Below are 72089 nucleotides of genomic sequence, written 5' to 3'. Positions count from 1 at the left end.
TCGGATTTAGGAATACATGGTTATGTAATTTAAATTCTCATTTCAATCATTGAGACATTCTCATAGGACGTTATATAACCGTTATTCACAGACCGTTTCACGTCAGAGCAGTTCTCAAAGTAATTGAAACTTTTCATGACTTTCGTCACTAGGTGAAGATAAACTTGACCAAAGCGAAACGCTTTACCAACACACGATTTCGAGAAAAAGATAAGTAGTGAATACTCAGCTCGAAATGTTAAATGTGTATGATCCAGTCTATATAGCATACGATTTTTTGTCTCATAAGAAGTAGGAGATAGAATAGATGGACTTTTTAGTGATAGATAAGTTCAAGTCTCCACATACCTTTTTGTTGATGAATTTCCACGATTACTTGAGTAGATCTTCGTCGTTGTATGATGAATCGTCATGAATTCCTTGAGCTCAACTGCACTTTTCTATCCTAGTCCGAGACTTAGCTATAATAGACTAGAAATCAAGACTCATAGTTTTGATCACTAACATTGACAAACATGCTTGAGATAGCAACGCATGCGAGATCGACCGAGCTATGCTCTAACATGCTCATCAGATTCTTCCTTGGAGTCTTCTTCCTGCTCTCCTTTCAGGAACTCTTTATTGATTTTTAGGATTCCTTCAAGGGTTTCCAGATCATTTCTATAGGCAAATGCTAACTGTTTTTTAATACAGTCCAATTGTCTCCCGAGACGTAAAATATGGAACATGAGATCTCCATTACTATAGGTTTGATCGTATAAGATACTTGATCCTTTTGGAGTTCCATTCATCCGATTGATGATTCCCTGAGAAACATTTTTAGTATTTTTCTCATCTCCAAAATTGTTTCTTATTGCACTTCCACACAACTTGGTGATGAGACAGGGATATCCAAGATTTCTATGGAAACCTGTGACATTGAGAGATTCAATGATTTTAATCATTTGATTGATAATAATACCACAAATATCAATCTGTTTCTTGCCTTCAAGAAGGTAATAAACCAATTCAGCAAATTCTCTATTCCATACAGAAGAATCTCTTGTACAAGCAAACATGGTTGTTACAGCAAGTTTATCGAAAACCCTAAGATAAAAAGGTACATCTTTGGTCAACATCTTTCCCATTTTCCATTCAACAGATTTACCAGTGATGAGTTTCGAAATGTTATCGTGCTCAATTTCAAAACCAGTAATCATATGACCCTTCTCATTGTAGTTGATGATTTCTGATATCATCTTTCTGTTGACATGAAGAAAAGTACTTCCAACCATGGTGCTAAACGTAAGTTTTTCATGATTAATATTGTGAATATTACCATAAAAAACTCTTATTATTTCAGGTGAATATTCTTCAAATCCGAACATATTTCCCCAAGTTCGGTCTTGAACAAATTTCACATAATTGGTTTCTGAAACATATGGATCGAATATCTTCTCTTCAGTGAAGCTTACTTCCTTCAAGGCTTGATATCTTTCATAATATGTGTTATCTACAAAATTTGTAAGGGCATGCTTCCCTTTGATCAAGTGAGGATACTTGATTTTCTCAACTTCCCCGGGAGGAATAAAAGGATTCAAGACATACTTGTCTAATCCAGAGATTTCTTCTCTTGTTTTTCTCTTTTTCATACTTGCGAAAATATGAAAAACCCTAGTTACGGTTTTGACCAAACTTCCCCAATATGTATGAACACATAGCAAGAGATTATCTTTTATAGGAAGACTTGATATTAAAAACCGGAAATAACTAGTTTTAGGAAATACTCTCAAAATCGGAAACCGTGACTTGTGGGGAAACAATTCTGATTTTGTATCTAGGTCCTTCTTTTGGAAAACCGGTTTTTCATGGTCTGGATCTTTGTTTCGGATTTATTCCATGTGTTTGTCCAAAAACCTGTTTACTCTTTTATTACCAGAAAGTGGCAATATCACTTGAATTTTATTCAAGAATTTACTAGAGTAACATAGATAAATTTGAACAAGATATGATATTTATTAAAAATACCATCAGAATCATAAACCCAGTAAAATTTCAAAAGATCACTTGCTTCATTAAAACAGTTGTGAGGTGTATGAAGCAAACCATTGTTAATAGAATTATCAACTGAAAACTCGTTCCTTGTAGGATCACATATTTTCCACAACCGCATCCTAGAAAGCGAAACATTGACAGTTCTTGATCTGAAAATGTGCATGTGCATACTTTGGTAGGCCATCCAAAATATATTTAAGATTTCTGATTTTGCCAGAACACAATAGCTGATGTTCATAAAAAATTTGAGCAGAATCTTATGCATTCTTAAGATACAACCTATCACATAGGCCATTGTATCATTGTTACTCACAATAATTATATATAATCCTATGATAGCCAAAGGATCATGTAAGTCACTCAAGACATACATAAGCATAATTCCTAACAGGTTTAGGAATAATAGTATTATATACTTCATACTTGTTTTCCACCACGATCTTATAAGGTAGTCAAATCCTGCCATTATGTTAACGGAATCGACCATTATATTCAATTCTTATAGGCTAGATCGCACCAAACACAGATTGTTAGATCATTTCGTGTTTGCCTGCTCGGATACCAATTGAAAAGGCGAGGGTACCCAAATATACCTCAAGCTAAAACTTTTCCTACCTATAATTCCTTTCTCCGAAAGTGATTTTCTATGGACTGAATCGAGACAATGCAACTGATCGGTTCACACTTCGGGTGATCGTCTATGGATACGAGATCGAGACAATACAACAACGAAGTATGTTTACTTGATAAAAAGGTTCGGACTTAACCAAACACAATATGATTTCTTATCAAGTAAATAGGAATTAACCTTTGTGTAATTTACTTTAATTATAATAAAACAATGATAATGCGGAAATATAAAGTAAATGACACAACAAGATTTTGTTAACGAGGAAACCACAAATGCAGAAAAACCCCGGGACCTTGTCCAGAATTGAATACTCTCAGGATTAAGCCTCTACACAAAATTAAACCAACTTCGTATAGTTGAGACCAAGCAACTAAGCCTATAGTTCACCTAGTTCTGTCTGTATTCTCATGCCTCCAACTTATAAATAAGTCACGTACTTGGAACAAACGCCTTCAACCAAGTGATATGAGTCGGACAAAAGCCTCTTCTGTTTATCTTAACATAAACTCCTTCGTCAGGTTCTTAGATCTATCTTATTCTCAACTACCGAAGTAATTGTTAAGATTTTGCAATCAATATTTTTAATCACAAAGAATTGTATTGATGCCGATCTACACAACTAATTAATCCAATCTACCACAAGGATAAACTGATTATAGTTGGATCCTCTTATACCGAAACAAGTATTGTGCACACCAAAGATTATGAACCCCAAATCAGAAATCTTCAATATCTTCTTTGTCTTCAAATCTTCTTAGATCTTCAATAAACACCTGCACACAACAACTTGAATCTCTTGTGATCAATCACGCATAGAACGGAGTCTGTTAACAATGGATTATCACAAGGTCGTCTTTAGCACTAACAACAGTCTAAAGATCCCTGTCGAAATTTCGATCTAGTTTGAGTGAAACTTATATCAGAAGAGAAGATTCTCAAGCATAAACAAACTAGGTGCAATCAAAGTTCAACCACCGTTAGTCAATCAAATCAATCGAAAACACAAGATAAACCGCAATTATCTAGTTTCCCACCAACGTTACTCGTATAGCTTCTCAATCCCAAAGAAGACTTTAAACTGAGCGGCCGTAAGAGATTTCGCCTAATTAGGTTACTCTCCTCTCTGAATAGGCGGCTACACCAGTAACAACACAACCGAGAAAGTTTGTTGTCACGAACGATTAGTTTGCTAGAAATGAAAACTTCAAGTATTTATAGACAAGGAAGTTTGTACACCAAGGAATTTCCAAAACCAAAAATATTCTCAAAGATAATCAATATATTCCAAATTCGGTTTCCATAATTCCTAGAAATGCTCTGTCCAAAATAATGACCGAAAATCTCTTTGGAAAATCTCAACTAGTAAATGCACATTACTAATTCTCATTTTCCTAAAATAAAATTAACAACCTTAATTAAAAGATTCTTAACTTATTTATATTTCGATCCTGGTATTTTCTTCATGTAGCTATTAAGGAATAATTTTGAACAATAAAAGATAAACATTATTGTACTTGTTCAAAGTATGTCGACATCCTTACTTTCTAAGTCCTCTTTCATACTTACAACCTTGAAATCGATTTGCCACACTTCCAAAAAAGTTTATAATTGGTTCATCTGACTTTCAAGAACTATGTGATTGATCAAGAACACTCAATCACAAATCATGGGTTTAACGGTTCTACCAAAACAAGTTTCGGTTCTACCTCCATGTGAGTATTGTGCATAGTCACACTAGCTTTCCAAAATTCGGTTGACTAGGTACTAGGATCGATTCCCCACATATATATGGTATCTAACTTATATGTGTTTCACATGTCCATAGGATCGGTTCCCCTTTCTGCTACAAACTTGCTGCACCTCATACAAGGATCGATTCCCCTTTGTGATGTGTTGCACCTCTTCATAGGATCGGTTACCCTTTACCCATATTCGGTTCAACAAATCACAAACTCGATCATACCATCTCAAGTAATTACTTAAGATCGGTTTCACTAATAAAAGTCATACCAATACATAAGTCAGGTCTTTGTGAATAGTTTTACCAAGAACACAAACAAGTCGTGAGCGGTTATACTAAATCACACATATTGGATGTTCACAAGATATGCAATGAATAACAATCCCAATAGCGCCTGGCGATTTTATTTTCAATTCATAAACAAGTTTATGAACTTACTTCCTCAAAACACATGTAAAAACATTATTTCCTAGGATGAAATACCCATACATAATTACAATAGCATTTAAACGATTATGTCGATGCCTTATCTAACAAGTTTAATGGTAAAGCAATAAACTTCATATTGTACTCCTTAATACTATGTCTATCTAGAGTGTTCATGCTTCGCAATTTCGTTTTCAATATGCATGACTTGAAAGATACATTAGGGAATGAAACAATTCAAGTGAAATATCACTAACCTCAAGTGGAAGGATGATCTTGTCGTTGTAGCTTCTTACTTCTTCACTTCTTCAAGTCTTCGCAATACTTGTAATGTCTCATATCCTAATACTTTCAAGCTAACCTATATGAAGTTGACTCTAGTACATAATCAAGCGACTCTTAAAATGAGTTTTTATTCACTAAAATATGACAACCAAACTCGACATACTAATGTTTGGTGGGTTCAACCGAGCTATGCTCTAACAAGGCTAGAAATCAAGACTTACAGTTTTGATCACTAACATTGACAAACATGCTTGAGATAGCAACGCATGCGAGTTTAACCGAGCAGTGCTCTAAAAGTTTGTATATTTGGTAGCATAGTTCATAAACTCCAAAACTTCTTCCAGTTAAAATCATAGTTTGCAGGGTTGGAAGTATTACCTCTAGTGGAAGACAATAGCATATGGAAAGACTTTAACGTGAAATCACCTTTATTTATTAAAGTCCAAATTAGCTTGTCTTCATCGAGATATTCAGCAAGCGGGATGCTACTGATGTAGGATATTTCCCATTGGGTGAACATCTCAGTCATCTTTTCCAGATTCCATCTCTTGGAGTTGTGCAGGATTAGCTCATCCACCACCTCCGACGTTACACCATCCTCTTCATTAGAAGCCAATCTGAAACCTTGAATTGAAGGGATCCAGGGGTCTTTCCAAGTGGAGATATTAGTACTATTTTCCACCTACCAGCAACAGCCATTCCTCATAATTTCTCGCACTGAAAGTATTGCTACCAAGTACTTGTGAAATTGCCGATTTGACTGCCGCTCCAGAAATTCTTCTCTTTAACATACTTAGCTCTCATGATAACTGTCCAAAGAGTGTCATTCTCATTCAAAAACCGCCACCATTAGCATTAGAATCATTATGCTCCTCCCAAGCAATATAATGTCTTCTTCTTTTATCATTATTGTGCCCTCACCAGAAAGCTCTAATGATTCTAGTGAGCTTAGCAAGAATAGTTTTAGGTATCAGACAATAAGCATATAGAATGGGGGGATTAACGCAAGCATACCTTGAACAAAGTAGTTCTACCCGCAGAATTTAAGAAGTACCTCCTTCTGCCCGCGAGTTTTTTAACCATCTTCTCTTCAAGAAATTTCAAAGAAAAAACCACTTTATCGGATTTGAGTATATATGTGCCTAAGTACTTGTCACCATCATGCATTATTTAAGTTCCCAGTGTTTGTGTTATCTCTCTTTGTCTAGTAGGGTTGACACATTTGCTGAAGTGAAATGAAGATTTCTGAAAATTTGTCTTTTGACCCGACCAACTTGTATAGATATTTAGAATGTCTTGCGGAGAAGATATAGTGATGTCATTGAGGACTCTGAAGAAAAACAAATCATCTGCAAACATAAGATGGCTAACAACAAGTGCATACTTATTAATTCTATAGACATTATATAGGTTAGCATGTTTTAACTTTTCCATCAACCAAAAAAGAACCTGAGATGTAAGAATGAATAAGTAAGGATAGAGGAGACACCTATATCTAATCTTTCTTTCACCGTAAAAGAAGCCCGTAGGATTTTTGTTTACCAAAACAGAGAAGGAGGCAGTACTGTACAATTCATGAAAACAAACATAGATCATGTAATGCCTATTCCCATGAGAATATGTTTTTAAAGTCCAATCTACCCTGTCATAAGCTTTACTCATATCGAGCTTCTGTGTAAAAGAACCTATCACCGATCGGGATGATTTCATAGAGTGAACTAGTTCTTTAGAAGTTATAATATTATCTAGGATATGTCTACCCGTCACAAATTCTGATTGATTCTTATCTATCAGTTCTTCCACAAACGGCCTTAGTATCCTAGCTATAAGCTTAGTTAAAATTTTATAAATCACATTATTACATAAGGAAATAGGTTTATAATCAGCTGCTATCTTGGGGGGTTTATATTTCGACACTAAGATAAGGTTAATGTGATTTGAAAATGCGAGGGTCTAACAACCACACCCAACAATTTGTTTGGCAATCTGAGAGGACTTACTCCAATATACTTTCTAGAGAATCAACTAGACAGTTAGACTCAATCTAGAATAAAGTATATCAAAGAGTTTAATATCTCTAACTCTTAATTCAATCCGCAATCAGCAAATAGAAATTTGCGAGCCCGATTGAATATTAGAGGAATTATTTGAACGGTACCAAAGACCAATGTTCAAGTGTCAATCAATGTAATGAACAACCAAAGGTTGGATATTCTAATTGATTAATCTTAACGCACAACCTGTGATATGTCAATTATATAACAAATATAATGCGGAAAAGAAATAACACAGACACCAGAATTTTGTTAACGAGGAAACCGCAAATGCAGAAAAACCCCGGGACCTAGTCCAGATTGAACACTATACTATATTAAGCCGCTACAGACACTATCCTACTACCAATTAACTTCGGACTGGACTGTAGTTGAACCCTAATCAATCTCACACTGACTCAAGGTACAGTTGTGCTCCTAAAGTCTCTGATCCCAGCAGGATACTACGCACTTGATTCCCTTAGATGATCTCACCCACAACTAAGAGTTGCTACGACCCAAAGTCGAAGACTTGATAAACAAATCTGTCTCATACAGAAAAGTCTATAGGATTGAATAAATCTGTATCCCACAGAAATACCCAAGAGTTTTTGCTCCGTCTTTTGATAAATCAAGGTGAACATGAACCAATTGATAAACCATACTTATGTTCCCGAAGAACAGCCTAGTATTATCAATCACCTCACAATAAACTTAATCGACTAGCGAAAAAAGTTATTGTGGAATCACAAACGATGATACGAAGGTGTTTGTGATTACTTTTCTATCTTGCCTATCAGATATATAAATCTCAAGATAATTTTACAATTGCACTCAATCACGATAGAAACAACAAGATCAGATCACGCAACTACAAAGAGAATATTTGGGTTTGGCTTCACAATCCCAATGAAGTCTTCAAGTCGTTAACCTACAGGGTCTCGAGAAGAAACCTAAGGTTAAAGGAGAATCGACTCTAGTTATGCAACTAGTAACACACATGAGGTGTGGGGATTAGGTTTCCCAGTTGCTAGAGTCCTCCTTTATATAGTTTTCAAATTAGGGTTTTTGCAATCCAAGTTACCTTGGTAACAAAGCATTCAATAATCACCGTTAGATGAAAAACCTAATTCAACCAAGATAATATCTTTCAACCGTTAGATCGAACTTAGCTTGTTGCATACAAATGAAATATACCCTCATTTAGGCTTATGTAACCGTACCTAAACGTGTACACCATGTTGGTTCACAAATAGTTAACTGATTGTAGCCATATGATTACTCTCATATCAACCTTATTCATCTTAACCATAACTAGTTCAAATGACTCAAATGAAACTAGTTAAAGAGTTGTTCAATAGTTATATTCTCATTGATTTATACAAGAACACAATTGAAGCAAAATCGGTTTGATTCACTCGAATCGATACATGAACATTATAGCCACGGTTTGCAAAGATTGCATTCCTTATTGATAAATGTTTTAGTTCATGAACTGACCGATTTGATAAAGTAACCAGCTTAAGTATGCGTACGGGCATGAGTACTTAAGCAACCAGATTTGAGTTGGTTTAGTTTCCAAACTCAGCAGAAATTTTCGGTTCGAAAACTTCCGCCAGTATGCGTACGGGTGCGCATACTTAAGGTGACTAGTTAAGAGATTGTTAATTCCCAAACTCAACAGAATTTTTCGGTTGAAAAACTTCCGCCAGTATGCGTACGGGTACGCATACTTAACCTGTCTCCTTCACCAATTTCGTATACACATATATGCATACTCTTGGATCCCGGTTTATGGATTTATACACTAATGTACGACCATAAGAGAACTTATGGAGCAACAGAATGATCAATTCAATTGGTCATGTTCAAACATAAGAAAACTTATGGAGCAATACAGTATATGCACAAAGATGTGGATCGGGGATCGACCAATACTGCGGAATATACAAGGATTCATTCTATTTTCCATCAATATTTGCACAATAACATACAATAGACTTAATCCTTGTAAACAAAAGTTTTATCCTTTCTTCCATCAAAACAATGACATAAAAGGCTTTAACTTTTGTAATGTCAAAATTTCATTATATCTTCTATCAATACTTTCATACCGACATAATAGAGATAACTTTTGAACAAGTATGGGACAGTCACAGGTTCATGGATGTAAACAACATATCCCATAACAATTTGCAATATATAAAATCATAAAGATCAAAATTCCGAAAAAATCATATTCCAAATAACTTCGAATTTAAATAAATAAATCTAAAAACATTGAAGATGAAAATCGTTGGACATAGCTATGTGTACTCACAATAATGGCTATTTTTAACCCTATTTATTCTTCTAAAAACACAAAGAGAAGATTTATTAGAGATTGAGACCTCTGAATAATTCTTTATCGTCCCCGAACTCCTTGTCGTCAACAGCCATGGGAACATAAGGTTCATGAAGAAAGGAGTCAATTCCAACAAACCTTCTAGGCTGATGATGTCGAATCAGGGCCTTCTGAATTTCGATAATTCTCATAACAAAAGCCTTTATTTGCTGAATCTCCTTCCTTGCTTCCTTCAACTCTTCAAGAACATCAGAAAACTTATGAGAATTTGAAGGAACAACTCTTGCCTTACTCACATTCCCTCTTTTTCTCTTCAAAGTTGGAGGTAACTGAGAGTTTTCTTTTTCCTTCATGATTGATGGCTTAACAATCATATTAATATCTTTTCCATCAGAACACATGATGCTTGGAGTCTCCATACTTGTATGGGTTTGTGAGAGGAAATCACAATTTAAACTCAACATGCAGTCTTAAGATGAAAACAGTTTCAGAGAAGGAAAAACAGATGTAGGGTCACGGAACCTTAAACAGCACAGGTTCACGCATGCACAATTCACAACCCTAGAGAGAGTAGAATTGTCGAGAATAACCCTCTTTATTGAATACACAGGGAAGTCTCTTCCAAAACCAATTGATAAGGACGAATTCCAAACCAAAGCAAAAACAAACTAAAAATAAAAACTAATTTTCTTTTCTTAAAGCCTGAGGTGTGCACAATCTTGTCTCTTTTTGATCAGGTACATGAGACGAGATGCACGAAACCAACACAATCAAGTTGTACTGCGGTGAACAACAATTTGTCCACCATCCCCTTTTTGAAAGGAATTCATAGAACCCTTTCTATCAAATTGTTTAAACCATACTCTTTTCTCTAGTGGTCTTGACCTATCTTTGGAAACCAACTTCTTTGAAGAGGATAACATGCCTCAGCGGTTTTTTGAACAAGTTTGAGCTTGTTTGCTAGGCGATTTGCTCTTCTTTGAATCTCTCGACATGTCTCATCTTGTGTTTGTACTTGAACACTTTGAAAGTTCATGACCCTTGAGTGAACAATAAGAACATGTCACTGGATAAGATGATTCAGACGCCCGAGATGTGCAAGCTGCTAGACACAGAGTGGAACCTGAAAAATCAAACATAGGGTTTCCGACAGAAAGGTTAATTTCTTCTTCCAGATTGGCTGAGTCTTCTTCTGGAAGGATATCAAGATTGATATATGTATTGCTACAATTATCAAAATCAATATCTTCACAGAGGAGTGCAACACTTGATTTTTCATCTTCGTTGGAATCATAGTGATTAGACATTTCATCAAGTGTTGTAGCAAGATCTTTGTTTCCAGTGTATTTTCTACGGTTCGGACAATCATTCACAAAATGACCAAAACCTTTACACTTAAAGCACTGTGGCATATCCTCATCATCAGCCTCGTCAGCATCCCTGTTTTTAGAAGGAATGAGATTGTGAGGTTTAACTGACGACCTAGGTTTGTATCTGGAAAACCGTTTACTTATCTTCAATAGAAGATCCTTAAACTTTCTTGTGATCATAGAGACTGATTTGTCAAGATCTTCATCTGATGAATCAGTCTCAGAAAGATTATCCTCAGAGACAAACACTTTTACTTTTGTCAAGTAATTTAGTGTTCCTTTGTGCTTTGAAGGCAACATCCTTTCCAGTTTTGGATGTATGCTCATGATCAAAGGTCTTTAGCTTCCCAACCAACGTATTTCTGGAGAGAGCATCAAGGTTATTTCCTTCAACGATGGCATGCTTCTTAGAATCGTATCTAGATGGCAGCGATCTGAGAATTTTCATCACAATGTCCTTTTCAGGAATAGTGTTACCCAATGCAAAAGATGCATTGACAATTTCAGACACTTTGTGATTAAACTCATCAAATGAATCTTCATCTGCCATACGAAGGTTTTCCCAATTGGAATTAAGGTTTTGAAGCCTAGCTTCCTTTTCACTGGTATTTCCTTCGAATACGGTTTCTAAGATATCCCATGCATCTTTATACCTAGTGCAATTTGACACATGGTGCTGAAGATTTGGGGTAATGGCATGTATGATGGCATTCAAACTGTCGGAGTTTTGCTTCGCATCAAGTATCTCAGCACCATCGTATTCACCAACATTTTTTGGAACATAAACGTTACCTACTGCAACAACGGGAGCATCATAGCCATTAACAACATATACCCATGATTGAAAATCACGTGCTTGAAGAAAAGCTCGCATAGCAATTTTCCACAATAAGTAATTAGAGCCATCGAAGACTGGTGGTACGTTAATAGAGATAGCACCTCTATCCATAGATTCAGATCGCTAAAAACACAGACTTGTAAGGTCTTGAACGTGTTTGCCTGCTCTGATACCAATTGAAAAAGCGGGGGTCTAACAACCACACCTAATATTTCGATTAGCAATCTATATGGACTAACTCCAATACACTTTCTAGAGAATCAACTATTCCGTCAGACTCAATCTAGAGAAAAGTATATCGATGAGTTAATATCTCTCTCTTGATTTGATTTTACTCAAGCAAATAGAAATCTGCGAGTCTTTATCAAATACAAGGATAATAAACTTGGATGGTACCAAAGACCAATATCCAAGGATCAATCAATTTCCAATCAGCAACCAAAGGTTGGATTTCACAATTGATCGATACAAACGCACAACATGTGATATTTCAATTATATAACAAAATATAATGCGAAATAGAAATAACACAGACACCAGAAATTTTGTTAACGAGGAAACCGCAAATGCAGAAAAACCCCGGGACCTAGTCCAGATTCAAAACCACACTGTATCAAGCCGCTACAGACACTAGCCTATTACAAACTAATTTCGGTCTGGACTGTAGTTGAACCCTAATCAATATCACACTGATTCAAGGTACAATTGCGCTCCTTACATCTCTGATCCCAGCAGGATACTACACACTTGATTCCCTTATCTGATCTCACCTACAACCAAGAGTTGATACGACCCAAAGTCGAAGACTTTAATAAACAAATTTGTATCACACAGAAAATTCTACGATAATAGATAAATATGTCTCCCACAGATAAACCTACAAGTTTTGTTCCGTCTTTTGATAAAATCAAGGTGAACAGGAACCAATCGATAACCCGGACTTATATTCCCGAAGAACAACATAGAATTATCAATCACCTCACAATAAACTTAACCGACTAGTGAAACAAGTTATCGTGGAATCACAAACGATGAGACGAAGGTGTTTGTGATTAATTTTCTATCTTGCCTATCAGATATATAAATATCAAAATAATTTTACAATTGCACTCAATCACGATAGCAACAGCAAGATCAGATCATGCAACTATAAAGAGAATAGTTGGGTCTGGCTTCACAATCCCAATGAAGTCTTCAAGTCGTTAACCTACAGGGTCTCGAGAAGAAACCTAAGGTTAAAGGAGAATCGACTCTAGTTATGCAACTAGAAACACACATGAGGTGTGGGGATTAGGTTTTCCAGGTTCTAGAGTTCTCTTTTATATAGTTTTCAAATCAGGGTTTGCAATCCAAGTTACCTTGGTAACAAAGCATTCAATAATCACCGTTAGATGAAAAACCTGATTCAACCAAGCTAATATCTTTCAACCGTTAGATGGAACTTAGCTTGTTACAAACAAATGAAATATACCCTCATTTAGATTTATGTAACCGTACCTAAACGTGTACACCATGTTGGTTCACAAATAGTTAACCGAGGTTAGCCATATGATTACTCTCATATCAACCTTATTCATCATAACCATAGCTAAATCAAATGACTCAAACTAAACTAGTTAAATAGTTGTTCAATTGTTATATTCTCATGGATATATACAAGAACATAATTGAAGCAAAATCGGTTTGATTCACTCGAATCGATACATGAACATTATAGACACGGTTTGCAAAGATTGTTGTTAGAGCATTGCTCGGTCGAACTCGCATGCTTTGCTATCTCAAGCATGTTTTTCAATGTTAGTGATCAAAACTATATGTCTTTATTTCTAGTATACTTATGACTAAGTCTCGGTCTAGGATAGTTAGGAATAGTTGAGCTCGAGACTCTATGGCGATTATCTTACAAAGACGAAGAACTACTCAAGGAACCAGTGGAACTTCATCCGACCAAAAGGTATATGGAGACTTGAACTCATCTGTCACTCAAAAGTCTATCTATTTTATCTCCTACTCTTGAGACAAAAGTCGTATAAGTATGATAGTTTTCATACATACACATTTTCTATTTCGAGCCGAGTTTACTCGCCTATCTTTTTCTCGAAATATGTGTTGGTAAGCTTTTGCTTTAACCATTTTCATCTTTACCCGTGATGAAATTCATGATGACGTTTCAATCTTGAAAACATCTTTGATGACGATAGTCGATTCTTTATGTCTAACGACTATTATAACATTATAGAAGACTATTTCAATGATTGAGATATAGAGTTGAGATTACGTAACTAACTATGGATATAAGCATATATAGTGTGTTCGCATATTAGTATATAAATCCATATGCCGGAAACCAAGTGCGTGCATATGTATGCATGCGGTATTGGTGAAGGAGAAAGGTTAGGTACGCGTACCCGTACGCGTACTGGCGGAAGTTTTCATACCGAAAATTTCTGTTGTAGTTTGTAAAGTTTGCAAACTGAAAAACCAGTCACCTAAGTATGCGTACCCGTACGCCTACCTACGGAAATTTTCAAACCGAAAATTTCTGCTGAGTTTTCAAACTCAAAGTCCGGTTGCTATGGTACACATACCCGTACGCGTACCTAAGATGGTTATATTTCTCTAATCGGTAGTTTCATGAACTTAAACAATAAATCAATAAGGAATGTGTTAGAGCATAGCTTGGTCGACCTCGCATGCGTTGTTATATCAAGCATGTTTGTCAATGTTAGTGATCAAAACTATGAGTCTTGAATTCTAGTCTATTACAGCTAAATCTCGGACTAGGATAGAAAAGTGTATTTGAGATCAAGGACTTCATGGCAATTCATCATACAACGACGAAGATCTACTCAAGGAACCGTGGAACTTCATCGACAAAAAGGTATGTGGAGACTTGAACTTATCTATCACTCAAAAGTCTATCTCTTCTATCTCCTACTTCTTATGAGACAAAAAGTCGTATGCTATATAGACTGGATCATACACATTTGACATTTCGAGCTGAGTATTCACTACTTATCTTTTTCTCGAAATAGTGTGTTGGTAAAGCGTTTCGCTTTGATCAAGTTTATCTTCACCTAGTGACAAAAGTCATGAAAAGTTTCAATTACTTTGAGAATTGCTCTGACGTGAAACGGTCTGTGAATAACGGCTATATAACGTCCTCTGAGAATGTCTCAATGATTGGAATGAGAGTTTAGATTACATAACCATGTATTCCTTAATCCGAAGTTTTCGAACTTTGTTGATTGAGAGAAACCGGAGGAATTGGCTTTGCCAAGTCCGCGAACTCAATTTGCGAACTCAGTCTGTGAACTGACGGAAGTTCTCTTGCCGAGAATTTCTGCTGGGATTTTCCGAAAACTCGTTTGCGTGTTTAGTCCGCGAACTGGCGGAAGTCTCTTTGCCGAGATTTTCTGCTGAGTTTGGAAAACTCTGTCGGTTGCCTTAAGTCCGCGAAATTGTTTGTGAGCTTAAGTGGTTATGATCTAAAGATGTGCTCTGAACATGAAACTTAAATTACTAAGGAATGTTTTATGCAAACCGTGGCTATAAAGTTCATGAGCCGATTCAATCGAATCGAATCATCTTTGTTTCAATTGTGTCTTGTGTAGTTACATAAGATCTCATAGCAATTGAACAACTCTCTAACTAGTTCATTTGAGTCAATTGAGCTAGTTATGGTGAAGAAGAACTAGGTTAATATGAATTGCTCATATGGTTAACCTTTTGGGTTACTATGTTGAACCAACATACACGTACACGTTTGGGCATGGTTTTCACAAACCTAGTAAACGTCTACCCAAATGTGTGTGACAAGCTAAGTTTTCGATCTAACGGTTGAGAAATATTAGCTTGAATCTAAATCAGGTTTTCATCTAACGGTGAATATGGATTGCTTTGTAACTAAGGCAAAACCCTGATTTGAAGTCTATATAAAGGAGACATCTAGCATTGTGCAAAACTAATCCCCACACGTCTGTGTGATACTAGTGCGCTCGCTAGAGTCGATTCTCCTTTAACCTTTGGTTTTCTTCTCTAAAACCTGGTTAACGACTTAAAGACTTCATTGGGATTGTGAAGCCAGACCGATACTACTTTTATCGTAGTTGTGTGATCTGATCTTGCATCTTCTATCATACGAGTACAATCTATTGATTGGCCTGAGATCGTGAGAGTTCTCCGATAGCAAGATAAAGAAGTCACAAACATCTTCGTCTCACTGCTTGTGATTCCTCGACAAACCGCTTGTGTAGTCAAGAAGGATTGTTGAGAGATGATTGATTAATCTAGGCTGTTCTTCGGGAATATAAGACCGGATTATCAATTGTTTCTTGTTCACCTTGATTTTATATCTTAAGACGGAACAAAACCTAGGATTTTTCTGTGGGAGACAGATTTATCCTTTGATAGACTTTTCTGTGTGAGATAGATTTTTTTATTATCAAGTCTGCAATTTTGGGTTGCAGCAACTCTTGGTTGTGGGTGAGATCAGCTAAGAGAATCAAGTGCGCAGTATCCTGCTGGGATCAGAGGCATAGGAGTACAACTGTACCTTGAAACGGTGGGAGACTGATTGGGGTTCAACTATAGTCCAGTCCGAAGTTAGCTTGGAGTAGTATAGTGTCTGTAGCGGCTTAATACAGTGTGTATTCAATCTGGACTAGGTCCGGGGTTTTTCTGCATTTGCGGTTTCCTCGTTAACAAAACTTCTGGTGTCTGTGTTATTTCATTTTCTTCATTAGATTGTTTATCTTTATAATTGAAATAATACAGGTTGTGCGTTAAATGTTAATCGATTGGAGATCCGACCCTGTGGTTGTCGATTTCATTGATTAACACTTGGACATTGGTCTTTGGTACCGTCCAAGTTATCTCTCTTTCATAAAGACTCGCAGATTTTTATTTGCTTGAGTAAAGATCAAATCGAGAGATTGAGATATAAACTCGTTAATATACTTTTAATTGATTGAGTCTTGTTGATTCTCTTAAAAGTATATTCGGGTTTGTCCATACAGATTGCTAAGCGAAATATTGGGTGGTGTTGTTAGACCCCCGCTTTTTCAATTGGTATCAGAGCAGGCAAACACGTTAAAGACCTTATAAGTCTTTGTTTGTAGCGATCTGATTATGGACGAGTCTATCTCTAATAACGTACCAGTTCAGAAATTACCAGATCATTCTAAAAGCTTGGATTCACCTGAGAGAACTGTCACATCTAAGTCAATATCCAAACATTCTCTTGATGTAAAAACTGTTGATTGGGAAACTCTCCTAGAAGAACAGTTGGATGAACTTTCTGATGGAGGTGATTCAGATATTGATAGATATGTCAATGAGGAAGTCTCAGAATATGTTAAGTTTTTGGATTCGTGGAAGATAAAGAAGATTACAACTTCTCATGTCACACCTCTTCTGACTCCTCACTGTCAAGAAAACAAGAAATTGAGAAGATGTTACGCAGGTGTTTATTTTTCGAATCGTTCTACCGAATCGATCCTCAAGGATTCTGAGGAAAACCTACGTATGAAGTCACTTGAATGTGATAATCTTTATCAAAAGTACTTTTTGTTGGAAGAGAAAACTTGCAGAATCTGAAGCAAGGTTTAACTCCCAGCAAACAAGTGTTGACGACAAAGAAAACGCTTATTTCACTCGAGAAAAACGCCTTGAGGCTGATTTAGCTGCTGCTCTTGATAAAATCAAGATATTGGAAGATGACTTGAAAAAGTTCAATACTAGTTCAAGCAAATTAACCACTATGCTAGGAGCAAGTAAAAATCATCGTGATACACGAGGATTGGGATATAATTGAATAGATACTCCAAGTACTAGCAAAGAGGTAAAATTTGTCAAGGCTAGTGATTTTTCTCAACAAAAGGTTTCCACTGATGGCAAAAGTGAAATACCTTCTCCGGCAGTGAAGGTTCAAAAGAGCAAAGTTATCAACCTCCAAAGTTAGCACACACGGATCGAGGTAAGAACATTCCTTATGTTTGCCATTATTGCGGAAATAAAGGTCACCTGGAAAGGAGATGTCGTTTCCGTATAAGGAATGAGAAACTTCATGATGTTCTTGTTGGGCATCACAAGAAGTTGTGAAACCAAGATCATACATTAAGACTGATCCTCTTAACGTTACAGGTTGTAATTCTCCAACCTTTAGGCAAAGGAATCAGTATTATGATAGACCTAGATTTGCCTATAAACGTCGTACGAATCCTTTTCATAATCGCAATGATTATCAAAAGGATAACTTCGTAAAGACGAAGACAAGATCCGATGCTCCCAATTGGAGAAAGACTAACTTTCAAAAGAATAGTCAATCCAATTCTCATCCAAGAATTCTAGAAGAGAGTGATGGAAAGAAGGTTCCGACTGTTCCTAAACGCACTCAGAACTGGATACCGAAGAAAGACAATGATGTTTTGAGTGTGAAAAGGAATGATCTTCCCGAAAACTCCATGACTATGGAAAAGGCAGTATCCATGATGTTGGGACTTAACAAGTTTTTTGGAAAAATGGAATTGGATGTGAAAGGTTCTAAAAGTGATCTCTTTCATGATAATCCAAAGGTCACTTGTGGTGAGCAAGACTTTGTTCACCCCAACGCAACTTGATTGTGTTGGAAGTGCATCCTCACCAAGGAATGCCCTGCTTTGTATACGCTGAGGGAAGCACAAGAATTGGGGCACACAGATTATGTTCGGCAAAGCGGAAGAATTCGATTGGATTCATCTAAAAAGGTATGTGTATAAACTTGAGCAAGATCTGTACTTTTATTTGCTTAGAATACTTATAATAATCTTGCTTATCGTTAATTTCTACCTAACTTGATCTGTGTTTAAGGTTCTTAAATGTTTAGGTTTGAAAATAATAGTTCGGGATGTTTGGACTACATGGTACACATACCAAGTATGCATAATAGCATTCAAAATCAAAATCCAGGGGTTTAAGTTCGCAAACCCGTATGCATACTTAACGTCGATATTCAGTAAACTTGTTTTGGCCGTAACTTCTTCATCCGAACTCGGATTTACCTCATTCTTTTTGCATTCTCTTCCTTATTGAATTACCTTCAAAATGGAGATAAGAAATGTTGAATTTGGATGAGTTAATATTGGTCTTTTTCCTGTCTCTTTTTTTAGTGTTTGCTCCGTTTCTTTGCACTTGTTCTATTCTCTTGGACTTGGGCACGGGGATTCTTGGAGAAATCCTATTCTAAGCTATTTTGTGGACGTTACAAGAGTGATGTTGGTGAATCACAAAGAAGGAAGTTCGAGAATGGGTAGTAGTTCACATTGCTATATATTCTTGAGTGTTCACAATCATCTCATGTGAACTATGGTGCATAGTCGTCAATGACTTTGTATGTTCTTCTTTGTTAAGGAAATCCTTTTATACGCTTTTGGTAACCACTCTTGGTATAAATCAGCGCGAAGAAGATTGATTCTACCTTTTAAGGGCAAAGATTGTTATTGCAGTATTAATCTTTATGATTTTGTGATATTGCAATATTTTTATGGGATATGTATTGTTTGCGTCCGTGAACTTGAAGGTTCCATATGTTGTCAAAAGTAAAGTCATTCATGAATTGGTATTCGTATTAATGAAAGGACGAATGGACTTTTGACAAATACAAAAGTTATGCCTATGCAGTCATTTATTTGATGGAAAATAGGATGAAATCTTTTATTTGACAAGGATAAAGTCTATTATGTCGTTATGCAAATAGTGATGGAAAATAGAATAGATCCTTATATGTTATCCAAGGTATTGATCTTCATTGATCCATTTTGTTATGTTTTACCGTGAAGGCTCCATTGTGTATCTTATGTTGAGCACCTTACAACTATGTCGATTAATATTGGCCTTGTTGGTTGTTCCATGAGATGCTATATGTTGAGAATTCTTGAACTAAATTAATCATCTTGATTGGTTATTTAGTTATTTGCTGCGAAAGTCTTCTTTTGTCGAGCAAAATCTTTTGACAATTAAATTGATTGCTTCGGTGATTAGTTTGGTTGTGTATTCCAATTAGATTAATTATAGGTTCTCTTGTAATTAATCCAGTTGAGTTTTTCGTATATTCCACAAGTTCTTGTGTTGAGTATATGAATGACTATACTAATCATGTTCTATTGGTTGATGTAGTCGTATATTCCGTAGGGTTTTCCTTATGTTGAGTATTTGAATGGTTAAGTTAGTCATCTCCGTGTGATTGACTTAGTCGTAGCTCCGTGAGTTTACTTATGCTGAGCACTTTCAGTTAAATTGATCATGTTTGTGGTTTGATTTAGTTGCATATTCCAATTGAATTAATCATAGGTTTACTTGTGGTTAATTTGGTTGAGCTTTGGATATAGAAAATCATTCCTATGGTTTTTGGTTTCCAATAAAAAATCCTTCTTTTCTTTCGAAATTAAGGTCGCTCTTGTTGTTCTCTCGGGAATGACATCAAATTGGGGAGAGTTCTTTTGAACTTGTGTTTAATGGTAATATCTTGCGGGGAGTGCGGCTGTGGAATTTTATAGGGGTTATCTTGTATCTCAAAACTCCTTGATGAATGTTGTTAGATTCGGCTATTAGATTGCATCTAAATTAAGTTGGTATGTATTTTTCTTTTGGTCATGAAATGTATCTTATGGAAATTTCATTATGATCCCATTCTTGTACCTTTGTCAATTTCATTGACAAAAAGGGGGAGAAATATTGTAGTTCACACTACAAATACATATGGTTTTCGGATCATTGTGTAAGGGGAAGTGGGTTTCCATGATCGAGATGGAGTATTGACTAAGAGGGAGTGATACATATCATCGTAGTATTATTTTAAAAGTCGTGATACAATTGGACTTTGATGTTATATAATAATACTATGACACTGTATAATAATGATCGAGAATCTCGATTTCTCTCATTGTTATAGCTACGGATATTCAACAACGATGGTGCTAAAATTAAACCTTTGGGATCATTGGAGTACTTGGAAGGACGAAGATTTCAAGGAATGTTGAAGATTAAACTATGGAATAGGAGCCACTAAAGTTTATCTTTTTTGTATTCCATATGCATTAATAGTTTTTTCACTAAAATTGACAAAGCGGGAGATTGTTAGAGCATAGCTCGGTCGACCTCGCATGCGTTGATATCTCAAGCATGTTTGTCAATGTTAGTAATCAAAACTATAAGTCTTGATTTCTATCCTACATAGCTAAGTCTCGGACTAGGATAGAAAAGTGTAGTTGAGCTCAAGGACTTCATGGAGATTCATCATACAACGACGAAGATCTACTCAAGGAACCGTGGAACTTCATCAAAAAAAAGGTATGTGGAGACTTGAACTTATCTATCACTCAAAAGTATATCTCTTCTATCTCCTACTTCTTATGAGACAAAAAGTCGTATGCTACATAGACCGGATCATACACATTTGACATTTCGAGCAGAGTATTCACTACTTATCTTTTTCTCGAAATCGTGTGTTGGTAAAGTGTTTCGCTTTGAACAAGTTTATCTTCACCTAGTGACAAAAGTCATGAAAAGTTTCAATTACTTTGAGAATTGCTCTGACGTGATCTGTGAAGATCGGCTATATAACGTCCTCTGAGAATGTCTCAATGATTGGAATGAGAGTTTAGATTACATAACCATGTATTCCTTAATCCGAAGTTTTCGAACTTTGTTGATTGAGAGAAACCGGAGGAACTGGCTTTGCCAAGTCCGCGAACTCAGTCCGCGAACTGAGGGAAGTTCTCTTGCCGAGAATATCTGCTGGGATTTTCCAAAAACTCGTTTGCGTGTTCAGTCCGCGAACTGGCGGAAGTCTCTTTGCCGAGATTTTCTGCTGAGTTTGGAAAAATCTGTCGGTTGCCTTAAGTCCGCGAACTTGTTTGTGAGATTAAGTGGTTATGATCTAAAGATGTACTCTGAACATGAAACTTAAATTACTAAGGAATGCTTTATGCAAACCGTGGCTATAAAGTTCATGAACCGATTCAATCGAATCGAATCATCTTTGTTTCAATTGTGTCTTGTATAGTTACATAAGATCTCATTTCAATTGAACAACTCTCTAACTAGTTCATTTGAGTCAATTGATCTAGTTATGGTGAAGAAGAACTAGGTTAATATGAATTGCTCATATGGTTAACCTTTTGGGTTATGTTGAACCAACATACACATACACGTTTGGGCATGGTTTTCACAAACCCAGTAAACGTCTACCCAAGTGTGTGTGACAAGCTAAGTTTTCGATCTAACAGTTGAGAAATATTAGCTTGAATCTAAATCAGGTTTTCATCTAACGGTGAATATGGATTGCTTTGTAACTAAGGCAAAACCCTGATTTAAAGGTTATATAAAGGAGACATCTAGCATTGTGCAAAACTAATCCCCACATGTCTGTGTGATACTAGTGCGCTCGCTAGAGTCGATTCTCCTTTAACCTTTGGTTTTCTTCTCTATAACCAGGTTAACGACTTAAAGACTTCATTGGGATTGTGAAGCCAGACGGATACTACTTTTACCGTAGTTGTGTGATCTGATCTTGCATCTTCTATCGTACGAGTACAATCTATTGATTGGACTGAGATCGTGAGAGTTATCCGATAGGAAAGATAAAGAAGTCACAAACATCTTCGTCTTACTGTTTGTGATTCCTCGACAAACCGCTTGTGTAGTCAAGAAGGATTGTTGAGAGGTGATTGATTAATCTAGGCTGTTCTTTGGGAATATAAGACCGGATTATCAATTGGTTCCTGTTCACCTTGATTTTATATCTTAAAACGGAACAAAACCTATGGTTTTTCTGTGGGAGACAAATTTATCCTTTGATAGACTTTTATGTGTGAGATAGATTTGTTTATTATCAAGTCTGCGATTTTGTGTTGCAGCAACTCTTGGTTGTGGGTGAGATCAGCTAAGCGAATCAAGTGCGCAGTATCCTGCTGGGATCAGAGGCGTAGGAATACAACTGTACCTTGAATCGGTGGGAGACTGATTGGGGTTCAACTTTAGTCCAGTCCGAAGTTAGCATGGAGTAGGCTAGTTTCTGTAGCGGCTTAATACAGTGTGTATTCAATTTGGACTAGGTCCGGGGTTATTCTGCATTTGCGGTTTCCTCGTTAACAAAACTTCTGGTGTCTGTGTTATTTTATTTTCCACATTATATTATTTATCTTTATAATTGAAATAATACAGCTTGTGTGTTAAATGTTAATCGATTGGAGATCCGACCTTGCGGTTGTCGATTTCATTGATTAACACTTGGACATTGGTCTTTGGTACCGTCCAAGTTATCTCTCTTTGATAAAAACTCGCAGATTTCTATTTGCTTGAGTAAAGATCAAATCGAGAGATTCAAATATAAACTCGTTAATATACTTTTAATTGATTGAGTCTTGTTGATTATCTTAAAAGTATATTCGGGTTTGCCATACAGATTGCTAAGCGAAATATTGGGTGGTGTTGTTAGTCCCCCGCTTTTTCAGAATGCAATCTTTGCAAACCGTGGCTATATTGTTCGTGAATTGATTCGAGTGAATCAAACCGAATTTGTTTCAATTGTGTCTATATATAAAGATCTAAGCAATTGAACAACTCTTGAACTAGTTCTTATGAGTCATTTGAACTAGTTATGAGAAATATGAATACGGTTAATATGAAAGTGCTCATATGGATAACCATTGGTTAACTGTTTGTGAACCAACTAAGTGTACATGTTTAGGTACGGTTACTCAAACCTAAATGAATACATTTAATTTGTGTGTGTGACAAGCTAAGTTTCGATCTAACGGTTGAAAGATATTAGCTTGGATAAATCAGGTTTTTCATCTAACGGTGAATATTGAATGCTTTCTTACCAAGGTAACTTGGATTGCAATCCCTGATTTGAAAACTATATAAGGGAGACGTCTAGCAACTGGAAAAACTAATCCCCACACCTCCTGTGTGATACTAGTTGGTTTGCTAGAGTCGATTCTCCTTTAACCGTAGGTTTCTTCTCGAGACCCTGTCGGTTAACGACTTAAAGACTTCATTGGGATTGTGAAACCAGACGAAACTACTTCTCTTGTAGTTGAGCGATCTGATCTTGCTATTTTCTATTGTACGAGTTCAATTGTAAGATTGGCTTGAGATTATATCTCCAATAGGGAAAGATAAAAAGAAATCACAAACATCTTCGTCTCATCGTTTGTGATTCCGCAATATCTAGTTTTTCTACCATACGATTTAGATTATTGTCAGGTGATTGATAATTCTAGGTTGTTCTTCGGGAATATATGTCCGGTTTATCGATTGGTTCATGTTCACCTTATTTTTATCAAAAGACGGAACAAAACTTATAGGTTTATCTATTGGAGACAGATTTATCTATTATCGTAGACTTTTCTGTGTGATACAGATTTGTTTATTAAAGTCTTCGAATTTGGGTCGTAGCAACCCTTGGTTGTGGGTGAGTCAGCTAAGGGAATCAAGTGCGTAGTATCCTGCTGGGATCAGAGACGTAAGGAGCGAAATTGTACCCTGAATCAGTGTGATATTGATTAGGGTTCAACTACAGTCCATACCGAAGTTAGTTTGTAGTAGGATGTGTCTGTAGCGGCTTAATATAGTGTGGTGTTCAATCCGGACTAGGTCCCGGGGGTTTTATGCGTTTGCGGTTTCCTCGTTAACAAAATTTCTGGTGTCTGTGTTATTTCTATTCCGCATTATATTTTGTTATATAATTGAAATATCACAGGTTGTGCGTTTGTATCTATCAATAACGAAATCCAACCTTTGGTTGCTGATTGGAAATTGATTGATCCTTGGATATTGGTCTTTGGTTCCATCCAAGTTTATTATCCTTGTATTTGATAAAGACTCGCAGATTTCTATTTGCTTGAGTAAAATCAAATCAAGAGAGAGATATTAACTCATCGATATACTTTTCTCTAAATTGAATCTGACTGTCTAGTTGATTCTATAGAAAGTATATTGGAGTTAGTTCATACAGTTTGCTAATCTAAATATTAGGTGTGGTTGTTAGACCCCCGCTTTTTCAATTGGTATCAGAGCAGGCAAACACGTTCAAGACCTTACAAGTCTGTGTTTGTAGTGATTTGACTCTATGGACAGAGGTGTTATCTCTATTAACGTACCACCAGTCTTCGATGGCTCTAATTACTTATGGTGGAAAATTGTTATGCGATCTTTTCTTCAAGCACGTGATTTTCAATCATGGATATATGTTTTTAATGGGTATGATGCTCCCATTGTTGCAGTAGGTAACGTTAATGTTCCAAAAAATATTGGCGAATACGATGTTGCTGAGATACTTGATGTGAAGCAAAACTCCGACGGTTTGAATGCCATCATACATGCCATTACCCAAAATCTTCAGCACCATGTGTCAAATTGCACTAGGTCTAAAGATGCGTGGGATATCTTTGAAATCGATTTCGAAGGAAATACCAGTGAAAAGGAAGCTAGGCTTCAAAACCTTAATTCCAATTGGGAAAACCTTCGTATAGCAGATGAAGATTCATTTGATGAGTTTAATCACAAAGTGTCTTAAATTGTTAATGCATCTTTTGCATTGGGTAAGACTATTCCTGAAAAGGACATTGTGATGAAAATTCTCAGATCGCTGCCATCTAGATACGATTCTAAGAAGCATGCCATCATTGAGGGAAATAACCTTGATATACTTTCCAGAAATACTCTGATAGGAAAGTTAAAAATTCTTTATCTTGACGCAGGCAGAACGTTCGCACTCAATGTTGTAACCAAAACAGGTGTATCCTCTCACTTGTCTTGGGCTGATGAATGTTGCTCCAATCAAGTTAATCTTGAGGAATCACTGATAATCAGAAAGATCAAGGATTTGATAAATAGGAAGAATAGATGTGATGAATATCCAACTTCTGTTAATGCTTCAGATGATTCAATGGAAAACACAATCACTCTGGATGTCTCAGATTAGTCTAACCGGTGCAAGGGACTTACTTCCCGTACTACAGAATCTCTTTCCTCTTCAACTTCTGATTCAGAATTTGAGTATGACACATAGTTTATTGGTCTCTTGAATAAAGAGATTCTTCAACAGAACCTTCACTTAAAGGCCTCCTTGAAGAGAGTTGAATCATCACTCTTGGCGAAAAATATTGAGATAGAGCGTCTTAATGATAAGTTTGTCAAAACCATGTCTCTAAAGGAAGAAGAGATTAACAGTTTAACACTCTCAAATATGACTTGCAAAGGTTATCTGGAAGCTCTGACAAAATTGCAGCAATGTTGTTTGGTCAGAGATCCTTTGGAAACACTAATGGTTTAGGGTTCAAATGAAAAAATCAAAGCTCAAAGTTGTTCATTTCAACTAATCAAGGAACGACGAATGTTGATTGTTGTTTTAAACAGGAAAAATCACATAGAGACGAAATTGACTTGTTCTTTTTATGGACATTCGAAGCATGATCAGGACTCTTGTTGGAGATTCAGAAGGAGCAATAAGAGAATCACCAAACTTCAAGAGAACATGCAGAAAATGAATTTGGGTCTGGAAAACCAAGCTCTTTTGAAGAAATCCAGATCTAGACGAGGTAAGAAATCTGTTTACACAACAAACAGTGATAAGCCACGAAAAAATAAAAGGTTTGAGCATATTGCTCACTCAGTCACCAACTAATATTGGTGACGTCCGCATCCTCGTTTTTAGCTTGGGAAAAATGAGGATTGGACTAAAATGGCTCAAGTCTTTGTGGTTTGTACATCTTTTTCTTTTTTTCTTATATTTGTTAAGAAAATATTCTCCTAAGAAGATGGAAGACGGATAACAAATCTTGAAAGACTCATTCAATGTCTTTCTAGGGTTTTGTGTTCATAAAATCCGTTTATATATATTTCCTTTCTCGTTCTTGTTCATAATACAGTCTCATGGCTCCTGTAACTAGAGGGATCACAAAAAGAGATGTGGTGGAAGCAGTTAATGTGTAACTGTGTGAAGGAATCTCTTCCTCAAGGATAAAGAAAGCAAAGTCTACAACTAATGGAGAAGGTTATTCCTCTAACTGTCTCTTATCTATTTGTCAATATGATAATAATTTTAGAGGCATGGTGAAAGATTTCATCAACAAGAGAAATCATTTAAAATCTCAAATCGATTCCTCTTTGGAAAGGATAACTCACTATGAACAAATGTTGTCTCTAACCAAGAACACCTTGTGTGGACTAAAAAGAGAACTTAGTGAGTTAACTGACAATTCTGAAGATCTAGAGGAATTGAATGATCCAATAATCAATAGTTTCTTCAATAATGAGAAGGAATTCTCAGTAGATGCTCTCAGAAAGCTCTATAATGTCTAGTAAATCTTCTTATAAGAATTCTATTATTGTGTTTTTAGGAAGAATAACTAGAGTTTGGAATAGCCACTATTGTGAGTACACATAGCTATGTCCAACGTTTTCATCTTCATGTTTTTAGATTTATTTATTTAAATTCTAAACTTGTTTTGGAAGATGATGATTGCAATTTTAATCTTTATGGTTTTATATATTGCAATGTGTTATGGGATATGTGTGTTTGCGTCCGTGAACTATTATTGTCCCATATATCAAAAGTTATCTCGGTTATACGTCGATATGCAAGTATTGATACAAGATCGATGAACTTTTGAAAAACAAAAGTTAAGCCTATTATGTCATTTATTGATGGAAGATAGGTTAAAATCTTTTGTTTACAAGGAGTATGTCTATTGTATGTCATTGTGCAAATAGTGATGAAAAATAGAATAAATCCTTGTATATGTCGCGGTATTTATCTTTCCCTGATCCATATCTTATGTGTATACTGCAATGATCCATAAGGTTTTCTTGTGTTGAGCATAAAACGATTGAGTTAATCATTCTTTTATGGTTAACATAGTCGTAGCTCCGTAAGTTCTCTTATGTTGAGCATGTTCAATTAAATTGATCACTTTTGTGTTTAATTTGATTGTGTATTCCGATTAAATTGATCATGGGTTTACTTGTGGTTAGTTTAATTGAGAATTTTGAATATAGAAAATCATTTCATTATGGTTTTTGGTGTCCAATAAAATCCTTCTTTTCTTGTAAAAGTAAGGTCGCTCTTGTTGTTCTCTCGGGAATGACATCAAATGGGGGAGAGTTCTTTTGAACTTGCGCTTAATTTATATATCTTTGTGGGGAGTGCGTCTGTGGAATTATTTAGGGGTTATCTTGTATCTTTATAAACTCCTTGATGAATGCATTTAGCTTCGGAATTATGATTGCATCTAAATAAGTTGATATGTACTTTTCTTTAGTCTTGAAGGTCTTCTTGGAAATTTCACTAGGATCCCGTTTTCGTACCTTTGCCAATTTTATTGACAAAAAGGGGGAGAATTAATATGTAGTTCAAACTACAAATACATATGATTTACTTGTTTTACGGGTCATTATGTAAGGGGGAGTGGTTTTCATGTTGAGACGAAAGTATTGACTAAGGGGGAGTGATACATATCACCATAGTATTGTTGTCGAAGTTGTGATATAAGAACTTTGATGCTGTGTAATAATACTATGACACCGTATAACAATAATCGGGAGCTTTTGTTTTCTCATTGTTATGGATACGGAACTTCAACAACTATGATGCTGAATTGAACATCTATGGAATCATGGGAGTACTTGCGAAAGACGAAGTTTTCGAGTAATGTTGAAGCACCAAGGAGATCAAGCATGTGGATGAGAAGCTACAAAGTTTTATCTATTTTGTAATCCATATGTATTGATAGTTTTGTCACTAAAACTGACAAAGGGGGAGATTGTTAGAGCATTTCTCGGTCGAACTCGCATGCGTTGCTATCTCAAGCATTTTTTCAATGTTAGTGATCAAAACCATATGTCTTGATTTCTAATATACTTATGACTAATTCTCGGTCTAGGATAGTCAGGAATAGTCGAGCTCCAGATTTCATGGAGATTATCTTACGAAGACGAAGAACTACTCAAGGAACCAGTGGAACTTCATCCGACCAAAAGGTATGTGGAGACTTGAACTCATCTGTCACTCAAAAGTCTATCTACTCTATCTCCTACTCTTGAGACAAAAGTCGTATAAGTATGATAGTTTTCATACATACACATTTGTTATTTTGATCCGAGTTTACTCGCCTATCTTTTTCTCGAAATATGTGTTGGTAAGCTTTTGGTTTAACCATTTTCATCTTTACCCGTGACGAAAGTCATGATGACGTTTCAATCTTGAAAATAGCTTTGATGACGATAGTCGATTTTTTATGTCTAACGACTATTATAACATTATAGAAGAATGTTTCAATGATTGAAATGAAGAGTTGAGATTACGTAACCAACTATGGATATAAGCATATATAGTGTGTTCTCACATTAGTGTATAAATCCATGTGCCGGAAACCAAGTGTGTGCATATGCATGCATGCGGTATTGGTGAAGGAGACAGGTTAGGTAAGCGTACTGATAGACGCATTTATGTGTCTATTTTCATCTTTATTGTGTATATTGTTAGTACCCATTTTTGTACTTATTTCGGTATTTTATCTCTTTGTAGGTGTTTTTGGAGAAATAAGCTTTTGCGGCGAAATTGGCTCGAAAAGTTGTTAAAGGCACCTGGGAGGACATTTGCTATTCGGACTCTCGCTTTGATAGGGGGACACCCTTCTTCTTCACGTTTAAAACGGTTTTTGGCGGGAAAAATGCATGCAGATGCTGTTGATTTTGGATTGAAGATTTAAACGAGTTTCAGGGTGATTCAACACTGGAAATCGATTGGTCTGGACTTGATAGAGCAAAACAGGTTTAATACATCCGTTTGGATCGATCGAATTGGGCTGGAATTGCCGGAAAAGGGAAACAGAGTAAAAAAGGAAACACGGTCCCTGTCGAGTTTGTTTTTGGACATTCAGAGAGATTAAATGCAAGAAACTCTTTCCAAAGATACATATATATCTAAGGAAGAGTTTGAGATAAGTGGGAAAGCTCAGAAACGCGTAAAACAATTTCTGGAAGGAATTATTGTCGTGACTGCCAAGGAAGGAAAGAAGAGATTTCGAAGCGATTTGGGAGAGATTTAATCTCCCTGTGGTGTATAAATAGGTTTCCTAGGGTCTCAAGAAGGGGTGTCGAGAGTTTGGGATCGAGAGGAGAGCTCAGGAGGAGAGAATCGGAGATTACAGGAAGCCTGTCTCTGCTGCTGCTGCTGCTGAAGAACAAGCATTACAACGAAGAACAGCGTCTCAAATTCGCAACAGTGCTACAGTATTCTCTCTATAGCAGCTGAACAGCCACATTTATCTTCAGTTAGCCACACCTCCTGTAACAGTGAACTCTGTAACGCCAGTACGTCGTTGCATATTCACTGAATCATATCATCTCTTCAATAAAAACAACTTTTGAGCCATGACTTATTCTTTTGAGCCTTTTTTTGATATGAGAAGCTAAACCCAAACACTGGGATGACGGATGAAGCCCTATTTCACGCATGTGGTAATTCTAATAATTCTTTTATGACTATTTGCATTGATTTTTAATCGATTTATGATTTTTATTGAATGGGTGTGATTTCGTTTGATGGTGTATGCTTGGTCTATGTATTTTTGATACATCATGCTTTTGATTTACAGTCATTGCTTTTCAAAAATCTATTTTTGGCAAAGAACAAGAGTCCATATTTTTATTATTTGAACTATAATTGATTGGAATTATTATTTGAGTCGCATGAATGGAATTTGGTGGAATCCTGAGTCTCAGTCTCTCTCGACATTGTGACAAACCTTTTGTATATATATTTTCTATTTTTATTTTAAGTCTAGAACCCAATCTTATCGAGTCCGAGTTGAACGAATCTTATTACCACTTTTTCTACAACACTTTAAAATTACATCAATTTTTGGCGCCGCCGACGCGGATTTGTATTAGGTTTTAGGTTTTAGATTTATTTTATTTCTTTTAGAATTTTTGTTCTCTTTTACGCCTTTGGTATTTTTTGATTCTTTTCAGATTTCGATCGAAGCTACAAGGAAAGAAAAAGTGCTATAAAAGGAAAGCATCGCCAAAGAAGGAAAGAAAATAGGAACCCGAAAGGAGTGAAGAAGAATATTTTGTATATAGTTATTTTGTTTTATTTTTAGAAACTGTAAATAGGGTTTTAGTTTTTGTAATTTTTCTTTTATTTTTGGACACTTTTTGGACTTTATTTTTGGACTGGACATTATTTTTTAAAACCCTACGGAAGGGTTAAGATTAAATATAAACTGTTTGCATGGAAGGACGACAGTTACGATACTATCTCGGCCCCTCGGGTTCGTACACTGACATCGGAGTCGGTGGCCTGAGTCGACTTCAACGGTTCATCGCCCGTCTGGTACGAGAGGTAAGACTCTATCCACCCACGAATCCCCTGTCAGTGGGTTTTATTTTGTGTGACAACTCACACCCCTGCAATAAAATGTCGAACTGGTATTACGATAGCCAATACAACGAATATCCGACTGAGTTTCAAAATGGACGTTACTACTTTGACCATAATGTGAATAGTGGTTGGGAACATCAGCCTTTTCAAGGTTATGGCTCATACCTTGATGAGCCCAATTACTATCCACACACGCACCGGTCATACGAGCAAAATTCTTATATTTCTCCTTTAGAAGAGTCCCTCAAGAAATTAGAGGAGTCGACACGTAAGTTCGCTGAGATGAATAACTTAGTTTATGACGAAAGAGAACTTTCTATAGAGGAATCCTTTAAGCTGATAGCTGAGACGAACGAAAGAATTGCTCGAAATAATCTTAATTTCCAATACAATGTTTCCAATAATACCCTTGAAACTGAGGATAGTAATTTTCATAATCAAGATGACGAGGATAAAATAGGTAACACTACTTGTTTAGATGAGGTTCAACCATTTTCATGTTTTTATAATGATGATTATGATGAGGATAGTGTTGATGAAGAATTTGAAATAAGTAGGCATAGCGATCAGGAATTTGTTACTCCATTTGAGCTTAATAATAATATTATTTCTAGTTCAAATCCAAATAATTTTAATAATTATTCACCTATTCAAAAGGACGAGGATTTGATTAGAGATACTCCTGTTTTAGACGATGTAGTATTTCCTTATGATTACGAAGCCAACGATGGTTTAGAGGAACGAGTTTTTTCTGAGAATATTGTTTTAGAGTCTAGAGATTTAGAAACATTAGTCTTAGACAAAGAAAGTGAACTCGTAGAGATGAGTGAGGATGAACCATACTTAGAAGAATCAATTGACCATTTTCAGGAATCTAATGACCTTGAAATTAGGGAAGTTGTGACTAGTCTTTCTAAAGACACTGAAAACTCTAAGTTTGGGGGTGATTATCATTCTCGATGTGCTTTTACTATTAGAAAGGTCCCTCACCTGGGACTTGACATATGTGCCTCAACCATTTTACAAGATTATCTTCACACACGTTTTCCTGAACCTAGTGATGTCCATAAGGAAGTTCAGTGTTAGAAACCCATCCTATGGTTGATGAGGTTAGACCAGGCTATGATACCAAGATCGACTTTGTTTTCCCACCAAATATTTTTCAACCAATTGTGGGAACGTATAAATTTCAGATGTGTCAATTATTTAGTTTTGAGACTAAACCTAATTACTTTAAGAGATTAGGGTCGATACATTTGCTTAAGATAGACCACCACTCTCATTGTGGTCAGCTGTGTGAGTCAAAACTGATTGACTTTAAGGATCCTCAATTATTCAGGTTATTATTATGTGCTTTTAAATTTTTACTTGAGTTTCTTCAGACTCTAATACCTGAACTGGATCTTAGCTTTGAGGAATTACAACCCATGAATATTTTATTTGGACCCAGTTATAGAACCTGAACCACAGCTAGATGTAGTTGTCTTAAACAGGAAACTAGACAAGGGTGCGCTTTATTTGTTAATTTTCTTGGCAGGTTGCAGATTCCTTTTATTTGTGATAGCTCTATTTGGTTTTGATGACCCACAGAAATTTCGGCTATTACTTTATTCTATGAGGTGACTAATCCTATCTTAGTCTGGCTGAAGACTTTAAACTTAGCACTTCTTTGGAGGTAACCCAACATTCATGCGACACGGTAATATCTTTCCTTATCTCTTTTGCTTCAAATGGTAACAGTTTCTCCTTGTTCATGCTTTTAATTTCATCTTTAGAATATTGAGGACAATGTTAGATTTAAGTTTGGGGGTATGGGAGAAACTTTTTAGTTGCAGTATGAATAAATAAACTCCAGAGCTTAGAAATTTATGCCTATTTAGGATTGCACTAACTAATCTAAGTGGATGGAAGCATTTTGATTGTAGGAGTTGAGGAACCAATCTGATTAGATGGCAACATCTAGAAGAGTTTATATTTTTATTATTTGAACTATAATTGATTGGAATTATTATTTGAGTCGCATGAATGGAATTTGGTGGAATCCTGAGTCTCAGTGTCTCTCGACATTGTGACAAACCTTTTGTATATATATTTTCTATTTTTATTTTAAGTCTAGAACCCAATCTTATCGAGTCCGAGTTGAACGAATCTTATTACCACTTTTTCTACAACAATTAAAATCACATCACGTACCCGCACTGGCGGAAGTTTTCATACCGAAAATTTCTGTTGTAGTTTGTAAAGTTTGCAAACTGAAAAACCAGTCGCCTAGGTATGCGTACCTGTACGCGTACCCACGAAAGTTTTCAAACCGAAAATTTCTGCAGAGTTTTCAAACTCAAAGTCCGGTTGCTATGGTACACGTACCCGTACACGTACCTAAGCTGGTTATATTTCTCAAATCGGTAGTTTCATGAACTTGAACAATAAATCAATAAGGAATGCAATCTTTGCAAACCGTGGCTATATTTTTCATGAATTCATTCAAGTGAATCCAACCGATTTTGTTTCAATTGTGTCTATGTATAAAGATCTAAGCAATTGAACAACTCTTGAACTAGTTCTTATGAGTCATTTGAACTAGTTATGAGAAAGATGAATACGGTTAATATGAAAGTGCTCATATGGCTAACCATTGGTTAACTATTTGTGAACCAACTAAGTATACACGTTTAGGAACGGTTACTCAAACCTAAATGAATACATTTCATTTGTGTGTGTGACAAGCTAAGTTTCGATCTAATGGTTGAAAGATATTAGCTTGGATACATCAGGTTTTTCATCTAACGGTGAATATTGAATGCTTTCTTACCAAGGTAACTTGGATTGCAAACCCTGATTTGAAAACTATATAAGGGATATGTCTAGCAACTGGAAAAACTAATCCCCACACCTCCTGTGTGATACTAGTTGGTTTGCTAGAGTCAATTCTCCTTTAACCGTAGGTTCCTTCTCGAGACCCTGTCGGTTAACAACTTAAAAACTTTATTGGGATTGTGAAGCCAGACGAAACTACTTCTCTTGTAGTTGAGCGATCTGATCTTGCCATTTTATATCGTACGAGTTCAATTGTAAGATTGGCTTGAGATTATATCTCCGATAGGGAAAGATAAAAAGAAATCACAAACATTTTCGTCTCATCGTTTGTGATTCCGCAATATCTAGTTTCGCTACCATACAATTTAGATTATTGTGAGGTGATTGATAATTCTAGGCTGTTCTTCGGGAATATAATTCCGGGTTATCGATTGGTTCCTGTTCACCTTGATTTTATCAAAAGACGGAACAAAACTTGTAGGTTTATCTGTGGGAGACATATTTATCTATTATCGTAGACTTTTCTGTGTGATACAGATTTGTTTATTAAAGTCTTCGACTTTGGGTCATAGTAACTCTTGGTTGTGGGTGAGATCATCTAAGGGAATCAAGTGCCTGGTATCCTGCTGGGATCAGAGACGTAAGGAGCGCAACTGTACCTTGAATCAGTGTGATATTGATTAGGGTTCAACTACAGTCCAGACCGAAGTTAGTTTGTAGTATGCTAGTGTCTGTAGCGGCTTAATACAGTGTGGTGTTCAATCTGGACTAGGTCCCGGGGCTTTTCTGCATTTGCGGTTTCCTCATTAACAAAATTTCTGGTGTATGTATTATTTCTATTTCGCATTATAATTTGTTATATAATTGAAATATCACAGGTTGTGCGTTTGTATCGATCAATTGTGAAATCCAACCTTTGGTTGCTGTTTGGAAATTGATTGATCCTTGGATATTGGTCTTTGGTACCATCCAAGTTTATTATCCTTGTATTTGATAGAGACTCGCAGATTTCTATTTGCTTGAGTAAAATCAAATCAAAAGAGAGATATTAACTCCTCGATATACTTTTCTCTAGATTGAGTCTGACTGTCTAGTTGATTCTCTAGAAAGTATATTCGAGTTAGTCCATACAGATTGCTAATCGAAATATTAGGTGTGGTTGTTAGACCCCCGCTTTTTCAATTGCATTCATTATTGATAAATGTTTTAGTTCATCAATTGATCGATTTGATAAAGTAACTAGCTTAAGTATGCGTACGGGTATGCGTACTTAAGCAACCGGATTTTAGTTGGTTTAGTTTCCAAACTCAGCAGAAATTTTCGGTTCGAAAACTTCCGCCAGTATGCGTACGGGTATGCATACTTAAGGTGACTAGTTAAGAGGTTGTTAATTCCCAAACTCAGCAGAATTTTTTGGTTGAAAAACTTCCGCCAGTATGCATACGGGTACGCAAACTTAACCTGTCACCTTCACCAATTTCGTATATACACATATGCATACTCTTGGTTCCCAGTTTATGGATTTATACGCTATAATGCGAACACACTATATATGCTTATATCCAAAGATGGTTACATAATCTCAACTCTTCATTTCAATTATTGAAACATTCTTCTATAATGATAATATCCGTTTTCACACACTATTATTATCAAAGCAATTTTCAGGATATTGAAATAATCATTAACGAAATATTCCAAGTCTTACACCAAATGATTGTATCACACAAACCATGTAAGATGTTACTCGGCAATTTTCTCATGATATAAGATGAACTTGGCCGAAGCGAAAGCTTACCAACACATATATCGAGAAATATGTAAGCAAGATATACTTAGCTCGAAATCTCAAATGTGTATAGAGAAAACTATATCGTAACACGACTTATGTCTCAATATAGGAGATAGAGTAGAAATAGACTTTCCAAGTGATAGATGAGTTTAAGTCTCCACATACCTTTTGTCGATGAAGTTCCACAAGCTCTCCTTAGTAGTTCTTCATCTTCAAGTGATAAGCGCTGTGAAGTCTAAGCTCAACTACACAAACTATGTCCTAGTCCAAGACATCTATAAATAGGCTAGAAATCAAGACTTATAGTTTTGATCACTAACATTGACAAACATGCTTGAGATAGCAACGCATGCGAGTTCGACCGAGCAGTGCTCTAACATGATTAATACCTGCAGGTAGAGTGCCCGAGATGAAGCAATGTTGGATTAGATTATTTACGTCCCCTCCCACCATATGCCAGCATCTCTTGAAGAAAATAGTAGGGTACCCGTCCGGACCATAGGTCCTGAGATCACCAATATGATTAACTGTTGTTTTATCTTCTCGCTAGATGAAATAGATTTGAGGTTATTACTTTGATCTTCTCACAAATTTCTTTTAACAGGGAAGTAAGGTGGTGGGGAAGGAGTTGAAGTGTCATGCTTATACATTCGTTCAAAATGGCATATATCAACTCTTTTGTTATAGTGTTAGGATTTGAAGTCCACTCTCCGCTAGCCAACTTAATAGCAGGTATATTGTTTTTCCTTCTCCTTTGCATGACTGACAGGTGAAAATCTCGAGTGTTTTTGTCAGCAGTGGAATCCAGTGAGATTTATAGCGCTGCTCCCAGAACTTCTGCCTGTGACCTCTAGATTTTCGAGTTTAGTCTTGAGATGCTTTTCCACTTCACTCGTGTCTTGCAAGTGAGCCACCTTCTGAATCTCCACTAGCTTCCTTTGAATAACTTCCACTGCTCTGCCTACATGTTTGAACTCTTTTTTACCATATTTCATAAGATTACCTGCCATAACTTCCAGTCTGGTGTCTAAATTTCCATTTGTCTTACTTCAATACTCCTCAGCTATCTCCATGAATCTAGGATATTCTAGCTAAATTTGTTCAAACTGGTAGCTTCTCTGTCTTCTCCTACTCCTCATTTGGGTTAAGAAAATGATAGGTGTGTGGTCATTGCACCATCTAGGCAAATGAAGGACAACTGCAGTTGGGTTAGACACAAACCAATTTGGTGTACACATTACTCCAACCGATTTTTTTTTATTATTATTTATTTTATTTTTTTGCTAGGAAAAAAAGATTCATTATGGGTTAGTCCTACGGGTGTCCAAGATTCAACATTCAACATGGTGCCACGTAAGCTTGAATCACTACCAACCCCTATGGCAATTCATCACTCAACAATTCAAGATTCAATCTATTGGGCTCAAAATATTATATGCTAAATCTAATATGTAACAATATTATTCAATATAACGAATAATAATGGTAGCGACTAATGATTAAGTGCTTTTTGGTATTTTTATGGGGAATATTATGTTGAGCGATAAATCATATAGCGTTGAAGTAAAATTTGGGGGGCCAAATCATTAGTCGTTCCTGTGTTGATTCAAGATTGCGTCCAAGCAGTTGCTTGAAAGTTATTTGAATCATGGCTTTGGTCACGCTTTTGTAATGATTCGAGTGGTGAATCTTGAAGCTCTATAAGACTAAGCCTAATCAAAATAAATTTTACAAAATTCAAATGATAAAACGGGGAGTAGACCTACCATGTTACATTGTGACTTCTGAATTTAGCCGATTTTTCAGCCATACCATTAATACTTATACTAATATATTGGACTCTTTAAAAAAATAATCACTCTAACAATAATTGACAATTCCGTTGAACCAACTAGTTTAGTTAGAGAGACTTGAGCTTTTGATCCACTTAACAACTTCAAGGAATGCCAAGCTCTGAGCTCCTGTGCCTCCTTGACTACTCCTGATGTTGTAGCTCCCTGTAAAATCAGTAAAGACAATCACAATACAAATTTTACGAAATTTGTATTAAAAGATGTGTCTGTTAGCACTGCTAAAGGGGTCGGTTCTTCCCGGGTTATGGATCCAGAATAGGATCCGATAAAAAATGACGGTTGCGAATCCAAACGGTTTCGGGTTCGTGTCCTAATTTAGTGGACCGAGAGCCAAACTAGATAAAAATCCTATCTACCTCATGGCTAGGTACACCCTGGGCCTTTGAAAATTCTTTTGTTAAATATCTATTTTTTTATTTATTTATGTTGGCTTGAATTTAACAATTTTCTATATAAATTTATGTTTTATCGACATAAATGTTCTAATTAAATGTTAAATGAAAGGGAAAGAATGAAAGAATGAAAGAAAAAAATTAACAAAAAACAAGGATAAACTTTCGGACTATGGGTAAAATTACCAAACAAGTGACAAATATTCAGGTTCCCGATACCCGTTGAGACCCAAAAGTTTATCAGTTTCTAACGGGTCTACTCACCGGACACCAATATTGTTGATGGATGGATCCAATGTTAGTACCTGGAACCTAACTCGATTCACCCGGTTCCGGTTAGTGTCTGGGTAATTGGTATCCATTAATAGCCCTAAATGTGTCGCAGTAAACATGGGGGAGATCTTCCGATATTCTTCTTCATCTTTCTATTACATTAATGCCCAAGATTTATTACCTAACTAAATTATTAGATCTATGGAGATGGTGAAAGTCGAACTCATGAATATTCTCAACCATCTCAGAGGGAGGTTCCTAAATCCAACGGATTTGGGGATGTATTGGTGAAAATGCAAGATTTGATAAAATCAATTTTAAAAAGCAATTACGTGCTCAACATGGCATATATATATCATTCGTATTTGGTATATTTTATGCATAGAGTTGCATAGAAACTGACATGTCATACTGAAGTCGACCGAACCCAACAGAACTGCGGTTTATTTAAACGTAACCGGATGTTACTTCTAGGTGTACGATTCTAGAATTACATAACCGTTGATATTGGTCTGTCACTCTTTCTACAGTTTTGGTACGAAAACTACCTGAGCCAGATGGTTATAAACCGATTGATTATGGCCATTGATTATTTTTCATTTTTGTTGAACTTGTGAACTTTATGTATTGTTTCCCCGGATTGCTTAGGAGTTAAGATTATGTTTGAAACTATTTTTTTACGAGTGTATGCATTGTCGGGTAAAATTCTCATTGAAATTGCAGGAAAAAAATATGGAAGGATTATTTTTCTAATTAACAATATTACAAGCGTTCAGAACCGTACAAACCCGAAACCGAACTCTCTGATTCAGTTTGTTTTGAAACCGAACCGAGCTATAACCAATTTGGTTTTGGTTTTAAATTTAACAAATGGCTTATGCACGACGACCGACGATTTTAGATCCAAACCAAACTAACCGCCAGATGTGCAGCCCTAGTTATGTGTGTCCGTCATCTATCATGGATTTTTTTGACTTGGCATGTTTATTATAATTGATATAAATGGGTTTTAACTTATACTTTATTACTCTACTCGATAAAACCCGATATCTTGTGTAATTGAAATTCGAGACTAGGTAGGTCTTAAAAAATTTATGCACACTTTTCCAAAAATAAAAGAATATCTAAAATCCTTAACAACATTTACATAGGTATATTATACCTTTTTCATACTCATATTCTTTTGAATAATCGATTTTTGTTTCTAACAAATTTGATATAGTATCTCTTTGATGTGCTTTTTGATGCCAGGTTTTTTAGATACTCCAAAAATATTAGATTTTAGGGTTATTTATTAATATGTCATCATATGATAGAACAAGTTTTCTTTTATGTTGAGTCTTATGGAATCTTTTGAACATGGTCACTTTAGTGTGAGGAAGATGAAAAGTGAAGTTGATCGAGATATATGTCTAGAATATTCATTAGTGGATATTACCCATTGTGAGGTAAGGGGAAGCAGATTGCAAAATTGTGATAGTTGTGACATATAGGAATAAAGCAGCTGTCAAATGGACCATGTTATCAGTTATTTCAGATTGCTTAAATCTTTTACAAGATTTTCATGAGGGAATATGTTCCTATGTTATTAGGGAAGACAATAATAATGATGATCCATTATCTAAAGAGGCTTGTAATTTTACTTTAAAATGGTTTAGTTTTCTAAACTTTCCTTAATGGTTGAAATCCTCTACTGAGGAAGACGATGTAGCACAGTTTAAACTAAATAATATATCTCATTCCTATTTAAAAAACGAGAAGGGTATAGACTTTCTGTGTATGTTTGTTTGAGTGACCTATGCTAAATGGGTAGAATATGAGTTACTCAACCTCACATCCTTTTTGCAGCCTTTAATCTCGTGATTACATATGCTTTATGCTTGAATTATCTATGTATATAATTTTGATGGCATGTGTTTTTAGATCGACATATACTGCTTAAGAATTCTTATTTTCGGAATGAATGAAATTACATCGGTGAAAATAATCAAGATTTTAACATAGTCCTTTCTGAGGTATAAGATCAGTTACAAGATTTCTCTCGAATATGTAAAAAATATGTTCAAATTATATGGGTTTATTATTAGTTAAATAATGATGGATTACTTATGTTGAATCCTTGTTGTACACTACTAGGATAATCTTTCTTGTTTTTACAGGGATAATGGGCAAAGCCAATGTCCACGTCCTAGATAGGTAGACAAAATACATACATATGGTATTTGGTATCTACAAGTTATCTGGTATTTTATTCAGTATTTTGTGGTCATCTGGTATTTTATTCATTATTTTGTGGTAATTAAGAAGTTTACTTCGAGTATCGATCCTAAAAGCTTTGATTCAGTAGATTAGGTAATTCATAAAGTTGGTGAAATCTAAGTGTTATACAAAATTTTATTAATGCCACAACTTTCTTGTTAAGAAAAGATAGCAGGGCTTGTTGTTGTGGTGTAAGGATGTTTATCAAATAATTAAAACACTGGAATTAGTGAAGCTAATGACCTGTCCAACGTCAACTCCAGAAGAAGAAATCAAATAAAGAATATTTCATAGCCCAACATCTGTAGTATGACAAAAAAATTCAAATAATTGTCCACTATCAAGTGTGAAATTGTTGGAAAGACTTTGTCCATCTCGATGTTGTGACTAAAGTTGAGATGTTATACCTTGGTTAACATCGGAAATAATTCCTCCTTACATAAAAATAAATCTTGGGTTAATGTACTATTGAATTAGTTGATACCGCTGATCCGGAAAATCCGGCCTCTTCATGATATTAGTGAGAAAATGGTAATTAATCCGTCTGAACGCTTTCGACATATCCAACTTCATACTTAATATATCGTTTTTTCTTTTTCATATAATTAATGAGTTCATGTGAAAGTAATGGCAATATTATTACAGATATGTCGCATACAAGGGGTCCTAGTAGGTTAGAATGACTAAGTAATCATTTATTTATTGTTTAAATGCCATAATATTTTTATTTATTTATTTATTATATATATATATACACATCTAATTTACTTTACAATTACTAACTTACTTTTAGTTTACAGTTTTTTTTTTCAATACGAAACACCACCTAGAAAAAAAAACACCAAGAAATTAGCTAGGTCAAATGTAGAATTTCCTAGCCTATGTTTGTTATTCGTTTATGAAGAACATAATAATCGTATAGCTAGTTGTTTATGGTTTTCCTAGCCATAGATACAGTTACATATAAGATATTTCACCATATGATCTAGATGTAAGTGAGACTAACTAGTCACATGTTATTTTCCTAACCGTAGAAAATTGAGATCCTCCATAATTTTGCGCATCGTAGGTATTTTTTCTAGCCGTAGAAAATATTGTTTGATGTGTTGTCTACAGCTAGGATTTTTTTTCTAAAACTAACAGTATATTTTTAGAAGCTCTTAAAAATTTCACCATCCAAAATCGGCTAGGTTAAGAAAAATTCAACCGTAAACTAAAGCCACATTCGGCGAAGCGCTCCTTAAGTTTTACCTATAGTAGGATCGGAGTTCATGGATTTCTTAGACGATTTAAAAAAATAAACTAGCTAATTCATCCACCTAGACCACTTGTGTTCTAAAGTTTTAAATTCATTCAGATTCATATCGTTATTAAGGGGCACATATATTTTCTTTGATTCATAAGATGAAGATTCACTTAGTTCATTTTTTTCTCTTTTCTTCTACCTAATAATTGAAAACTTCAACTCTAACTATTAGTTTAATCGTACTAATCTAATCACCACCACCTAACTAAAAATCAAAATAATTAAAGTAAACTTTTGGGCTATTTAGTCATTATACAAAATATATGGATAAGGGGTTTGTGGTTTTACTTCAATATTATCATTTTTTTAAAATCTTGCAGTCCCTTCAAAATTCTTGCAGCCCTTAAAACAACTCTCTTTGTAAGACGAACAGTCATTGATCATCCTGAATGACAAATAAGACTCAATGGATTTTCTCTCATCATCAACTAATCCATCTACTATGCCAACAATATTGATTTTTCATCCATGTACGATATGTAGTCCATTGGATGAGCAGTTGGATGCATGTTGATCCTATAAAATTGCAAAGAAATATCATTTAGAAGTTTCAAGTTGGATTTTTTCAACAATGTTGGTCGATTATGGTAAGGATCTAATTCACATGGTTCAATCATTTTTCCATTCTGACCACTTAATTAAGCAACCAATCATACTTTTTAATCTTTCACACCCCAAAAATGAATGTCCTATACCGATAGGCTTTCATCCCATTAGCTTACGCAGCATATTGTACAAGATGATCTCTAAATTTCTTGTTAATCAACTTCAATCTTTACTCGGTTGAATTATATCTTTTTTCAAGTGGTTGTTTTCCATATTTTAATGAAACAAAATAATCCGAATGCAATACCTATAAAATCACAGCTCTCTTTATTAACTAAAATAATTCTAGTTTGCTTAATTGGATTTTTAGTTGGTTCACCGCATGAGCTTCTATTAATAATGCAGGTAACAATCATGAGTTTAATATTTATATATTAGTGGTTAGTATTTGGACGACCTGAAAAGATAGGTATACCATTGTTTTTTAGAATGTTAAGCTAAATAGAATGATTATTATTGAGATAATAATAGGCCTAAACAGGAAGTGTAGTGCTCCAACTACTAGGAATGATGTCACTAATCATCTGAGAGTGTAGATGCAGAATTGAGATCCTCCCGATAAAGACTTTCATAAGATTAATTTGGATACCTATTTTCTTAGAAGATCATCTCAACGAGGCATTGGAATAATTATTCGTAATTGTGCGGTTGCGTTGGAGCAAAAGGGAGTTATTATGATGGAGATGACTAGAGGTTGATCATGAAGTGGAGTCGTTGGAATGTTGAGCGTTAAAAGAAGTTGTGGAATAGGCATCTGACATGCAATTGGAGAAAATAGTTTTTAAGTCTGGCAGTGAGTCAGTATTGAAGCCTATACATAAGCAGGTATTTTATATATGTTCACTGGATGAGTCGGGATATCACTCAAGATACTAAGTTTCCTTTAAATGGAAAACTAAATTGGTTCTATAAGTCTGTAAATCGTTTAAAAAACGGAGTAACTGACTTGTATTGCTAAGAAAGCTGGGATCAGTTGTTTTGAGTATTTTGAGAGTTTTCCTCGATATATTAATGTTCTCAGGCTTAGTCTTATGGCTTCCAATCTAGCATCTAGATTTGAAATCTACGTCAGCTAGAATAACCCCTTAAGTCTTACGAAAATTATTTTCTAGTATACTAGTCGTAGAACCAAGCAACGAGGCTACGCTGAATCATTCAGCGCAAACATGAAGCACTACAATCTAGAAGGTCGAATCAATTATGAAGCAGAAGTTAAGAAACCTTGGAGACGTGAATCGGTTTTCCATCTCCTGAAGATCTATCAACCAGACTACAATCTAGAGGTGAATAATAATGATGGACCTACTCAAAACACTCAACCTACTCAAGACAGTCAACCTAGTCAAAACACTGAAGCCGGTACTTCCACTATAGTAAGTGTGGATCAAGATTTGGAGGATATGGCAATGTTTGGGAGCTCACCATCTACCTCTGGTTCAGAAACATATCGCGTAGAAGACGTTATTTCAATCAAACAGATGATGTTAGAGGTGCATGGAGAGAATCTTCCAAATGAAGGGCTCGTGAGGCTAAAGCATCGCAGAGAGCAGATGAAAAAATGGATAAGCTTATAGAACTTCTTGAGAAAGCGCAAGCACAAAGGGTTTCCAAGTATGAAAGAGAGGAGGAGTACCTTCTGAAGAACATGGAAAACATTACAATCTTGGCCCAAACCCAATAAATAGAGGTTGGATTGAAGATCCTACGCCAAAATATGAATGAAGTAGAGGACTGGGAGAAAACCCTCTGTAAAAAATGGAAGAACGAGATTATGGTCCGTAATGGCTTTGATCATATCCCCTAAATTAAAGTGATTTATGAGTAATAATTTAAGTTATTTAGAAGTTCATTTTTAAATTTTAATTAGAAGTTAATTTAGAAGTAGAATTTTAATCTCATTGTACTTTTTAAATTTTTAGATGTAGAATTTTAATTTCAATGTACTTTTTAATTTCTTCATAAAACATTGTAGTCTTGTTTTGCAATACAATGAAAAAATTCCTTAATTTGGTAAATTTTCAAATTTTGAATTAAACAACCGTTGGAACAAATTGTCAAATATTTCAACATTCAAAATTTGAAGACATATTTGTTATTGGTGTGACGGGAGTGTGAGAAAACATGGTTAAATAAACAATTAATTGTTGATGGTGTAAACCAGGTGTAGGAAAAAAAAGGTCAAACTCTGGTGGCGAGTTTCCATTCAGCGCAGAGGTGTCGCGCATTTTCATTCGGCGCGGACTGGCTACAACTTTCCATTCAATGCAGATACCGTGGAATATTCCACTCGACGCTGAACCAAACAGCGAAAAGTTGAGTTTTTCTGCGCTTAACCATTCATCGAAACTATCTCGCTACTAATTGGCATTCGAGATATATCTGGGAAGAGAAGTAAAAGAGAAAAATAGACCTTTGACAGAAATAGACAATGCTTTTTTTCTAATCTAGAAGCCAATCTAGCCCATAAGACTAGCCTTAGTTTTCTCAGTAAATCTCTTTTTAAATAAAGAAAGAAAGAAGAAGGCCCAGATTCAATTGGACACACACAATAAGCCCGGATCTATATGGACTGAGCTTTGCTTCATTAAAGTCCTCTAAAAGAATCCTCTAAAAACCCAAATAGACAATTTTGCTCCTGGTGGCCTTTTAGGGTTTCCAATATGAAGAGGCGGAGTCTTTAGGATTCCACATATATAATGGGAGGGAGGCAGCTACGGTTTCCAATATGAAATCGGGTAGCAGCAACTCTTAGAATTTACAGATGGTTTTAGGGTTTTTCATTAAACCAATTTACTTTCTTTTTGTTTTTCTTTGATGGTTTTATGTCTATGTCTATGGTCTTGCTTGATTTATTTATGATGTTTCTTTGATTTATTTGGATATCGAAGGAAGAGGCTGATGATGATTGAAAGTGATAATGCCTACATTGCTTGATCTACATGATATAAAAAGTCCATATAACAATACTGAAGCCTCTTCTTCTTTCATTCCTTTTCTGTATCTTAATTTTGATTGGTTTTGTATGGTCGTACTTTGTTGCTTCTTAGAATCTTAATGGGTGAACTCTCTTAAATATTTAGAGAAGTTCATGTATTTAGAAGCATAAATCAAATTGTGAACCAGTATTAAACAGCATGATGCACTCTTCCATTGCACCATTGTTACCTGTCTTCTGGTATATTTTTATTTTGCATATGCTAATTTATTGCATTATTGGGCGTTTCTACTTATTTTGAAACACTTTGTTGTCCTGTCGACCGGTGTGACAGGTAGTCAAGTATTGCCATCAACAGAAATGAGCATTGAGCTACTGATGCCCAATGGACATTAGCATAATTCCCCTCCATACAAAGCCTAAATGACATTAGTAAAATTATGTTCGTTCTTCCTAGGAATAGGATTTAGAATTGGGAGCCCGTAATTGTTGTAAGAGCCTGTCCCCTAAGAATTAGATGAGCATTGAGAGTACCAAATGGTAATACCTTGTCTGCGAGATGTATTATTTCAGCTTCTCACTGTTAAAACATAGCCAATTCTGAATATTGAAGGTTGCAAGTTTAGGAAAAATCTATGCCAACATAAATTCTTCAGATTTAAGAAGAGAGCTTTTTAATATCTTGACGAACACTGAAAACCTCGCATGTAGAGATGCCCCAAATTGATACATTGGCATCTTCAGTATCCGATGTTTCGAACCAGGTCGAGCTTATATTAATATGTAAATGGAATGGATTACACTCTTCTTTCCCAGCCCTCTCCATGTTAATATGTAAATGGCATGGATTACAATTCAACTGGAAAAAGTAAAACTGTCTTCTTTCGCCCTCTCCACGAGCCCTGGCTCTATAAAACAGACAACACAATCGTGATTGCACCAAGAAATCAAAAGACAGTATATATGGTTACACAAAAGTTAAAATTTGATCTTAACCCATCATTGCCAATCACATCTTATTATCATCTTACACTAGGTACCATCCTACACATTGAATTCTAGTGCAGAGCTATCTGAGGCAGTTAAAAACGGATATCAATTGATGAGATGGGACTTTGAATCTATAGAACTACTGAAACGAAACCAAAATGATAGCCATACTAGTAGATGCGCTACACATAACATAGCACCAGCAATAGTTCAGCTTGCTCAGAACAAACAAATGGCACACCTCTTTTCTGTGTTTTATCAAACTCATATATCATATAATTTGAGATTTGAGCATTTGTTCTGATTTTTATCAACCAATACACCATGCTAGACAGAGAGTCTTTATGTCTTCACCAGTATGGACTGGATATCGTCCGAGTTCACTAGCAACAAGTGTTCCAACAATGACACAACTCCCAGCAATCTATCGTTATCCGTTATCCAACGGAGTTTGTCTCTTGAGCATAAACAACAAACAATGGGGTTCCTCAAACAACACAATAGCATGAAAACTGACTGACATCATCTCATTCAAGATTATCAGACAAGATATATACTGAGATGCATGCCAGTTCCTACGATTATGCTTTACTCTGATGCTGCTATGCCCAGAGCTCTAACACATTGGTCCTGGTATACTCCTGAGCAACTAATGAGCAAACTTTAATGGGGCTAGATCCTCCTGTATGGACAGCACGGGCATAACTGGATGATAACCATTGCCTTCTTGAAGACATTCATGGGTGATGGAATTAAGGATAAGAGTTTTTTCCTGGGAGATAATAGTAATACTGTCAGTGACGCGACTAGTTGAGCTACTAGTAACATCATCTTAGAAATTCGGATGTTGTAAATTTATGAATAGGTCCGCTTACAACTACTTAGCTAATACCTAGCAAAAGACGCGCTAGCAACAAGGATGAAGTCGCTATATGGATGAAAAATCCTCCTAATTGTCCGACTCAGTCCCTCTTATTGTACAAAACTAATTTTACTCGGTAATGAAACAGTTTCTTGATCTCCAAAAAAATGGAACAGTCAAATTTAAACATAAAAGATGTCTTTTGACTAAGTAGTAGTGTTTAACCATGAGATTAGCTTTAAGTACCTGTTGGGTTTTAGGATCAATACCCAAAACTCTAGTGAGGCCACTTTCAATCGAACTTTGCTTCTCTGGTCATACATGTAGGTAACGTAATCAGGTGGCCACTCAGAGCAGTCTTTCCAAATCCCTTTTTCTGGCCATGCCCCTGGAAACATTAAGAAGCCCAAATTTATGAACACTCGTAAAACCCCAAATTACCAAATAATCAAGTACCCCTCAAAATGTGGGCACATATAACAAGCCATTCAAAGTCACAATTTAAGATAACTTGAAACTTGTAATCCCCCTAAACATCAAACAGATACCAAATTCAAGGCACTAGGAACTCTACTTTTATGAAAATAAGGTCGAAATCACCTTTCTTCTGTAACTGACTCCCATGCTAGGAAGCAAGGATGCTCTGGAATAGTCGTGTGTCTGACACATGGACGTGCAAAGACACACCATGGACAAATCGGTGACATCACTTACTCATGCCATCCACAATTTTAGTGTTAATCTGTACTAATAATGCCCAAATACTGAACATACAAGTTTTTTCACTAGACTATGTGGTTATTCCTTCACAAAATTTCTGTTCGCCAGCAATTTGTTAGAATTATAAGAAATAGTATCTACTCTAGTGGAAAATATCACTAAATCAGTGACGTGCTCGCACCCTACACTTTTTTTTTTGAAATTGTGCCGTCTCTGTATCTGCATCATACCGTGTCCGCATCTCGTGTTGATGCTTCCCAGATCCCATGTCAGCAGAGTTTTACTAATATAGTTTCTCCTAACATGCTTCAGCTAATTTATCAGGTAATCTACCAGCAGAGCTGACTCCAATTTCTATAAGGTCTTCAGCCAAACCTTTAAAACTATCCAAAGTCAACTGACAGCTCCAGTCCAAAGCTCCGTAGCTGCACAACTCATTTATAATTCTTTTGTTATCTTCTAAATAGCAACAACATCTATTTTCAAGTCTTCAACCCACCTACCAGCTTCAAGATCTAGAACATCTTTCCATATTCCTTCAATTAAATGAATGTGACATTTAAGATGATCCATATCCAAAGAAAACCTGATTCGAGATTAAACACAAGAGGCATCACACAACCTGTAATATCCATAGATATCCATGCATTCATGAGTAGGATGAAAACTGCAAAAAGGATGATCAGTATAACATTATCTATTATGTCTTGATTTCTTCCATTTTTCTGAGTGTTTTATTGAACAGGATCCTTTTGAATTGTGTTAATGAGTTTTATAGAATCTGGTTTCAGGTTATCAACCCTCCTACACCTGTACTACCATGATCATCACATACTAATCCTAATAGGTCAAAATCAGTATTCAGCACATTATGAGTCCAGTTACTAATACTATCATTCGTCTAATAGTGTAAACTTGAGATAAAAGCTATTCCTCTCCACACAGCTTTAGCAAAAGCCCAATTCACAATCAAATGCAAAGAGAACAATAATACATACCCAGACCCCTGAAGTAGCAGCTAGATTAACCATTTACAGTTACAGATCTCAACATACATGACATTTTCAATGCCCATAAATCCTGCATGTACCCCAAGGCCCAAACAAAAGGAGGATGAATAAATTTTGAGGTTATAGATCAATATAACATATTAACATGATAATTTGAATTCCCCTATGCCCGCAATGTACTGCTTGCTGAGGAGTTTGCACCAAGTAGTACACTATCGGCACTGCTTGTTAGCATTTCTCAAAACTAAAGTCTTACCTACCACAAACACAAAAAGCTCAAATAACATGAAAGTAAACTCAAACTCAGAAAGAGGTTTAATAAAAAAAACTTTACTTCTTTTCAGAAGAACTGAGAGCAGCAAAGGCAACATCAGCAGGAATTACAGAAGGATCAGCAGTAAGAAGATTAACTCTAGTAAACTCTAGAGTTACATCTTGATCACTTCTGAATAGAGAGATGAGATTCAGTAGAACAATGCTCACCTTGGCCATCACCATCACAATCACGAGAGGATTTCATACCCTTATCTCGCTCAACAGTGACTGGATTAAGACCCACTCGATAAGCAAGGAGCAATAGTTAACGTCAATTTCAACAAGACCAATTGCTGTCCTTGGTACTTCTGCAATCTCAACGCGACAAATTGTAACCAAAAAATATATCCTCATTGGACATATTGTTATTTTGATGCTCAAATTTCATATATTCCTCTTTCAAGATATCAACACAAAAATCATATTACAAAACGAAGGGTCTAAACTGTATCCTTCTGATTATCATTTTTTAGTCGTAACTCTAAGAACCTAATTCAGCCTTCTTCGTTTACGAACAGTATTAACTTCTCCATCCACATCTAAAGAACCAGATACAGCGTTTCTTCGTCGGCGCCTAAGGGTTCGAGATGAACCCACGCTGCTTGGCTCTGCAGGAGCATCAATTTGACCTCTATTATCGCCTTGTATTACAGCAACGGTGCTGGAGGCAGAAGCTTGATCTGTAGCCGCTGTGGTTTCTGAAGTTCCTCGAACCTCTCGAGGATTCACAGAAGCACCAGAATTACTCTCACTATTGTTTCCCATCCTTACCACCACATTAGACAGCTCAGAAGCAATTTCTGCAAATCTATCAGAATGGAAACTGTATAACGCATACCTTGGCAATAACCCTGTTACACGGCGTGCAAGAGCTGATGGAGTACTGCGTGACCCACCTCCATGAAGCACACCAGATGGTTGATGACTGCTTTCTGTGGGATTTAAAGCCGCCTCATTTGCGCTTCCAGAAGACCCACTTCCACCAGCATTCATTGCATGCTCCGAACTATCTTCCCTACGTCTACGAGCTGCCAAAAGTCTTGTAAGAACTCTACTGTTAGCTCCATTAAAAATCCCATGGACACTAGGCTCATCTGGCCCTTCTTCTCCATTTTGTGTATCTTCGCCCACAACAAACCTAAATGGACCAACTGGTCTCCGAATTCTCTGCCTAAATCCTTCCAACCGACGCCCACATGGTCTTGGGGGAATTTTTAAACCCGAGTTTTCCTCTCCACCCTCTTTCTTCTCATCCATTTCAGAACTACCTCGTCCATATATAGGTGTGATATTTGATTCCATTACCTCACCTTTACACACAGGACATTCTTTATGATCACTGTGAAGATGAAGCCATTGATATAAACAAGGCCAGCAGAACAAATGCCCACATGAAGTGACAACAGGTTCTTTCGCCACATCCAAACATACATTACAATCAAAGTTAGCAGCTCCATTATTCTGATCCTCAGTCCCCTTCTCTTCTAAACCCTCCCCACCCACATTCTCCTCACTCTTTTTCTGACCTTCACCACTTGTTTCATTCAACGGATCTGACACTACTCTATCACGCAAACCACCATCATCTGTAACTGGCAAAAAACCCTCTAGACCATCAGATTCCACCAAATCATCTGGAACAGTTGCCCTTAACCTCCTAACAAACAAACGCCGGTTTGAATCAATCAATCTTCGAATCCTAACTTCTGGACTCTGAAGCAGCCTCGGTCTATCCAGACCATCATGATCCAACGAACTCCTCCTTGGCGTATTGTCAGGTCTGTATGGAGCAAAACCTGTAACTGCTTGCAATGATGAATCATTTCTGCGACGAGCCCTAGCTGTGGGTGAACCAGGTACATAAGGAACATGAGGAACACTTGGTCGTTGAGCAAGTGATTCACTATCTTGGACAGCAGGCGTTGTAGATAAGGAAACTGGAGCATAAGAAGACAGTGAGTATGGTACATACTCAGCCGCATCATTACTATTACTACCTTCATTAAGAACACCTTCAGTACTATCTTGAACAGCAGGTGAAGCAAATGAAGGTAAAAAAGATGGAAGAAATGGATCGTCAAAGAATTCATCATTTAGGGTTTCTGGGGCTTCTTGTTCTTGTACGGTAGGTGGATATGATTCTGAATGAGAAGTACTAGACATTTCTGAAGCTGATACAGGTAATGAATTTAAAGCAAGATCTGAACCAAGATCAGGTTCTGTCATGCGAAGTGGTAGACCTAAATATAGATTCAAATCCATTCTTCTATTAGTGTTTCTATTACTATTCCCTTCTTCATCACCCATTTTTCTTAAAAATCAAACTATTGCATCAAAAAAATATATATAAATTGACAAAACCCTCAACTCGTAAGGTCCTAATACTTCAACTGAAAACCTCAATTTCAAGTTTCAGATCCTGAATTGAAAAACCCTAATTCATTTCGGGGTTTTTTCGGAGATTAATAATGAAGAAAGGTCTTACCTTTATGTAAAAATCATGACTTGGATCTAATTGAAGAAGAGAACCCTAGAAATATATTGGGTTTGAGTAATTTGAGGGTTTTGATAATCAAAATTTGATCTCTTGGTCCTCAGAAAAGAAAATTGCTGTGAATAATAGAGATGAAATCGAATACGTTTATATCGTAACGCTACACTGCGTACGTTATAAAATTCGGCGTACTATAGTTTCTTATTAATTTTAATATTATCTGATTTTGATGACTTGTGACAACGTGGCTGAAGTAAAAATGACATTAAAACCCTCGCATTGTTAACGCGTACGGCGTACCGTATAAATAGATTATTCTCAACTCATGCATCCGAGGAAAATTTCAGCAAGGTTTTTTTTTTTTTTTGAGACCCGCAAATTGGTGTTAGCGATTTTCGAACTCGGATTAATGATATCATCATCAATGATTTTATCATGTGGAAATTGAATTATTGTCCCTATTTTTAGTGGGCATTCACAAATATCTCTAACAGACTTTATAAATGTCCCTGATGGCATAATTAAAATTTTCTTTAAAAATATAATTGTCATATTTTCTTATATAGCCTTTCGTCTTACTTCGTTCTTCTCAATTGTAATAGCAGAAGAAAGAAAAAGAACTCATCTCCCTCACCATCATCTTCTCAATCGCCCCCATCACCACCAAGCTTTCTATCGCCGCCACCACAACTAGCACCACCACCACTATTACGTCCACCGCTAGTATCAAAAAATCTACCACGATTTGTGTTCGATTTTAACTGATTTCAAGCCAGATCCAAAGATCGATTTGATTTTCAGTTTTCGATTTGGTGGTTTCGAGTTCAGATTCAGATTTCGAGTGGACTTTGAGTTAAAGATTCATATTCGGTGATTTTGAGCTCGAGATTTGTTGATTTCGAACCAATTACTAGCAAGGTTTAAATCAGATCTGACGAGATGGAAATTTGATTCAGGATTTGGGATCTGCTCAATTGGTTCAAATGGTTCGAATTGGTGTTAAAGCTTCAGAGCAGACAGTGGTGGTTGCTGTTATGGATTATAGATGGTGGTTTGATGGTTTTGTTGGTGGATCTGAAACTGCAGTTGGTGGAAGAATGGGTCTGTTGTGCAGATTCACAATTAGATGAATGTTAGGGCAGTGACAAATGTTGCTTTGAATGGTGTTGTAAATCTGTGTGTTGCAGTGTTGTTTGGTGCGGCTGAAATATAGCAAGCAGAAGATGATGTTGGTGGCTACTGCAATGAAGAAAATGAAGTTGTTGTTGTTTATGAAGCTACATGTGATGATCAATTGTTGTTGTTTATGTGTTTTTATGGGATCAATTGTTGTTTTTGACCCAATCTACGGGATCAACTACGGTTGTTGACCCAATTTTTTATGGGATCAACTACTGTTGTTGATCCATCTATTGGATCAACTCCTGTTGTTGACCCAATTTTTTATGGGATCAACTACTGTTGTTGATCCTTTCAACTCCTATTGTTGACGATATTTCCTTGGATAAGTATAATCATGCTTGTAGTTTAAATCATGCTTGTAGTTTAAATCATGTAAATTTCATCCAATGTTGAACTTGTGGTGCAATGGTAGCATGACTGACTCCATGTCAGATGATGCGTGTTCGACTCATGCCAAGTTCACTCCATTTACATGGGTCAACTTTCATTGTTGATCCAATTTAGGGGATCAACAACCACTGTTTGTCCCCTAAATTGGATCAACTTCTACTGTTGATCCATTTTGTTTTGGATCAACTACCGTTGTTGATCCCCTAAATTGGATCAACTCCTACTGTTGGTTCTATTTTTATTTGGATCAACTATTGTTGTTGATACAAAAATATCTGAACCAGTGGTGGTGGCGGTGACGGTGGTGGTGGCGGCGACGAACTAGTGGTGGTGGCTGCGACGGACTAGTGGTGGTGAAGGACTGTTGGTGGTGTAATGGTGATGGTGAAGGAGTGGTGGTGGAATATTAGTGGTCGTGACGGTTGGTAGGTGGTGGTTGTTGAACGGTGGTGGTGGAATGGTAGTTGAATGTTGGTGGTGGTGGTGCTAGTGGTGGTGGTGAAGTGGGAGAGGAAGAAATTTGTTCCATTTTTGAAATAAAGAAAAATATTATATGGGTGAGGGTATTAAGGTAATCTAATTTTAAATGGATAAGGTCATTAAAAAGTAGGGACACATTTATTGTTGTATAAGGATATATTTATTGGGTGTCAAAAGTAGGGACATATAAATAATGTACCCTTTTATCATTGTACTATTGTAGTAGCAAATAACTGACAAGTGTACGTGGCATAATTTCGGATAACGACTCACCAGAGACGATACAAAGCAAAGCACTGAATCATCGTCTATAACACCAACACAAGAAACGAGATATCTACCAAGTGTACGTGGGTCGGGAACGTGTAAAGTAGAGAATCAGATATGATGGAAAGATGTGTATCGGGAATCAAGGCATTAAATGCACTGACAAGGAATGCGTGAGGATCATAAGAGTCTAATCATAGTAGGGCTAGGAGCAGAGGATAACAGGTTCAGGTCGGGTAGAATGGCGATATCGGATCGAGGAATATTGGACCATTAATATTGGGAAGGAACGTGATCGGAAAGGAGAGACATATCGGGAGGCATACTCATCGGAATGATACGAGATCAAGTAGTAAGTATCGGGAGGAGGCATTAACAATCACCCGACAGGACCATCAAGACGGATAGAATGTGACCCACACTGTAACTTCATTCTATGAACATTTTAGCCTATAAATATAGACCCTTGCATTGAGAGAAAAACAAGTGATTTGTAAGTGACTAAGGAGAGAGACTAAGTATTGTTGAGAGCCATCTTCATTGTAACTTAAAAGAAGTAATAATATCATCCTTTCACCCCCGTGGACGTAGGTAATCATGTCGAACCACGTATATCTTGTGTTCTTATGAGTCTCTTGCTTGCTTATCTTGCTATCTCTTCATCGTGAATGTTAGATGTAGGATGTACAACTTCTTACAGCTACATTTTGGCGCCGACTAAAGGGAACGAATAACATCTTTAGATACCTTGAAAACGATTAAAAGAATAAAATCTAAACTCCTAATCATCTATGATGATAGTTGAAGCTAAAAGAGGAACTCTTGTAGCTAGTTTTAAAGATTATATTTGTAAATACCTATGAGTTGGCTGAACCCATAGGTCTGTTTTGTTACTTTTGAAAACCCGTTGTTCCTAGTTTTTTAAAAGCTTGAGTTGTATTGATTTTGGGTTTTGAGTTCGTGTTAGAACCATAAAAAAGTGTTGATTTTTTAAGTTTCTTTTGCTATGTGAGTTGTTAGAAAGATCCGAAAGCTCCCAAAATAATATATATGATGTTTGGTTGAATCTACAAGAAACTTCATCTCACTGGCTAATGAAGAACGAAAAAGATTTATATTTCGTGTTAAGATCTTTAAATCTGAGAAAGCGATGTTGTAGGATCGTACCACCACCGGTAAATCGGCTCAAAATTAATGAGTTAGGTTGCTGAGATCAGTAATTACGGGGTTTCCTTAAGTGTCTTGTCAAAAGGTTTCTTCTCCCTTTAAATTTTTGAAAGTTGAGAGTCGAATGGAAAACCAAAAAAGTTCCAAGGTAAGATTATCCTTGATGAACTTTAAGGAAACCACAGAGTGGGGAGAATCATGTTTAGTTCATGCCTTAATAAACCGCAACTTAGGAGTGGTTATTTCGTTGAGTATTCATGAAGGAAGTCACTACGTCAAAACTCGGTCAAAGTTACTTTTCCGACCACATGTACGGCTGAACAACGTCACCTAGTAGAGGGAATGTTAGGACAAATAATGATTAACGCATATAAAAAGTACAGATAGCGACCGATCAATAACCCTTGTCATAAAGTGTCCTGGTAGTTAAACAAACTAGTTTGCTGGGTTCAGCATGATGAAAGTAGGGGAATCGTACTTATCTCTAAGTATTATCAAGCTGACAGAACCTTTTTGTCGTACTTTCATTCTAAGGACGCATCGAGCCAAGTCAGAGGAGACCTGAGAACATGATAGATGGGCAGACCGCGTTGGACATTGAAGATGGTGAGGAAATACTGCTAGCACAGGAAGAATGCTGACGAGCCAGGTTGCACGCGCTGAAGACCAAGAAGCTATATACCGCGAAGAGGAACGATCCCGACAGATTCGATTGGGAAAGAGGAACGAAGCCCGAGCACCACCAGTACAGCTGCCAGCGGCACCACCGGTTGCACCAGGGAAGCATCAGCATGATCCTTCTAGTCATAAGAGCACAGACCCGACCTTGTTGGCAATTTTGGCAAACCAAAGGAGACAGGAGGAATTTATGAGAGAGTTACAAAGAAGGAATATAATACTTGATCAAGAGAACCATCGATTCATAAATCAAGGGCCGAGATCGCGAGGATCGTCCAGCCGAGGAGCTTCAAGCGATCGGACCCGATCCGGGTATATTTATGAACCTCCCCGACACCGAGGACCTGTGCCCGAGCCCACAAACCCGGGAATGGGGTACGAACCTCCCGAAGATTTATCAACCGAAAAAGAAATACCCCAACAGAACGGAGGACCCGGTAACTCCACTAAAGCTAAGCTAAGACAACTAGAGGAAATGGTTAAGAAGCTGGTCGGAGATGGTGAGGACGAAAAGTTAGCGAAAGTAATCAACGAGGCCGAAAAGACCCCCTCTACTCGAGAACTGGAGCAAGTGTCATTTCTACCAAAATGCACCCTACCGACCTTTCCATCTCGGTTCGATGGCACCAGAGATGCTGTGGAGCATGTTAAGATGTATATGATGTCACTACTACAATGGAAGAGCAACGACGTTGTTATGTGCAAGTTTTTCCCGGCCAGCCTGGAAGTCGACGCTAAGAATTGGTTCTACACTTTACTCGAAGGATCAATTGGAAACTATGGGGGCCTAGTAGAAATTTTTCTCAAGACCTATATGAACAAAAACATCACTAGGCCAAGGGTAAACAAACTGTTCACTCTAGAAAGAAGGTTCAGCGAACCTCTAAGGTCTCTAACTGACAGATGGAGAAAATTGTGTGCCGATATCGGGAAGGTACCAGTGGACCAGCAAATATTCGATCCTATCTGGATAACAATGTTTACCGAAAAAACACAAACACTGAAGGAGATGAGAAAGATGCAAGAACATTACATCGTCTTAGAAGAGATAAAAGATGGAGCACAGGATAGAGGCGTGCAAGAATCAAGCACGACAACAGGGATAGTTCCACAGGAAGTCTCAAAACGACCCGAGAAGAGATCGGGACCCCAGCACAAAGTGTCAGAAAAAAAGTAGTGGGTTGAAAAAGGGAAGAAACCTCAAAAGGAACCGAAGACATACACACTTCTCAATGCACCCATAGAAGAAATATTTAAGGAAGTGGAAAAAAGAAGTGACATCTGACACCCAAAGACCCGAGGAATACAGTTTGACGAAACAAATAATCATCCCGAGTTCTTCCATTATCACCAATTCAGGGACATTCGACCAATGATTGTAAGGAGGTAAAAGATATAGTTCAACACCTAATTCGATATGGTTACTTAAGGCAGTTTTTCAAGCAGTCAGTGCATTCACCCGATGCCCCAGTACATCAAGTCAGAATTGATCGGAGCACTCAGTTCTTATGCAACACCATCTCACATTCATCACCACAAAGCCTGGATCTCGGAGCATGGACTATGACACGGATTCACAAAAGGGACCGATCGGGAAATAAAATCTTTAGCGTGGCAAGAACCTTGCCCATGGAGGCATGAATGATGCAGCCGATCAATTTCTTGGCAAAAGATATTCCGATGAATGGTAAATCACATGGGGATCCCCTAGTCATCACCTTAATGATAGAAGAATGGGGAGTGACGAGAATCCTTTTCAATAGTGGGAGCTCTATGAAAGTTCTTTTCTACGACACTTTCAAGAGAATGGAACTATCCGATGATATACTAATCCCGTCAACTTACAGCATTTACGGCTTTAACGGGACTGTGGCCGTACTGAAAGGAGAAGTTACGTTGAGAGTGTCAGATGGAGCTGATTACTTGGATACCCTAACTACCTTCTGTATAGTATATGTCATGTCACCATATGAGGCGATCATCGGAAGACCGTGGATCGCTGGTATCAAAGGAGTTGCGTTGGCATACCATCAGAGGTTAAGGTTTCCGACCTACAAGGGTGTGGTCGAAGTCTTATGTAATCCCCAAGTCGCCAGACAATGTATCCAGGTGGACATTCAGCAAAACGAAGATAGGAGATCAAGATTACGTCGGGAAAAGAACAAGGCCAAGGAGATTAAATCCAGCCAAAAGTTAGAGAAGATAATCTCACAAGAAGTTATGTCATATGAAGCAGGAGAAGATAAGATAGCAACACCAATCGGGGATCCAAAATCAAACTTCACAACTCTAGAACCCACTCAGGAGGTCAATTTGGGAACTGAAGAAGAGCATATGGACGTATTCGCATGGAAGATGCATGATATGGAAGGCATTGACCCCGATGTATGTTGTCACCACCTAAAGATCGACCCGAAGTTTAAACCAGTCCGACAGAAAATGCGCATAATCGCACCCGAACTACAAGCGGCAGTAGAAGTGGAGCCGAAGAAGTTACAATCATCTGGAATCATACGAAAGGCGCAATATCCGTTATGGATTTCGAACATGGTACTAGTACCTAAGAAGAACGAGGGAGTCCGAATCTGCATCGACTTCAGTCATCTGAACAAGGCTTGTCCGAAGGATCGCTTTCCTAACCCGAACATCGGTCAACTTGTGGAATCAATTGTAGGACATAAGGCGATATCGCTAATGGATGGATACTCGGGATATAACCAAATCCCCTTGGCTCCCGAGGATTAGGATAACACGTCATTCTTTACGCCTAGAGGACTCTACTGTTATGCTAAGATGCCATTTGGGCCAAAGAATGCGGGCGCCACGTATCAAAGGCTGGTTGAAGACATGTTCGAGGAAAAAATTCACGATACAATTAAGGTGTACGTAGACGACATTTTAATCAAAAGCAGAGTGGCAACCAATCATATTGCAGATCTCCGAAACATCTTTCAAATAATGAAGAAGTACAAAAAGAAGGTTAACCCGCCAAGTGTACTTTCTGGTGACCTCGGGCAAGTTTCTGGGATACATAGTCACAGACAGAGGAATAGAGGGAGATCCTGATAAGGTTAAATCTATCTTGGAAATGTCGTCACCAGTGACAGTCAAAGATGTGCAAAAGCTGAATGGGTGCTTGACAGCTCTAGGGCGTTTTATCTCGCGATCATCCGAAAAATGCAAGGATTTCTTCGGGACGTGGAGAAAATGAGAGAAATTCAAATGGAGCGAGGAGTGTGAGGAAGCATTTCAGAAAATTAAACATCATCTCGCGAGTCTACCCGTGCTGCAAAGACCCGAGCCTGCGGAGGTGCTCATGTTGTATCTCGGAGCTATATCATGTGTTCTCAGTGCGGTACTGGTCAAGAATGTCGGAGTGGAAGAAAAACCGGTATGTTTCATTAGTAAGACAATGAATCCAGCGGAGAAGAATTATACTAAAGTCGAGCAATTGATACTCGCGTTGGTTTTTGCAACACAGAAGTTGCTGACATACTTTCAGACTCACAAAATTAGGGTGCTAACAAAGTCCTCTATCGAATCGTTACTCGACAATGCAGAAAGATCGGGTCGAATATCCAAGTGGAGTGCTCAAATCAGGCAATTTAACGTCTTCTATGAGATGAGAACAACCATCAAAGCACAGGCGGTAGTGGATTTCCTTGTTGATTTTTCCCTTGGTGAGGAGGAATAAGTAGAGGATATCCCCGGCATAGAAGAAGATAGGGACGACCCCTCCGACCAATCTTCTTTGCGGTGGGGTAGACCTAAATATATATTCAAATCCATTCTTTCTATTAGTGTTTCTATTACTATTCCCTTCTTCATCACCCATTTTTCTTAAAAATCAAACTCTTACATCAAAATATATATGTATATAAATTGACAAAACCCTTAATTCTTAAGGTCCTAATACTTCAACTGAAAACCTCAATTTCACGTTTCAGATCCTGAATTGAAAAACCCTAATTCATTTCGGTGTTTTTCAGAGATTAATAATGAAGAAAGGTCTTAACTATATGTAAAAATCATGACTTGGATCTGATTGAAGAAGATAACCCTAGAATAAAAATCATGACTTGGATCTGATTGAAGAAGAGAACCCTAGAAATGAATTGGGTTTGAGTAATTTGAGGGTTTTGATAATCAAAATTTGATCTCTTGGTCCTCAGAAAAGAAAAATTGATGTGAATAATAGATACGAAATCGAATATGTTTATATCGTAACGCTACACGGCGTACGTTATAAAATTCGGCGTACTATAATTTTTTATTATTTTAATATTATCTGATTTTGATGACTTGTGACAACGTGGCTGAAGATAAAATGACATTAAAACCCTCACATTGGTAACCTTTTCATTAATGGAAATTCGAGGTTACAATGAGTTTAAGATCGAAAATAAGAGAATACAAAGTAACAAGAACATACCGTAAAAGTACAATACCGAGAAATCCGACAAGAGAAAGAGAAGGATTACCGGAGTAAGACAAATACAAGTTTGAATAAGATCCGATTTAATCGGAAGAAGGATGGTTTTCTCGGAATTAAATTCCAACAATTTAGTTTGTATTTCTTCTTTTGGAAAGATGTGCTCCCAAAAGAGGAGTGATTTGCTCAAATCTCTTGTAACTAGTGATGAAGCTTTCGTCGTCAAAAGGACCATCGATGAAGTTTTCGTTGTCGTATAAGTTTATGATGAAGATTTCGTCGCCGGAGGTAACAAGGATGAAAATTTTGTCTTTGGAGAGCATCACTATTGATCTTAAAACCCAACCCGATAACCAAGAATCGCTATTAAAGCGAAGATAAACCTCAAGAGAGTAGATAAAACCACCATAACGGTGTAGATAAGTAGAAAACATAATAATAACTAAACTACTAATTAACCTAGAAAACAAGAAATAATGAAAAAATCTGCTCAGATCTAGTCCAAAAATGGACTAGATCTCAGCAGAGATGGGTTGTTCTTGATGGTTTTGTTGGAGAAGAAGAAGGAGTGAGAGAGAGAGAGAGAGAGGATAGAGAGGGTATCTTATTATACGGCTTCCCATATCAATATATTATTCTCAACTCATGCATCCGAGGAAAATTTTAGCAAGGTTTTTTTTTTTGATCGACAAGTTGGTGTTAGCGAGTTTCGAACTCGGGTCACTGATATCATCATGCAATGACTTTATCATTGTACTACAATGTCACCGATAAGAAAAAAATTTAATAAGGGAAATGATAGAAACCCATTTCCTCTATTTCAAAAAGATAGGCTTGTTTCATGTGTAATTTATACATAAAACAAGCCTATTTTTAAAACGGAGGTAGTAGTTATACGCCTGTAATTCGAAGGAGCAGCGATGTGATTCCAACTCACAAACTTATGAATTCAAGGATGTAATGTTTTATGTATCTTCAGATAATAGCATGCATCCCTAAAGATAGCTTGTTTAGAGCAGGACTATCCAGTGGCGGAGCCAGAAATTACCAATGAGGGGCTAAGACATTTATGTTAACTTAAGGATTTAAGTGGACTAAAATATATAATTAGGTGGACTAAACACACACAAAAAATGGATAAGCATAAAGGTTTATTTGGTTTTAACGATTTTGAGGGAGATAAAGACAGGGTTAGACCGCCCTTGGGCTATGGGACTGAGAATCTCAGACAAAATAAAGGATTTTGTCGGATTTGAACGAATTAATTTGATGCTATTATCGGTAAAGGAAAACCCTCTTTCATCCCAAACTTGTTCTTCCTCTTATTCAAGAGAAGGAATCATCGAATGTCTTCACTATATAGTATTACCACAAGCAGAGTTGTACATGGTAACGATTATCCTCTAAAACCGAACCAAACCAAACCGGTTATGATAGAACCTAAGCGAGTCATTTTTTTTTTGTTTTGGTTTAAAAAGTTAAAAACCGAGAGTAATAATTTTGGTTTGATTTGAGGTAAAAACGAACCAGATACCAATAAAACCGGTTACTAACCTCATATGTCATTCCTTAAATTAACTACTTTTAATCGTTTTTGTACGTCTAAACTATAAAAGAAACCAATCCTAGAAACCATTTCAAATTTTATTTCTCCTTTCTTTCTTCCAACTACTGTTGTTGCTACTCATCACTTTCACCTTTATTATGTTTATCTTTATTGGTTGTTTATGCTTAGATTTTGGTTTTTGTTTATGGATCTGATTTATCCTCTCTATGTAAATATTACTTTGGAAATCTATATGAATCATAGGGCTTACAGAAAATTTAATCTTTACCTATTATTGTTTGATGAATTGCAGATTGAGATTTTTGATTTGATTCTATAAAGCCTATGGCTCATATATATACTGAGCTTATGATTCAACATAGAATTTGATAAGGATGCTTATTTTGATTCGACTTTTCTTTTTTCTATGTTTGCAGCCGAAGAAGAGGTGGTGGTGGTTATTGATGGTAGGGGATTTTGTGTGCAATGGTAGTGATGGTGGTGGTTACTGATATACTGGCGGATTTTTATGATTTAGTGAGTTGATTTGTTAGTTGTATGGTGCAATTTATACTTGTTTGAGATGTTAACTTGCAGTGAAAAGATGAGATTTTGTTTATTTGTTGGGTTGCTATGATTTGATTTAGAGTTTATTGGTGTAATATTAGAATGTTCTAGTTATTTGATTCAGATGCTAATTTTCAGTGAAAATTATCATTTTCTTTACATGTTGGGTTGTTCTAGTTTGATTTAGGGTCCATTGCGGGTACATTTGAAAATTGTAGTTATAAGATTTTGGTCAGTGAAATCTTTATGGGATAGTATTTGCATATGTGATATTTGTCAGATGCAATTGTGGTGAAGGAATGACTAGTTTATTAACAATACTAGGGTTTAAGTTACGTATAATTATGATAGATTATTTATTGAAAATAGTTTCTAGTCAAATCCTTCTTGACTTTGAAACAGAAGCCCGAAAAATGGGGCGTTCTATATACGTATATGATCATTTTGTAAATACCAATCAATTGTCAAATTATGACGTGTAATCTGAATAATTTTATAAGTTTCTCTCTAAATATATTTATCAAGATGAAACCAAAATGTTATTTCCGCTAAAGTCTAAACAAATATAAAGGGATAATCGGTACTTGAGAAATTCTCGCCTTTCTAGACCAAAAAAATTGTGAACAAATTAAAACCCCGGCGACCTACGATAGTCAAATTTTCATAATTTGTCTAATAACAAAATACAAACACCGATAAATTTCAACCATGAGATTATTGTAATCAAGTAGGCTATCTTTGAAAATGTATACTTCAGTTAAATATACAAAAAATGAAATTCAAGAAAATGATAGAAACCCCAAAAATTTATACATGAAGCAATGCAAAAAGAAAGGGGTTATCAAATATTATCACCTCAGAGTAGTTCAATTGGTCAGAGATGTACGCCTAAGAGAACATGGAAAAAATATTGAGTGGAAGTATGTTCTTGGATTTAAGTTTTTTCTCTCTGCAATCTAGTTTCGCTTCCCAATTTATTTATGATTTTCATTTGCTCCAAAGTGAGGAATTAAAGTTTTCAACATCCCTCAATTGTTCTTTCTTATGGGAAGGTCAGTTTATTATTTTCAGTTGATCAAATTTTCTCGTTTTAATGGGAAAAAGATAATATGTAATGATTTTTTCTCAATTAAAGCGTGTATTCATGGGATCGACCGCAGTCATGAATTTATCAATTGGGAGGGAAAATCAGGACAGATCTTTATTTGTTCTAACGTAGCGAAGCTTCGTTTTATAATACAGTACAAAAAAATATAGGCAGAAAACTATACCTAGCTAGGCTACGACTCTTACTGTAACGATACATCTCGATAATAAGTACTCTTTTGTGTATTGATTTTGAGTTGTATCGTTCATCTTTGGTAATTATATTACGTGACATTATGTTGTTTTTTATTTTTTGATCTTTCATGCACTTCAATCGAGTTTATTTTCTTATTAAGACGATCAACCATCTTCTAATTTATAATGTTACCTATTTTTTGGCGACACGAAATTAACATAGTCTATTATTATTCATCAACCGTCGTCACCACCATCATACCATCTGATACCATTTCTTTCTCCACCACAATCACCGTCCACCTCCCGTTGGCCGTTGGTTGTACTTCTAATTTTGAATCACAAACATCATGTATAAAGTTTTGGTCGAACAAACTTACATCGTTAATTAATTTATTCTATTATATTTTTTATTGTTATATTCTCTTTTGTATTGCAATCAATTTTATTTTAACGGTTAGAACCATGATATATACCATCGCGTACTAAAGGTACCAAGGGTACCGTTTAGGTGATCCAGCAATTATGATCATTTATTCCTATATATTATGTATCATCCTCAAAATAAGGTATTTGTTTTTATCAATCGTGCTAAAAACAACCAACCACATCTTTCACAATACAATGTTACATGTGGTGTAAATATATTAGTATCATCCACGGATATTCACCAACACCCACCATTATAAAACCACCCATCGTCACTATTTCTTCTACCACTACTGATATTATGGCCTCCATCACTCACTTACACCCGCCACCACTTCTACCGGCCGCTACTTCTTCCATTACAACCACTAATCTCTGTTATATAGTTTTTATTAAAATTATTTATTAATGGAAATATATATTCATTGGATTAATAAAGATGAAATTTATGATGAAAATATAATGAATCATTCATTCTGAGCAAGACAATAATTAATAAAACACTCATAATGTTCTTAAGTTAAACAAAGCACGACCATTGATTTGTCTTCTCCCTAGAAAAAATCTGGACCTCTATTTATCTTACCTAACTTTTCCAAAAAAAAAAAAAAAAATTAGATTATAAATTTTTTGGTTTATAGATTCATGAAAACATCTACATCAGAGACTGATGTTGCTTTGCATATGTGAATGTGAAAACAAATTATTTTGTGTGATTTTAGTTCATTTCCGGTTGTTGTTTGGTGTACTCTAATTCCTTGTTTTGATGGTAATTATATAGAAACTTTTTTTTCCTTATGTTATGCAGCTACCTACAACGGGTGAAACAACATGGCCTATTAAACCACTAAGTCAAATATTGAAGAGTGTAATTAGATTATTCAGGTTTGTGTGTGTGTGTTTTATTATTATTATTAGATTTCTTCGATTTATATAGATCACAACTATTTTTTTCTTTTATTATTAATCTTTAATAGACTCGTACAAAACTTTGGTTGGTAGCCTAGCAACAAGCTGAGCACCAACACCTAATCTATAAAAAAAATACCTACACCACTACTAGCATCATTGCTAACAAGACAATTCCTCAATCTCTTTATAACACAGTTGTATGAGAAAAACAAAGCAATTTATTTCCTATGTTGTTGTTTTCTTGCTTATGACCATGGGATTGTATGCACGTGTTAGAGAATTGCTCAAATGAACCCACCAAGTGTTGGTAAGTCAAGGCTGGCAGTCATATTTTAGTATCAAAACTCATAAGTTGCTTTATTAGATTACTAGAGTAAACTTCGTTAGATTAGGCTAGAAAGTCTAGAAATATTGAGACATACAAGTATTACTCTGAAGACCTGAAGATTTTAAATCCGTACCGATATCGACAATAACATCATCCTTCCACTTGAGGTTAGTAAATATCCTAAGCTTTTGAAGTCGTTTCTGATTGAAAATGTAATATGCGAAGTTATATATGTGAAACTCTAGTATAATAGACTTAATCATCATGTTGTGATCAAAGTGTCAAGGAACAATACAACAATAGTGGAAAAGGTCATTTAGACGACATGCCAAGTGCCCTTTTCCTTAAAAAAGAATCGAACGGTTATACCAATACCCTGTAGCCTCTTTTTTCTTCTTCTAATTTTTCTTAATCTCGTAGTGGAATCTTCACTCCATCACTAAGTCCTTATTTCGTTTTGAATGGGATAGACTGTTAAAACAGTTTATCCATAGTCTTTGCTCTTATAATCCAATATTGTTCATCTGGAAACGTATGCATGGCATACTCCCGAGCAGTACAAAGAGTTCTCTTAAGATAACATTTATTTTCTTAACTTGAAAAATGTGTAACCAAAATGATGAGCCTTTAGCTCATATAAATTATGAATTTTGTTATGATAAAGCAGTGTGGTATGGTCTGACAGGTTATGTGGGTAAGGACAGTAGTTCATTTGTACATAATTAGATAAGATCGTGGTTTTGAACACGAGCTAGGTCCCTAGGTGTTTCTCGGTTAAAACGCTTTACTGGGTGAGGTATAAAATGGTGGAGTGGGTAGACGCTAAAGAGAACGAATCATCTAAACACCTTAAACAGATACATTATATACATATATATAAGTGCTTTGGGTTCGAGAGATCAATTTGTACGATCCCGACCTAAGCCAAGAAATGGTCGTTTTGGGATCGTCACAATGGAAGGAAAATAGTCGATCTGTATGGAGGAAAGCTGTGAACGCATTGAGATCAATGGAAATCGATTGCAGATGTGTTTTAATGAAAATCAATTGAAGATGATTTCTCTGTGTTGTGACGAGAGAAATCTTATGTATGGTGTTTCTGGGATATGGCTGTCATATCATGTCAATAGGTTAAAGAACATATTTGTTAACACATAGATCTTGTGTAAGTGGTGACAGTTGCGAAGAAGTGGAAGGGTAAAAAAGTAAAAATAGTGGTGAAACCAATTGCGCCTCATTAGGGAGACTTGATGGTTGACAGACCACTACTCCATTTACTCCTTCAACTGCCAGCACAACTTACTGACTTTCTCATCGTGGATGCATTAATTGCTGCATCGCACGTGCTATAGGTCACCAGAAGAAAACCCTAATGAATATGCCTCATCTGACGTTATTGATGTCTCGATCACGGTGAAGTATGATTTGCAGAGTGTATTTTATTTGGTCAATTGTTTGACCTAGATGCTAGTCTTAGCATATTGATGAGTCTAGAATGGTTCTCAGTGATGAGTCTGGCATACTTCGTAGAGACTCTTTATATTGGTGATTGAAGCATAAAACGCATAAAACAACAATGAAGTTTTGCATATCCTAGACATAGAGAGTCTGATTGATATTAATGGTTGTTGCACATCATAGTGTCAGTTGAGGCATCAATGATATTTAAATGATTTGGATCAAGAGGCATAGGTCTAATGGGATTGATGGATCGAGCATAAACCAATATGATGATATGTCAATCATTTGATAAGAATCCATGTAAATATCAAAAGTACAAATGTTAGCAGTAATTGTAGAATAGTGAATCTCGATTTACCATATCAAAAATGGTTCGAGCAGCAAGATAGAGAAATTATAATATTTCATGATGGTAGATAGACCAATTAAAAATTGTTAATTAGAGCAATTTTGCTAGTCAGGGGAATATTGTTTGTCAGAGCAATTAAGTATTGTTAGCCAAAGCAATAATGCTAGCAGGAGCAATTGATTTATTGATGAAAAAATATTGGTTGCAAGACCAACGTAAAATAATTAATTTAAAATATTGGTAGCTAGACAAATATAAAATGATTGATGTTTAGACTTAGTTAAAACTATACTTTTCAGAGCATTAGTTACCAAGGAGTGGTAAAAGGACCAGCTAGTGGTGTAAGGAGGGACCGACCATGGTGGAAGAGAACCGACCATGGTGGTGATGGGACCGGCTATGATGGTCGTGGTGCACGGACCATTCCTAATTATTTCGTATTTGTTGGTCTTTAAAGTATATCTTGGTATTTGAAAAAGCGGGGGTCTAACAACCACACCCAATATTTCGCTTAGCAATCTGTATGGACAAACTCAAATATACTTTCTAGAGAATCAACTAGACAGTCAGACTCAATCTAGAAAAAAGTATATCAAAGAGTTTATATCTCAATCTCTCGATTTGATCTTTACTCAAGCAAATAGAAATCTGCGAGTCTTTATCAAAGAGAGATAACTTGGATGGTACAAAGACCAATATCCAAGTGTCAATCAATTTAAATCAACAACCAAAAGGTCGGATATTCTAATTGATTGAACTAACGCACAACCTGTATTATTTCAATTATAAAGATAAAACAATATAATGCGGAAACTGAAATAACACAGACACCAGGAATTTTGTTAACGAGGAAACCGCAAATGCAGCAAAATCCCGGGACCTAGTCCATATTGAACACACACTGTATTAAGCCGCCACAGACACTAACCTACTCCAATTAACTTCGGTCTGGAATGTAGTTGAACCCCAACCAATCTCACACTGATCCGAGGTACAATTATGCTCCTACACCTCTGATCCCAGCAGGATACTGCGCACTTGATTCCCTTAGCTGATCTCACCCACAACTAAGAGTTGCTACGACCCAAAGTCGGAGACTTTAATAAACAAATCTGTATCACACAGAAAAGTCTACGCTAATAGATAAATCCGACTCCCACGAATATACCTATGAGTTTTGTTCCGTCTTTTGATAAATCAAGGTGAACATGAACCAATTAATAATACCACTTATATTCCCGAAGAACATCTTAGTATTATTAATCACCTCACAATAATCTTAATCGACGCAGCGAAAAAAGATATTGTGGAATCACAAATGATGAGACGAAGATGTTTATGACTTCTTTTCTATCTTGCCTATCAGAGATATAAAATCTCGAGCCAATTATTTCAATCGTACTCGTAATGATAGAAGATGCAAGATCAGATCACACAACTACAAGAAAAGTAGTATCGGTCTGGATTCACAATCCCAATGAAGTCTTTAAGTCGTTAACCTGGTTTAGAAGAAGAAACCAAAGGTTAAAGGAGAATCGACTCTAGCTTAGCACAACTAGTATCACACAGAATTTGTGGAGATTAGGTTTCCAGTTGCTAGAGTTCTCCCTTATATACACTTTCAAATCAGGGTTTGCAATCAATGTTTGCTTAGTAACAAAGCATTCAATATTCACCGTTAGATGAAAACCTGATTAGATTCAAGCTAATATTTCTCAACCGTTAGATCGAAAACTTAGCTTGTCACACACAAATGAGGAGAAATACAAGAAAGCCAAGGGTTGTCCCTTCTAACTCTCAGAAGTTTTCCGATGTTCTTGATGAGTTTAAGGAAGTAAGAAAGGAGATTAGTGAAATAAAGTCTTGTGTTTTAAGATCTTTGGAATTCAGAAAGCCCTGGTTCAACATCATCATCCAAGACGGTTTGTTGGTATTGACTCCTTCCTACACGAACCTTATATTCCAATGGCGGTTGACGACAAGGAGTTCGGGAATGATAAAGAATTTCTCAAAGACATTGTTGCCTAGTATGTCTTCTTTTTGGTTTAGTTGGAAGAATAACTAGTGCTTTGAATAGCAATGATTGTGACTACACATAGCTATTATTTTTCATCTTCTTGTGTTTAATTTTTAGGTTTTTGGTATAAAATTCTAAAATTTTTTGGAGGACGATGTTTTTGCAGTATGATTTGTGATATTGCAACTTGTTATGGGATATGTATGTTTGCGTCCTTGAACTTGAAGGTCCCATACTTTGTCAAAAGTAAAGTCGTTTTTGTTGGTATTCACGTACTGGTAAAAGGATGAATTGACTTTTGACAAATACAAAAGTTAAGCCTATATTGTCAATGATTTTGATGGAAGATAGGTTAAAATCTTTTGTTTTCAAGGATTAGGTCAATTATTGTTTTTATGCAAATAATGATTGAAGATAGAATGGATTCTTGTGTATTCCGCAGTATTGATCATCCCTGATCCATATTCGTATGTATTACTGTGAGGCTCTGTAATGTGTCTTATGTTGAGCACGATATAACCAAGTTGATTATTTTTAATTAGCTTTGTTGGTTGTTCCATAAGGTACTTTATGTTGAGCATTTTGAACTTAATTAATCATCTTGTTTGGTTATTTAGTTATTGCTCCGTAAGTTTTCTTATGTCGAGAAAAACAATTGACAATTAAAATGATTACTTTCGTAATTAGTTTGGTTGTGTATTCCAATTAGATTAATTATGGGTTCTCTTGTAATTAATCTAGTTGAGTATCTTTGTGTCTCCATGAGTTTTCTTATGTTGAGCACAAACAATTGAATTGATCACTTTTTGTGTTTAATTTCATTGCGTATACCGATTAAATTAGTCACGGGTTTTACTTGTGATTAATTTGATTGAGTTTTTGGATATAAAAAACCATTCTTATGGTTTTTGGTGTCCAATAAAATCCTTCTTTTCTTTCGAAATTAAGGTCGCTCTTGTTGTTCTTTCGGGAATGACATCAAATGGGGAAGAGTTCTTTTGAACTTGTGCTTAATGGTCATATCTTGAGGGGTGTGCGGCTATGGAATTTTAGAGGGGTTATCTTGTATCTTTAAACTCCTTGATGAATGTTATTAGCTTCGGCTATATGATTTCATATAAATAAGATGATGTGTGTTTTTTCTTTTTAGTCATGAAATGTCTCTTACGAAAATTTCATTATGATCCCGTTCCTGTACCTTTGCCAATTTTATTGAAAAAAATGGGGAGAATTAATATGTAGTTCTCACTACAAATACATATGGTCTTCGGGTCATTATGTAAGGGGGAGTGGTTTCCATGTGGGATGGAGTATTGACTAAGGGGGAGTGATACATATCACCATAGTATTATTGTTGAAGTTGTGATACAATTGAACTTTGATATTGTGTAATAATACTATGACATTGTATAACAATGATCGAGACCGATGCTTTCTCATTGTTGTAGCTACGGATCTTCAACAGCGGTGATGCTAAACTTACAACCTTTGGGATCATTGGAGTACTTGGAAGTGACGAAGATTTCGAGGAATGTTGAAGATTAGACATGTGGAATAGGAGCTACTTAAGTTTCTTTATCTTTTTTGTATTCCATATGTATTGATAGTTTTGTCACTAAAATTGACAAAGGGGGAGATTGTTAGAGCATTGATCGGTCGAACTCGCATGTGTTGCTATCTCAAGCATGTTTGTCAATGTTAGTGATCAAAACTATAAGTCTTGATTTCTAGTCTAATATAGCTAAGTCTCGGACTAGGATAGAAAGTGTAGTTGAGCTCAAGGACTTCATGGCGATTCATCATACAAGTAGAAGAACTACTCAAGGAACCGGTGGAACTTCTCGACAAAAAGGAATGTGAAGACTTGAACTTATCTGTCACTCAAAAGTCTATCTACTCTATCTCCTACTTCTTGAGACAAAAAGTCGTATGCTATATATATAGACTTAGATTATACACATTTGATATTTCGAGCCGAGTATACCTCGCCTATCTATATCTCGAAATATGTGTTGGTAAGCTTTTTGCTTCGACCAAGTTTATCTTTACCTAGTGACGAAAGTCATGATATGTTTCAATCACTTTGAAAATTGCTTTGATGAGAAATGGTGTAACAACTATATAACGTCCTCTAAGAATGTTTCAATGATTGAAATGAGAGTTTAGATTACATAACCAATGATGGACATAAGCATTGTTGTGGAAACACATTTATGTATAAGTCCTATTCCTTGAACCAAAGTTTACGAACTTTGTTGATCAAGAGAACCGGAAGAATGGAAAATGCCAAGTCCGCGAACTCAGTCCGCGAACTGCCGAAGTTCTCAAACCCGAGAATTTCTGCTGGAGTTGACAAACTACTTGCGTGAGCTAAGTCCGCGAACTCAGTCCGCGAACCGGCGAAGTTCTCATCCCGAGAATTTCTGCTGGAGTTTGTAAACTTTGTCCGGTGTCTTAAGTCCGCGAACCTAGTCTGCGAACTTGAGAAGGTTATATATCTGAAGATGATTTCTGAACTTAAACTTTAAAAAGACTAAGGAATGTAGTTTGTAAACCGTGGCTATAAAAGTTCATGAACCGATTCAAGTGAATCAAATCATATTTGCTTCAATTGTGTCTTGTGTAGTTACATAAGATTTCCTTACAATTGAACAATTGTCTAACTAGTTCATTTGAGTCATTTGAACTAGTTATGGTGAAGAATAACATCGTTGATATGAAATGCTCATATGGATAATCTTTTGGTTAACAATTGTTGAACCAACAATGTACACGTTTGGGTACGGTTAACAAACCTAGAAGCGTGCAGTTCATTTGTGTATACCAAGCTAAGTTCTCGATCTAA

The 72089-nt window shown here is 36.2% G+C and overlaps 2 protein-coding genes and 2 non-coding genes across 5 annotated transcripts; 2 read left to right on the top strand and 2 right to left on the bottom strand.

Annotated features, from left to right (window-relative positions):
- Positions 1-45322: 45322 nt before the first annotated feature.
- On the top strand, positions 45323-45409 carry LOC113300823. Its single transcript, XR_003335935.1, has one exon. It is a non-coding gene; the product is annotated as a small nucleolar RNA SNORD34 (small nucleolar RNA).
- Positions 45410-45467: 58 nt separating this feature from the next.
- On the top strand, positions 45468-45615 carry LOC113300916. The gene has a single exon (XR_003336014.1). It is a non-coding gene; the product is annotated as a small nucleolar RNA snoR137 (small nucleolar RNA).
- Positions 45616-45994: 379 nt separating this feature from the next.
- LOC113298148 lies at positions 45995-49540 on the bottom strand. 2 transcript variants are annotated; one of them, XR_003334022.1, is made up of 3 exons: positions 47820-48462; positions 47466-47607; positions 45995-47129 (listed from the first exon to the last, which is right to left on the bottom strand). XR_003334022.1 is itself a non-coding variant. In XM_026546836.1 (3 exons), exons 1-3 carry the CDS (start codon positions 49467-49469, stop codon positions 46026-46028), a joined length of 429 nt encoding a protein of 142 aa, XP_026402621.1. In that variant the 5' UTR covers positions 49470-49540; the 3' UTR covers positions 45995-46025. The 2 variants fall into 2 exon arrangements, 1 of the variants encoding a protein (XP_026402621.1); XM_026546836.1 differs by lacking the exon at positions 47820-48462 and adding an exon at positions 49433-49540 and having other exon boundaries at positions 45995-46275.
- Positions 49541-49753: 213 nt separating this feature from the next.
- On the bottom strand, positions 49754-51571 carry LOC113295082. The gene has a single exon (XM_026543438.1). It carries the CDS (start codon positions 51569-51571, stop codon positions 49754-49756), a length of 1818 nt encoding a protein of 605 aa, XP_026399223.1.
- Positions 51572-72089: the final 20518 nt, after the last annotated feature.

The sequence above is a fragment of the Papaver somniferum genome, chromosome 7 (assembly GCF_003573695.1).
Source record: "Papaver somniferum cultivar HN1 chromosome 7, ASM357369v1, whole genome shotgun sequence".
Taxonomy (NCBI): domain Eukaryota; kingdom Viridiplantae; phylum Streptophyta; class Magnoliopsida; order Ranunculales; family Papaveraceae; genus Papaver; species Papaver somniferum.
Note: the sequence above shows the minus strand (reverse complement) of the source record. Positions and strands in the feature narration are given on the sequence as shown.

Bases quoted from the DNA above. Each gene is read 5' to 3' on its own strand.
- LOC113295082 (XM_026543438.1), bottom strand. From the start codon at position 51,571: ATGGGTGATGAAGAAGGGAATAGTAATAGAAACACTAATAGAAGAATG.
- LOC113298148 (XM_026546836.1), bottom strand. From the start codon at position 49,469: ATGAAATCCTCTCGTGATTGTGATGGTGATGGCCAAG. The intron at 47,608-49,432 runs GTGAGCATTGTT...TAATGTTTCCAG, and splicing joins TTGTGATGGTGATGGCCAAG to GGGCATGGCCAGAAAAAGGG. The intron at 46,276-47,465 runs GTACTTAAAGCT...TCTGTTTTATAG, and splicing joins TTGATCCTAAAACCCAACAG to AGCCAGGGCTCGTGGAGAGG.